The 72,089-nt window shown below is 36.3% G+C and overlaps 1 protein-coding gene and 2 pseudogenes across 1 annotated transcript; 2 read left to right on the top strand and 1 right to left on the bottom strand.

The window, feature by feature from the left end:
• Nucleotides 1-13,310: 13,310 nt before the first annotated feature.
• On the bottom strand, nucleotides 13,311-15,971 carry LOC125204696 (trihelix transcription factor PTL-like). The gene is made up of 2 exons (XM_048103404.2): nucleotides 15,394-15,971; nucleotides 13,311-14,473 (listed from the first exon to the last, which is right to left on the bottom strand). Exons 1-2 carry the CDS (start codon nucleotides 15,900-15,902, stop codon nucleotides 13,609-13,611), a joined length of 1,374 nt encoding a protein of 457 aa, XP_047959361.1. The 5' UTR covers nucleotides 15,903-15,971; the 3' UTR covers nucleotides 13,311-13,608.
• A 30,692-nt stretch (nucleotides 15,972-46,663) lies between these two features.
• LOC125208587 (ethylene-responsive transcription factor ERF024 pseudogene) lies at nucleotides 46,664-47,634 on the top strand (annotated as a pseudogene).
• Nucleotides 47,635-62,874: 15,240 nt separating this feature from the next.
• LOC148923225 (serine hydroxymethyltransferase 4-like) lies at nucleotides 62,875-71,043 on the top strand (annotated as a pseudogene).
• Nucleotides 71,044-72,089: the final 1,046 nt, after the last annotated feature.

Here is a 72,089-nt window from a genome sequence, read left to right as displayed (position 1 = left end):
GGGGGCCGAAAATTTATGAAATAAATTAGGAATAATCGGACTTTGGGTTTAATTCGGATAATTATCCCAAGTAAATAATTAAATCCAAGAAAAATATGATTCCTTCTCTATTAAATAGTAGGGTCGAAAATTCTAATAATATGTGTAGGATATTTATGAAAATCCTATTTAATCTCACTCAACCATTGGGAAAATAATTCACCACAATTATATTACTCCGCATCAAGTATTCACACAAAATCAATCATTTCTTTACTTCTACCTCATTTTCTCAACACATTGACCTTTCAACGGCCACGTCATATTTTCCACATCTTTGACTATTCAATAGCCACGTCATATAATCCATAAGTTGACTATTCAACTCAATCTCAATTCCAAATCACAATTAGGTCATAACAAAACTATGCAAATAATCACTCATCAATTAATCCACATATCATATTATTTAAGGCATTTAATGCAAAAATTTTATAACCCAAAAATTAGGGTTCAAAAAAGTGGGGTGTTACATTCTACCACCCTTAAAAGAAATTTCGTCCCGAAATTTGGTACCTTTATGGAAAGAGTTCCGGGTACAGTTCCATCATTTTGTCCTCCAGCTCCCACGTGGCTTCTTCATATTCGTGGTTTCTCCATAGTACTTTCACGCTAGCAATGGATTTATTTCTCAAATTCTGAACCTTTCGGTCCAAGATCATCTGGGGTTTCTCTTCATAGCTCAAGTCGGGATTCAACGCGACTTCTTCGTAGTGAATCACGTGTTTCGGGTCGAACACGTACTTCTGCAACTGCGATACGTGAAAGACGTTGTGCACGTTTCCAAGACTTGGCGGTAGCGCCAATCGATAGGCTACGGGTCCTATTTCTTCTAGAATTTCATAAGGTCCGATAAAACGCGGTTTCAATTTCCCTTTAACACCAAAACGCGTTATCCCTTTCGACGGGGACACTTTGAGAAAAACCTTATCGCCGGCTTGAAATTGTAAGTCGGTTCGTCGGACGTCAGCGTATGACTTTTGTCTGTCCTGGGCTTCCTTTATCCTCCCACGAATTTGTCAAACGACTTCAATCATCTCTTCGACTGCATCGGGTCCTAGCACCCTTCGCTCGGCAACTTCATCCTAGTAGAGCGGTGATCAACATTTTCTTATGTATAAGGCTTCATATGGCGCCATGTTGATTGTTGCTTGGAAGCTAAGCAAATTCAATCAGCGGTAGTACGGATTCCCATCGAATTGCGGGTGAAACGCCGTGCTAAAATTCAATCGTGTTCCAAGCTCGCGCTGTAGACTAATCCAAAATTTTGATGTGAACTTCGGGTCACGATCGGACGTAATTGTCACTGGGACTCCGTGCAATCGCACGATCTCCTTTATGTAAATCCGAGCCAGCTTGCTCGATCCATGGGTTACTGGAATTGGTATGAAGTGTGCACACTTGGTAAGTCGATCTATAATAACCCAGATTGCGGTGTTCCCATTTAGGGTCCTCGGCAAGGCCGTCACAAAATCCATGGCGATGTGCTCCCATTTCCACTAGGGTATCTCTAATGGTTGTAATTTTCCATGCGGTCGTTGATGTAATGCCTTCACCTGTTGGCAGGCTAAGCAACGTTCCACAAATGCCGCGATATCCCTCTTCATGCCGTTCCACCAAAAGGACTTCTTCAAGTCTTGATACATCTTCGTGCTTCCAGGGTGAGCAGTGTATGAAGTTTCATGAGCTTCACTCATGATTTCGTTCTTAAGTTCTTCGTTGTTTGGTACGCACAGTCTTCCTTCAAAGGTGAGGGCATTGTCGGACTCCTCACTAAATTTTTCGGATTCACCGATTCTCACTTCAATTCGGATTTCCTCTAGTTCCGCATCCATCCGTTGCGCTGCAACGATTCTCATTTTCAGATCTGGTTTAACTACCAAAGTGGCAATTCGCCCTTCCACTGTTTCGGGTGCCCTTATCACTTCTAATCGCATTTTGCTAAATTCTCGTATCAAGCTTTCCTCTTCCGTCAGAAAAGTAGCTAGTTGCGAATTCTCGTATCAAGCGTTCATCCATACAGATTTTTAACTATTTTAGGGTATTGGCTTGACATGTTTTGACTTCTTATTGCTTGAATTAAGCTTGTCAGGGCATGCGCAATAGCACCGTTGCTCGGTCGCATCTGGCGGATTTTGCGACACTATTGTAGATGGAATGGCGAATGGGGTCCGAGTAGTCTTCTCTTGGGCACAGCGGTTGCCGCGAAGCTATTGCGCGTGGTTCCGCCTCAAATTTTATTTTTAAAAAATATTATATTCATGATTTGTACTCTATAGATACACCACTTCACACCTCATTTCATCATCCCTTTACTCCAATCTCTTCTCATCTCATTTATTTCTCTATTCTATATTCACTTCTATTTCCAAATGGATCCACCGACGAATTTTTGGATTATTTAGACCAGTTCATGTTGGAATATGGTCAATAATATAACGAGAGGGTATTGCAACAATGAAAACAACAGTTACCTAGGTTAATCCACCAGTAGGAATTCGTGTTCCAAGAGCATATCGTGGCTGCCGAACGGCTAGTCGCAGACTACTTTGCTGACGAACCATAGTAAGGCGAAGAAGTTTTTCATTGTCGTTTCAGAATGTGTTGTTCCCTTTTCTTACACATTGCAAAAACGTTGGCGAGACGTGAAGATTACCTCCAATATTGTCCCGATGCCAGTAGACTCGGACTCTCGACGATGCAGAAGTGCACGACTGCAGTTAAGCAGTTGGCTTATGGAGGCACAACAGATCAATTTGATGAGTATATCCATGTCGCTGATACAAGTACAACTAGGGCGCGAGTGCTTGAAGAAATTTTTTTGTGGAGTTGTGGAGGCATTCCGTGATACATATTTGCAAAAGGGGACCGCTGCCGATGTCCAACCCCTGATGAATTTGCACGACATGACTCTCGGATTTTTGGGGACACAAGGAAGTATTGATTGAATGCTTTGGGCTTGAATTTTTTTTTGCGACCATGTAAACAGAGGAACCCACCCGACGATTATTCTCGAAGCCGTTGTTGACAAACGACTTTGGATATGTCATGCTTACTTCAATGTGGCCATTTCTAACAACGATATCAATGTCAACAAACAATGCAATGGTAGAGCCCTGACCATCGAATTCACAGCAAAGACCCAACTATGTTATACTCCCTGCGTCCACGAAAAATAGATCACATTTGCCATTTTTGGTTGTCCACAAAAAATAGAACACATTCCAAAAAAGGAAAGTTTTCAACAACTTCTCTCTTACTTTTTTTTCCTTATCTCTTACTAATAATATGAACCTCACATTTCACTAACACTACTTCTCTCTTACTTTTTTCCATTCTCTCTTAGTTTACCAATTCTACATTAAAACTCGTGCCATTCATAGTGCTCTATTTTTCATGGACGGAATGAGTATGTGGTACTACTTTGCTGATGACATATACCCGAGGTGGCCCCTATTTGTGAAGTTGATTACTTTCCCAACTAAGTAGAAGAGCGTTTTATTTGCTCAAAGGAAAGAGGCTGCACGAAAGTATGTCAAGCGGACATTTGTTGTGCTGAATCACGCTACGCAATAGTGAAAGGCCCGATGTGTTTTTCGTACAAATTTTGTATGTCTATTATAATGTATGTATACATCATTATGTATAACATAATAGTCGGGGATGAGGATGCTGGACCTAGCTCCGATGTAGCCAATGAGCCGTAACATCAGGGTGCACCGTTCTAATTTTAGGAGTTTATTCTTCAATAGGCTAAAATGCGTGAGGAGCAAACCCATGCTCAACTCCAACGAGATATGATCAAAGAAATTAATTTTGCTGAAGTTTGTTTCTTGCTATTTATTTCTAGTTTGTTCCTCTTTGTACTTTTTTTTCTAGTTTATTGTATTCACTAATTTTAATTTTTAAAACAGGGTGAAAAATGTTGTGGCGGATTTTGGGGCTGATGGAAAAAAAATATGAGTGGTGGTAGATTTTGGGGCGAGTTTTAAGTCCACTACTATGGATGCCCTTAATGGTATTTTGATCATTGTGTTGAGATTGTGAAGGAAATATGCCCAAAATATATAAGGCGAAGTTAGACTCAAAATAAAGAACACAAGATGACTATTAACCAATTGGGTTTCCAACCATTCAGTGATCCAACCCAACAATTGCTCGGATTGTGAGTTTTCTGGAAGAACCTGCATAAGCCAACTACTCGGTGGGATAAAGCCGACTTCTCATTATACTTACTCTTTCCCATTAAATATGCAACATTTGCTTTTCGGCACAGGATTTTAGGTAGTGTTGTTTTGTGAGTTAATGAAGAGAGAGTAAAGTAAGAGAGAAGAAAAAGTAAATAAAGTATTGTTTCCATTTTTAGAAATGTTTCATTTTTAATGGAAGAAACTAAAAAGTAAAACGTTTCATTTCTAATGGGACAGAGAGAGTATTTTCTTTGGACAAAATACCAACTTTCAGGGTAAAACACAACCGTAGTTGTTAGGCATAGATCAACCGAGTGTTTGATATACAACGTGGCTACAGGACAACCAAATGTTTGATACAATGCGGCTATCCCTACTAACACTGAGGCGACCAACCCTCACAAAACAAATCAAGAAAGAAAAAGATCTAAACAAAAGTTAGTCTCAAGAGAATTATCCTAAAACACAATTGCAAACTGTTAGTAATTTCAAGACACAAGAAATACAAATGATATAGGAACCGGAACAAATTAGTAAACTCAATATTAAGGTGGCCCAGGTTGCACCGAGTACAACTGCAGATCCTTTGATATTCGACCCACAATATCCAGCCAACTCCGATTTGCTGGAGCCGATTTACACCAAGGGAAGTAGACATACATATCACAATCTGTCAAGCTTAGCACATCGAAAACCCTATATCTTCATCCACACTTGAGGCCACATGAGATGAAACCTCAAATTACCACGACAACATTCACACCAACACATGAGCTTTCTCGCACACCACAAGAACCACAGTCGTTTTAAGAACATCTCCAAGGGGAGAGGTAAATGGAGAGGTAAAGTTATATAACTACCATATTTACCTTTTTTTCATTAAAAATCTTTCTCCAATGGGAGAGGTATTTGAGAAGGTATTATACCTTTTTCCATTTTGAAGAGGTATCTTTACCTCTCCATCAGAGCATCTTCAACAAGGAAGGGTAAATAAAAGAGGTATATCATCCATATACCTCCTCAAAAAGTGAAATATACCCTTCCAAAAAGAAACATACTCCAAAGGAAAAATGTATATAGAAAGGTAAATGATTATTTAAGCATAAAATAATAGTACAAAATGCATTAAAAAACATAAAGTGTGATACCTTCTCAAATACCTTCTCCCTTGGAGAATGGTTTTTCATGAAAAGAAGACAAATATGGTAGTTATAAAATTTTACCTCTCCATTAATGGAGAGGTAAAGATACATCTTCAAAATGGGAAAATGTATAATACTTCTCCATTTACCTCTCCCCTTGGAGAATGATTTTTCATGAAAAAAAGGTAAATATGGTAGTTATATAACTTTTACCTCTCCCCTTGGAGATGCTCTCAATGAAGAGGTGTGGAGAGGTAAAATTTTATAACTACCATATTTGCCTTCTTTTCATGAAAAACCATTCTTCAAGGGAGAAGGTATTTGAGAAGGTATCACACTTCATGTTTTTTAATGCATTTTGTATTATTATTTTATGTTTAAAAAATCATTTACCTATAAATATACCTTTTTCCTTTGGAGTATGTTTCTTTTAAGAAATGTATATTTCACTTTTTGATGAGGTATATAAATGATATATCTTTTTTATTTATCCTTCCTTGTTGGAGATGCTCTAACTGTAAGACCAAAAACCAAAGGTTCCCACAACAGCCTCCCACTACAAATCCCTTATTCACGCGGTGTAACACCCCAACTTTTTCGAACCCTAATTTTACAGCCAAAAATTTAATTCCTTAATTTATGACTCAGGAAACGTGAAATTAATTGAGGAACGAAATTATGACCTAGTCGAGTTTAGGGTTTTTGCGTTGGAAGTTTGAAAAGTCAAACTTGTTGATTATATGACGTGGCATGTGAATATTTGAATTAAAGGTGATTTATGTGGTGAATTATTTGTTTAAGGGTGAGTGAGAATATTAAGAAATTTCCATAAAGGCTACACCACCTTTATTCATTTGAAATTCTCGAAACCCCTTCCTTTTATTTGTGAAAATCCTATTTTTCCGGATTTAATTTAATTCTTGGGATATTTATCCAAATTAAATCCAAAACCCAATTATTCCTTTTTATGAGAAAATCGACCCCCTTAGTGCCTAGGTGATTTTCGAAAATCACCTATGTTGGGAAGGAAATATTATTTTACTTGTTTAATTGATTCCTTATTGATTTCCTTCCATACCTAAAATCAAATATTCTAGTAAACCTTACCATACCTCAAAAAGATCTTGCCATATCTTATTTTAGTTAATATTCAAAATCCGTTCCTTATTTAAAAGGCAAATTACACGCCTATTTTCCCTTCATCAATGGGAGAATTTTTATTTTTATTGTTGCTCCGTGATATTTTATTCTACTCCGGAAAATATACCAAAACAAAATCTTGGCTATATTGAAGCCATAATTTTCGAAAACTACATGCCTTGATACCCTAGTCCATTTTTGTTATTTCTTCTCCCCTACTCCAAAATATTTATTTATTTAATTGTGGAGAATGAAATCTTTCCAAATATTCTATTTAATTACCTAAAGATTTTATTGAAGCCTATATAAGAGCAAAAACCCAACCCTAGACCCTAAAATTTTCGCCCCCTACTCCATATTACACGCCCCCTCTCTCTCATCACATTCTCTCAATTTTCTTCTACTTTTCTCCATTAATCCTCCATCCTTTGAGAAGAATTAGAGTTTGAGCTTCAAGATTTTTGAAGAACCAAGTCTTTACTTCGTTTCTACCGTTCGTTTTTCTCAAGAAAAGGTATTTTTAATATTAATTCTTCTTCTTCTTCTAACCGATTAATCGGTATTCTTGAACCCTCATGCATCTTTATTGAGAGAAAGTGGGATAAAGGAGATGTGGAATATATGTGTGCATGTTGTTAGAGTTTGTATACTAGAAATCACCTTTCGAGTGATTGAATACTGTTGAAACTCTTATTTTATTTTCCAATGGAATAAACAGATTATTTTTGTTATAATGTTGTTATGTTTTACATTTAATGGATGTTTATTACATGTTTAAATGTATAAGTAACTTAACAAAGTCTAAGTCTTTGTTTTAGTAGACCGGTTGTGGGCGTCGTTCACTTTAAGGTAACACGGTCAGTTCTAAACAAAGAAAAAGAATAATTTCACAACCTAGATAGGCTTAGACTACCTATCGTGAAAGGTTGCAATGTCAGTCCGATTATTTCTAAGCCTTACTGAAATAAGATGACGTTGGTGTGGTATAGCACTGAAAGGATCTAACAGCGAGACAGTCTTTATGCTATCTACTGAAAGACAAGGTCTCGTATATTATTTCTTAATCAATGTACGTTAGCATTGAGCATATAGTATTGATTATGCACTACTTTGACTTACTAAATGGTGCGGGTTTTTCGCAACCCAATAAGCCTGGTATATTGGGTAGTGGTGATTAATATCTAGCGGTGCTAGGATTGCTATTATGTTGAATCGTGCGCGAGGTGAGTCTCGTTTGATAACATCCTCAAGAGAAGCTTGAAATAAGGTTTTATTATTCGGAACCTAGCTAGTTGGAGTTTAATTACTCTATGAATAATAAATAAGATTTTCTTGCTGAGTCCTCTCTTGGAATAAATAAGATATTAATTAATTAAGTCCATAGCAGACAATATAATTAATGGATGTTTCTATCTTAAGCGCGGGAAATAAATATTAATTTTTGGAAACCCGAAGTACTTGTAATTTCGGATTTGGATGGGGAGTGCAGTATTACTTCTGTAGTGGCTGCTCGTAATATTCCAATTTTAAGCTTATATTAAATTGGGTTTAATTTAATTAGTAAAAAGCTAATTGGAGGAGCCCATATCCAAAGCCTTCCATAGATCCCTGTCTGGGCCCAATATGTGACTTATTATAAATAGGAGAATAAAGGAGACAGAAAGAACACATTATTATTTTTCCTCATAATTTTCGAAAATTCCTCTCTCTCCAGCTGAGGAGATTTTCGAATTCTAGTGCGCTCCTCCGTTGCTTGTTGTAGGGCACGATCGCTATAGAGTGGAACGCTAAAGCCAGAACACGTCCGGAGTAGAAGACCTTCAGGAGAACAGCTGCTAACCTTCCAATAAACTTCTTTTCCGGTCGAAGCCAAGGGTCTGATCGGTGGAGGAATGTCTGATTTGCCTGATTGGTGATTGGTGGTTAGGAGCCCCAGAAATAGCATAAATAGGCCATCGATCGACAAACTCCTGATAGAAGCACGGTTTTTTATTTTAGTAGGAGCGTTGAAAGATCTTTGATCCAGCTGAGGAGATTTTCGAATTCTTCACCTATTCACAAAAGGATTTCTTCTGTCTTCTTTATTTAAGTCCTAGTATTATGGTGAGATTAGCCCACCCTGATATCAGTTTACAGTCCGGGAACCAGACAGAAGATTTGTGGTTTTGTACTAAAGATCTTCACGTGGAGAAGTCGCTAGCCATCTTCGATTCTTTGGAGAATCATCAAGGTATAATGGCTAAACCCTAAACCCTAATTAATCCGCTAAATAGATCTGAATTATTTGTAATTGATTTTTGTGTGCGCTTCCGCTGCCAGGTCCTTCACATGTGTGCGTGCGTGTGTGTGGCGGGTGTGTGTGTGCGTGTGTGTTGTGTGTTGTGTGTATGTTGGCAAAATACTCTTGTGTAATATATGTTGATGATAGATCTAGAATTAAGGTGCGAATGGAATTTATATGATGATCATGACTTGATTTTGATTAGTGATAATAAAATGAATCGATGGGAAAAAGGGAGAACGTGAGGCATGCATGATTTAGGAATTTATGTTGGGACTAATACTTGATATGTACATATGTGATTAAAAAGGTGAAACCTCGGTTGCGAAGCCGGATAACGAAAAAGAGAAACGTACTTGAAATCTAAGCAGTCGAGGTGGGCTTTATTCACTAAACTTCTTTTATTTTTGTCAAAATATTATTTGGTGTTATAAGGGTGGTTTGAAACGTTATGCCATGCCTGTGATTGTTTTATTTTGATGAGATTGTGTGCCTAATGCCTAGTTTGTGAGTACGCTCCATTAGGCTACAATGGCTATAGATATGTTTAAACGAATTCGGGTCTGAGTATGGGCCGCAAACCCTACCAGGCTGTGTACAAGGTGGGATCGGGAGCCGTCCTTGCTAGTCGGTCGGTCTCGTGGGCGAAAAGCGTGGCCACGCTTTCGTCGCACCATGAAAAGATTGTGATTGTGATTGTGGAAATCGATGAGGAAATTGGGGAGTTGTTTGACTAGCCTGTCTATGAAAATATTTTTGTGATACTCGTGATATTCTTTTATAACTGCTTAAAACTCGAGTTCACTATGGTAAGGGTGGCATAACTTATTAAATAAAATGTTTTGGCATGAGTCCACTGGGTATTTCAAAATATTCAGCCCTGCATGTGTTTTCCTTATGTGCAGGTTGAATGGCGACGAGCGTTGGCGGGTGTTGAGCAAAATTAATTAATAAGATGAATATTTTGAATTTCGAGTGTAGTCGTGTCTCCATACATGGTTTCACTTTCTCTTGGATGCTTCCGCTAATTCTTTTGAAACTCATTATTATCTCTTAGTCGTTTTGAACTTATTTCTTGATTTGAGACATCTTGTGTTTTTGTTGAATTCGAGCCGAACCCTTGTCTTTGATCGTCTTTTATGTTATCCACTCTTCATTGATTATTCTTGATTAAACCTTGTTTTATTGTCTTATTAGTTATTAAATACCTAGGTCAAATCTCTTTCAATGAAACCCTAGCCTTGTTTCATGTCGCATTTAAGTCGCCCAGGTAACGACCGCCGAATTTATTATACCCTAGGAGGGCGGGGTGTTACACGCGGTGTATACACACGCGAAGGAGGAGCAAGGTAAATGACTCTCAAGCTTACGCACGGGGAGGAGGCTTCAAGAAGATAAGATGGACACCCTAATTTGCAGAGAGAAAGGGAATCGTCGCTCTAAAGAGAGGAGAGAGAGTATGTGAGAATGAGTGAATGAGATGAATCAAAGAAGTCACCGAGTAAACAGGAGTCGGTGAGCACAAACCACTCCGCAAGTGACCCGTGGCTAGGGTTCAACAAATTGGGCCATCAACATAGAAGTGGATACTGGGCCTGATACCAAATGTGATTGGGCTTACTGAAAATGGCCACAAACTTCACACTAGTATTACTATAGGAAGGCTACATTGTAACTTGATGTTGCCAAGAACTAACTAACTGGTTCCTTAATTAATCAATTTGCAAGGAGGATTGAGATTCTCGTGTACTTGTGAAATTATGAGTCACAAGATTCCATAACACTAGTTAAATCTCTAATATGTAGTATTCCCTATTTAAATTTTTATTTTTCATTCTATTGTAGTATGAGCAAAGTTTATGTATGTTGGTACAAATGAAGGCTACAACTTTCAAAACAGACTGAAAAATCAAATTCCAATTCCATTAGAAACAAATTTCAGGAGAAACATAATATCTGGAAAAGTTTGATGAAATCCAACCTTTTCCTTGATTCAAATTTATGTGCTTATCAACGATGCCAAATGTGGTGTCATTTCAATCAAATCATGAATTCGTTGCCTCCCATCACACGCACAAGCACACATTAATGTGTGTACAACCAAGTATATATGTAAAAAAAGTTCACAATAATTTATTTTGTACAGTTCACTTCAGACCATATTAAATGAAAGAAAACGAGGAAGCAAGATTAGCAGAGGTGCATGTTGTACACCAGAGAGAAACAGATCTTCTCTCTCTCTCTCTAACTGTTCATCTGAATGAGCTGGTGAAGTACCAAAGCTTCCAACTATCAGAAGAAAAAGTCAGCACTCTGCATTCTTTAAATGAAACTTCTGTTGGAGTTATTATGTATACACTTTTACAAAATATATTAAAAATGGAAGTTCTCAGTAAGATTGAATTGGCATAAAACATGTCCAATTTAAGTGTTACATAAGCAATCTATATGACAATGCGTCAGACTATACAGTATATGTGAATTAATTAATCCTATCTAGCTCATGAATATATATCATTATCATGTTTTGTAATGTAATCATAGCATGAATTTTCAAAGAATTTATAAACGTATTTCTGCACTTTTGTGTATCTGTAGTGTTGATATATGTACATGAAATGGAATATGCTTTGTGATATTTTTGTTAGTAAAGTAAGTATTGTGCAAGGGATTAAAATAAGTATTGTGTAAGGGATTAAATTTATGTCAGGTTCATGATAGATAAACATAAAAATAGTAGTACTAGTAGGTTTGATAAAGCATATGCGTTTCCGATATGTCAGTGATTTTAGTCTTATCTTATGCCTACTATATTATGATACAACATCATGCAGAACGAAATATACACATATATTATTAGGCGCATGGTGTTTGGTTGAATATAAGAAACGTATAATTTAGGATTAAATTGTAAAATTAAATAGTAGGAGGGGATTGACTTTGAATAATTATCATATGACTATCCATCTAAGATTATGTCATAAAATTCAATCTCATGAACCAAACATAATACAATGTAATAATGGGATATAATCTTGCCAATCGAACACCACCTTAAAAGACAATGAACTTTAGATTATCAATAGATTTGCATTATAAATAAATACTAATACCCAAGGAGATTAGTTTTATGTATACAATATTTCATGGTACTAAATTTTGAGAACACGTACATGAGTAAGGAATGCAGAGAACGGTTTCAAACAGTTAGTTTCCAATTTTCTAAGCATTTTCTCATATTTTCTCCAATTATTTCGCCTTGACATTTGTCATTCACCATGACATAATACTATATAATTCAATTATTACTTCCTCATATTCACATTTTGATTTTATGGGTACCTTACAGAAACTATTAAAATTGGGTACTCTAGTTAGACATCATTGTACCTTTTTCACTCATAAAAAACAGTAAAAACTGTCATTGCATACTACTCCCTCCGTCCCGGAGTATTAGACTCACTTCTTTTGGGCACATGATTTAAGGAATTGATATTTAAATAATTAAAGTGGAGAGAGTAAAGTATGAGAGAGGGAAAAAGTAGGGGAGAGAAGAGAGAAAAAAGTAGGTGGAGAATAAAATAAGATAGATGCTTTTTGCTAAAAAAGGAAATGAGTCTAATATGTTGGGACATCCCAAAAAGGAAAGTTGGTCTAATACCTTGGGACGGAGGGAGTACTACTTATTATGAATTTAAAAAAAAATTTGTAATAGGATAGTTTCTTGTGTTCATATACTTATCTCCTTTTCAGTTTCACTTATTAAATCTAATTTTAATTTCCTAAAACATCATTGTCGATGGACAGAGCAATAAACTGTTTCATGTAACATAGTAGTACTATGTTTTAGTAATAATTTTAGATAGTAAGCTACGTTTGCACCTATTCAAAATAAGTTACAATGTAGAAGCTTTTTAAAGTACAAATCCGTTTAGATTAAAATGAGATATAAACATACAAATGTATACATTTAAGAAAAATCTTACTGTGGACACGTCTATTTATGAAACATCATTACATTTGATTGCAAACATTTTTTAGTATATCTAACACAAATGTTACTACTACTTTTTTTTTACCGCATATCAATTTTTATATATAACTGAGTTTTATAGTATCATTTTAAACTCGCAAATCATAGATATCCATAACATAAAAATATTAAATTAATTCAATAAAACTTCCCAATCATATTCATTATATTCTACTAAAGTTATCTCATTCATATTTAATTATAAAGCTAGTATATAAATGTACTACTCACCTTCTACTAGCCATTTGTCATCCATTTTTTACTCCATTTCTGAAAATTTGCCTTGCCAAACATGGACTTGTAATCGTGGACGAGTAACTTTATTATGGAGTAACTTTATTTCATAATAACTTCTCGAGGAATTATATTGAACCCCATCAATCAATGTATACAGGACTCAGCTTTTAATGTAAACAAAAGAAAGGAACCAGAAAAAAAGATTAATGTTTTCATGTATCCCATCCACCGCACATAAACACGTACTCTAATAGTAAATCTTAAAATTAATATTAATGCAGCTGTCAAACAGTACATTTACAGGAAACAACCCCATCTTAATAACAATTATAATAATAATAATAATAAAAGTAAAACTAGATAAGTTCCTGGTGAAAGTAATTCAATCATTCAACAGAAAAAAAAATTCGACCCCAAAAAAAGACACATATATTATCAAAAGCTTAAATCAATATTACTACAAAGTAGCATCAATTAGGTCTTCTTCAAACTAACACATGTAGTAGTTAGTTAGATTTTCACCCAATTATTGAAGCATCCTTGATCTCAGTCGATGATCCTTCCATAATCATCTCCCATGAAGTACCTGAAGCAGCTCTCGCTTATGCCAGCCGCCGCATTCTGATTCGGATTCGGATTCGGGTTCGGATTCTGATTCTGATTTAAGCTTATATTCCCTTGATCGCAATAATGTTTGCTCTTCTTGGTCACATAATTATGGATGCTTTCCCATTTCTGCTTACACACCGAAGCACTCCTCTCATATCCAAAACACGACATCTTGCTCGCGATCTCCTCCCAAACCATCTCCTCCTCGAATTTCCCCTCCGTCAGCTGCATCAGCCTGCTGATCTCGCATTCCGGCCAGACGCCGCTCCCAGTGAGTCCGTGCAGCGCGTCCATGAGCGCCGCGTCGCGCGATTCAATCCACGCGCGCTCGCTCGCCCAGAACTCGCGCTCGCTCTCTATCCTCGCCGCATCGTGTTTTCTCCACTCCTCCTCCCTCGCCGCCCGCTCCCTCTCCTTCTCCTCCATCGCGCTCATCATCTTCTCCATCCACGCCTCCTGCTTCTCCATCATCTTCTTCATATGCGCGTCGATGAAATCGCTAATTTTAGCCTTCCACCCGCCATGGCTGTCATCGGATGAGCTCGTGTCGGCTTCTGAGTAGTTCGACAGGCTGAGGCTCGCGTCGGAGACCTTTGAAGTTGTCAACAGGTTGGGATGAGGAGGTGCTGGATCTTCGCTGCCGCCGTAGAGGGCTTCGAGTTGTCGGAAAAATCTGTAGTGTTTTCCGTCTTGTCTTCCGGCTTTGCCTTCTTTCGTCTTCTTGTAATATTTGTATAAATTCTCAAATTTCTCTCTGCATTTCTTGCTGCTCCTCTGGTATCCATGCTCCTCGGACATTATCCTGATTTTAATTTTATTTAGTCTTACACTCCCTCTGTCCCAGGCTAAGTGACACATTTATTTTTCGCATGAGTTTTGTGAAAAAGTGGAGGAAAAATAGTAAGAGAGCGAATAATGTAAAAACAAACTCATCTCTACAATATTTTCTCTTCACTTTTAACTATTTATTAGTATTATTTGTTAAAAACACGTACAAAAACAAATATGTCACTCAGGCTAGGACGAAGTGAGTATTTGAATAATGATGGAGAATTAATAAATGATGATGTGGTTGTGAAGTTTACTTTACCCTAGTTTCTTTTCAGAAACTAGGGGAAATCTTCATGTGATATTGATGTTTGCTGAGGAAGGAAGAACTCATGTGTTTTTGTGGATACAGTTGTGTAGAGCAACCCAATTTAGAAGAATACGACTATTCATACATAAAATAAAAACATTAATTCATATTTTTGCGTGTGTGGAATTGAGAAAGTAGCTGTTGCAGCTCTCGTCTTTTCTAGAATATTAAAACTCGAAATAAACGTTTACTAGAAACGCCCAAAAAACTAATCTTTATTGCAGCTGGAAAGTTGGAAATTTTGTTGCCCGAAACAATATTGCAGAAACTGAGTGATGCAAGGTGACTGTCACACTGGAATAAAGCAAATTAAATGTAAGAAATCTATTTAGTTTGCTGAAATCTTGAACTGGACTTTGAATTGGATTCCAGTTTTGTTAATTAAATAATTAGTGTAGTTTTGGAAAAGGGAAAGTGGAGGAGAGAGAGGAGAGGGCTTGAGATTAAATCTCCAACCACAGATGCAGGCATGATAGCATATTTGAAGGTGATTTTAGACAGGAAATGGTTAGATGATAATTTAGTTGTTTGATTAAACAACCTAGAATGTGGAAAATTAGGTTAAAGTGAAAATTGAGACATACCTTGAGACTTGATCCCACAAGGGGCCCTTTTGGTTGGCCTCCTTGAATTTGGGGTCGAGTCTCGATCTGATCTCCAGAAGAGTGAGCGTTTCCTGGCGAGGCCATCTTCCTGAACTCTCGAAACCGCTGTAGCAGGCACCACCTCCTGCGGTGTTATTACCGGAATCTGAGCGGAAGATGAGCATGTCGTACGGGTGGCTGGATAGCGACTCCGGTGGAAATAAAGGGCGGCTGCTCATGTACTGCCGCAGATCGCCCATGCCGTATTGATCTTCCATGTGTAGTGTAGAGATCAGATATATTTTTGCAAACTTTGTCCCTTCTGAACCAACTGCGCTACCTCTGCGGGCTAGAGATAGATATATAACTCTCACCACAGAATTTCTTCTCTTCTCTACTCCTCCTCTATTTTGAAGAAGAAGCAATCGAGGAAGAAGAAGGGGGGGACAGTGGAGTGAGGAGCCGCAGACCCGGATCGTGTCTTTACAGAAAAAAGGTTTTGAATTCATTAAGAGGACAATGGACCCATTTCTATGCTGTATCAATGTAATGAGGACTTCTCTCTCTATCTCTATCTATGTTATGTAGGGTTTGGATTCGTATTATGGATATATACAAAGATACTAAGTATATATTCTCTGTCCCAACCTAATTGGCACATTTCTATTTTTTTTTTACTACATATTTTGTGTAAATAATTATAAATAGCTAAAGTGAAAATAAAGTAAAAGAGATAATAATATAGATGAGGATTCTCTCTGTAGTTATTCTTTCTTTTAGTTTACTTTTCCTCCTCCATTTATTATCATCTTTCCAAACTATATGCAACTTATCTTATTTTACTTTTTCCCTTCACTATAACTATTTTATTTATTGGCATCGTGTGAGACAGAGGGAGTACGAAATTAAGAGCGAATAAAGTGAGTACATATGCTAAAAAAACACACTACCTAGCTCTCTTTCTTCTCTCTCTAAATTTGCAATTCATTAGAGGGGGCTCCCTCCCTTCCTCTCTCAATCTGTGTACAGTTCCTACTAGATGAATTGAATATGGCGATACTGGAATCAGAGCAGCGATTTCATTTACAGACCGACTCTTGCTTCAATTCTTTCTGTTCCTACCCAATTAATTCCTAATTTAAACAGTATTAACACTGTTTAGTTTTTTGAACTTCACCCCACCAATCGGGGCTCGAGGCTACTACTCGCCTTATTTATTATTTATAGTGCTAATTTAATACCATCTTTCCTCAGGCCTTTTCCGAATTCGGATTGTGGCTCCTGTTTCTGAGTTCATGGAATCCAGACTTCAATTTCTCTCTTTTGTGTAGCTGCTTTTCATTGCAAGTGGTTTCCTTTCATTAAGCTGAGATAGGTCCAGATTAAAGTTTTATTGCTCACGATTTAATCAATTGTATAGTTGTTCTGCCTGCCCAACGTCAACGCTGAACTTTCTATGTTCTGGACTAATTGAGACTAACGTAACTATAGGAGGATCTCTAATCTTTTACATTAAATCCAAACCCATTTAGGTAAATGTTATATCAAATCAAAATTTTAAAAAGATTTTGGTTTTAGTTTAGTCAAACCTAAAAATATATTCCCTCCGTTCTATAGTAATAGAGTCATTTTGTCATTTTGATATGTTGTATAGTAATAGAGTCATTTCCCTTTTTAGTAAAAGTCTACACATTTTTCCACATTTACTTTACTCTCTCTTGCTTTTTTCTCTCTTCATGTCTCACCTTTTTCATTTTCCACTTTATTCTCCGTTTACTTAACTCATCTAACACAGTTTTTCTTAATCTCCGTGCCGAAAAAAATGTCTCCATTACTATGGAATGGAGGGAGTATATATTTTACTCAAAAACCAAAATTGCAATTCATTTTGGAGTACCAGTGGAAGTGGAGCTAATTACCTACTCCATTTTAGGTTTTAGTGTCATCTTATACGCATAGCTTAGGCATTTATTTATGAAGTACGACGAAGCCTTATCAATTTTGTAATCTAAAGACCAAAGATCTACTCCATTTTACATCATATAGCTAGTGTCTAGTGGCATATATGAAATGAAGGCAAACCAATCTAATTCTATAGAGTGTGCACGGCTCTCATTTTAGCATTTTCTAATTAAGATCGTGTGAATGTAGTTCATCTTCAAGATCTAAATTTGATTTTACTTGCTTTATATTTTTTGTGGGTTTATGAAAATACAACTGATACGGTATGCAAAAAGTTAGCAATAATCAACTTTTTCTCAATGGATTTTACGGCTTTTCGACCGCTTTCTGTTTTCACACATCTGCTTTTATCGTGAACTTTTGAGTTTTCTGTTTATGGCAACAATTTAATGGAAATTTTCCTAATTGAATCCGAGAAATGCCGAAAGGTAAAGATGCGATCTCCAATAATAATTCCATTAGCTGGACTTATCTTCTTATAGAATCCATTTTATATACTAGTATAACGTTTATCCCACCTGAACCACTGCAAATATAGGTACTTGCATATACATACAGAATTGTTTTATAAAATTAAATATATTTCATTTTAATGATTACTTGAATATAGACGTTCAATTAGTATGTTATCAATTATGATCATTCATATCTTTTAAAATTTTAAATGTTTATTTACTTTTATTCTAACTTCGACATACCTAAATCGCGAGTACTGTTTTTTGCACAATTGAGCCAAATTTGAGTTTATTTTGCCGAATATAATAAATTTCAATGCTGACGTGAAGGGTTTCAATTTCAACATTCATAATCAGTGGCGGTGCCAGATTTTTTACGATGGGAGGCCCAAAAAGAAGAAAAATTTTAGCTCTATCGTTGTTAATAATTGCGGGTATCTCTTGATGTTTTGTCATCGCAAGTAGTCGGAGGTAGACCCTCTAATGTTTTGCCTTTTTTTTTTATCATATAGAAAATCTTAAAAATAAAAGAATGCCTTCAAATATGTAGTACTCAAGAATAAATGCATATCAAACAAATTTAATCGCTTCAAGAATAATTGATATAAGCAATTTGTGATGACCTACTTAAAACTACTAGTAATAAAATTAAGTTTTTCCATAAGTAAAACAAAATTGTTTAATTATAGATATTAGAAAATAAAATGTAGTTAAAAACTATTAGTTATATTACGATAAAAGGTAGTTAAAATAAAATATTACATTGGGCAAAAGTAGTTTAAAATACATTATTGACATTGAGCAAATATATAAAACTATAGTTGTTGAGTGGGAATCGAGGCATCTCCTCTGCTGGTAAGCTCTTAAGGCCGGAGACTTTGCCAACTGGGCCACCTAATTTACTAGAAATATTTTTCGAATATATATATTATAGTTAAAGTTGAAATGGCTGGGGGCCTAAGGGCCCCCCATGCCCCACCGTAGCTCCGCCCCTGTTCATAATGACGACACATATATATTTTTTTAATTAAGCGTATTCACCGGCGGACCTAGTGAGGATCAATATCATGATCATTTGGTTAAGGATGGACAAGTCCAATGCAACTCGACCACACCCCTTCGGTTAATGACAACATATTTTCTATTATCAAAACTTATATATTTACCTTTGTGTTTTATGTAGGGGTGAATACATAACTGATATATAATGCTTAACATTTATTTCATATATTAGTACATAAAGTTTGAAGTTTTACATAAATCATACAAAAAGTTTCATTCGTGTTTCAATTTAGTACATTCCATTAGTATGTTTTTAAACAACGTTAACTATTTGTCTATCTGAAGTACACAATATTTAATCATTGTTTTATGTTGGTACAAAAAGTATATGATTGTATGATTGTTTCGTATTAGTACAAAAAATGTCATTATTGTTTTATGGTTTATGCATTGCATAAGTAAAAAGTTAACGCCATTTAAGCACATAGTATAAATGTACTAAATTGAAACACGAATAAAACTTTTTGCTTGATTTATATAAACTTCAAACTTTTTGTATTAATATAAAATAAATGTGAAATATTTTGTATGAGTTATGTATTTATCCTTTTTTTCTATGCATAACAAAAACTGAAATAACGTAAACACTACTACTATTTGGAAGTACTTTTGTTGTGTTTTCTATCAATATCAAAATTAAAATATGTTGGGGACAGTGTGTACACCACCCCCGCCCAAACTAGAAATATTGCTCGTTGTCTTTATTAATTCAACGTTGTCTTATTGCTCGTTACATGGCTGGGGGGACGCGTTGCTAGCGTTCCCTCCCTGCGAGATTCACATCAATTCGGGATGGGGAGGGTTGTTCCTCCACATACCCTCCCTCTTTGAGCCAATTAGGTGTGGGCGTGGCTCCTCCTCACCCCCTGAAGATTAGTTGGAGTTGGACAACGTTTTTATATACTAGCTTCCAACTTCTCTCACTCTGATGTGAAATGGATTTGTAACCCTACACATGCTCACATAGGCATTACCAAGAGAGAAATTAGAAAACTTTGAATGAAGTTGGTCAACTTTACTCCCTCGTTCCAAGGAAGATGATGCCTTCATTGGACGATATTGAATTTTATTTATTTTGTGTATTAAGTGAAGAGGAAAAAGTAAGAGAAAAAATATGGTATAATTAAAAGTGTATTTGCTTTTAATACTAAGTCTTCTTAATTGGTACAAAGATAAAAGAAAATGAGTCATCTTCCAAGGGAAAGAGGGTGCACAAGGTTAAACAAAGCATCGATTAAGCATCAGAGCCGTTCGATCATGATAGCCGTTAAATTTGTAATTTGTTACTCCTTTTTTGTTTTTTCAGTTTCTTACTTAGGCCCTACTTGGTATGGTGGTGGAATGGAATGGAGGAATGGAATGACATTCCTACCTCCATTCCATTCCTTTGCTTGGTATATTTTGCTCTTAGGAATAACCATTCCCTTTGGAGTCACCATTTCATTCCACATGGGAATAGCCATTACATCCATTTAGCTAAGGAAAGGTCATTCCATTCCATTTCATATTCCTTTCTTCTTATTTTAAATTTTAACAAAATTATATAAATATTATTTTATTTATATTAAAATTTAATATCATCACAATTTTATAATAAAACTAAAATTTTGAAATTTTTAATAATTGAAAAATCTACACACACACACTTCACACACTACACACATTTCACATATTTCACATATTTCACACACTACACACATTTCACATATTTCACACACTACACACACTTCACACATTTCACACACTACACACACTACACACACTTCACATATTTCGCACACTACACACGCTACACACATTTCACACATTACACGCACTACACACATTTCACACACTAAACACATTTCACACACTACACGCACTACACACATTTCACACACTACACGCACTACACACACTTCACACATTTCACACACTACATACACTTCACATATTTCACACTACACACACTTCACACATTTCATACACTACACACATTTCACACACTACATACACTTCACATATTTCACACTACACACACTTCACACATTTCATACACTACACACAATTCACACACTACACACAACACACAATGTGTGTAGTGTGTGAAATGTGTATAGTGTGTGTAGTGTGTGAAGTGCGTGTAGTGTGTGAAATGTGTGAAGTGTATGTAGTGTGTGTAGTGTGTGAAGTGCGTGTAGTGTGTGAAATGCGTGAAGTGCATGTAGTGTTTTTTTGGTAGAATCAACATATTAATTATTCATATTTCATTCCATTCCATTTCCATATTAATTTATAGTTATCAAACATAGGAATGGAATCAATCAAGGAATAATAATTCCATTCCTTTTGCATTCCTTGTGCTTACCAAGCACAAGAATGGAGTGAAATTGTCATCAATTCCCACCTTCATTTCATTCCCATCTCCATTCCATTTCCTCCTCATTCCATTCCACCATACCAAGTAGGGCCTTAGTTTTTTCATTCTTCTAAAATCAGAGAAATTCATCTGTTGGAATTGTGTTTGGTCAATGGACTTTGACCAATATAAATGTGACGAGACATTTAATTTTGTAAAATTAAATGCAATAGCGACGATCTGCTTTTGGGTAAATGTCTGTGGTATATTCATTTTCTCTAAACTGATTCTCGGTGAGTGAGAAATTATGAATTAAAGTTTGTCACAGTGGTGAGCTATAAAAGAACTATGAGATAAAAACCAAGGGATTAATTAAAAGAGTTAATTATCCCACATTGGTGGAGACAATCTTATTAAACATTGATTTAATAAGATGAATTATTAGGTGTAATAATTATAGTGGACCCAAGTGCACAACGGGTGCTAAAAGGTCCACGACGGACCCCGACATATAGCGGGTCCCAAGAGGTCCACGACGGACCCCGACGCATTGTGTGACCAAAAGGTTCACGATGAACCTCGTCGTGTAGCGTGTCCAGATGCATCAGTCTCCTCTAGCTCCCGCAACGGCTAGTAACCCCCGACAGTTACAGTCAAAGCCATCATGGCACACATAATGACCGTTGACTCCATCAATGCCCATGAGTGGACTTGGCCTATAAATAGGCATACATCCATTGCATTCTCTACACAACACTAGACATAACAAGATTGCATATCATTTTGCATAACTCTCTCCCTCTTTGTGCATAGTCTTCCGTCGAAGCTCTGCCCTCACCATCATCCAGTTCGCCGGAGCTTGTTATGTTTGTGGTGCTGCAACGAACAAGACGAAACCATTTTATCTTTGGGGACGACAAGCCAATTCGAGAGCACTACCGGGGCGTATCTCGTCTTTCGGAAAGAAGACTCCTCAACTCGGCTTACATCTTTACTGTTTATAGTTTCTGTTATTGTTTTGTTATTTCAATTCAATTTATTATACTTTTATCTTCATTCTTCATTTGGGTTGTAATACGCCCGGTTAACGTATCTTTATACTACAGTTAAATCAAAGAAAACCAACATCATCTTCTCCAAGTTTACTTTTTCAGATAGCAATTAACTAAGTTATGTTTTTCTCATGCTTTCGTTTGGTTTCGATGTCTTGATCAAATTATTTACAGATAGTATAATTAATAAATCATTACCAAGTAAAAGTGGTGCTCATACAGTGTTTTCAACTTTTCGCTTGAAAATGATCGTTTATTAAAGAGATCTCGTGTCTGTTCTATAATTTTGCTATTTACCGAGCACTAGTGTTCAATAAATTACCAACGAATGAAATACCAAACACATTTTGTAATGTTTTCGGTTATTTTATTTTTCCGAAAATAATTAGTCTTACCAGTACTTTGATAATTGACCTTTTACTATAACAGGGTAATCATACATACATAGTTTGAGGTGTGATCAATTGCTAACTTTCTTAACTTATCAAATCTGTTAACTCATCAACGCAATGTATTAAAAATTTTAACACGATAATATTAAAATATCAACACATAATTTTGTATACATTTCAATATTTTGTATACATTTCAATATATCGTAATGTATTGAAATTACGTGTACCCACTTTTATGTACTGTTAAGAAGATACAAATTCCTTTCGAATGCGTGAGTTCAGTTCCTAAAGATTTTAAAGTTTGCTTGCTCCATTCTATTGGAAGCTGGATTCTATATATATTAAATACTTTTTCCCACTTGCAATTTGTTCTCAAATTATATATTGTTGATGGAGTGGTAGGACAAAGTTTGGGGATCTCTTTAGTTTTTATTAGAAAAAGAAAAGGAGAGGGAAAGACTCATAATTGCAATCGAGTAAGAGATACATATCCAAAATAGGCAACCTCCAATAAGTACTTATAATTAAAGTATAGATTGCTTTCATAAATAATATTATATGTCGACTAGTGGTCACCGGTCGGTTGTGTGTATCGATCCACATAAATAGTGAATAACCATGATATTAATAGTAATTATTATTGATGAATGATGAAATAGAGATAATCAAATAAAACTATGATTTCTGCTTCGGTCCAGTGTCCACTATACTTATTAGTACCTGAAAACTAATTTGATACAATGATCTTTTTTATTTTTTTTAAAAGCTTTTATGCAATATGCAAGATAAAAGAAACATTATCATATGTATGGATTATGGAAAAGCATTGAAATAGGAGCATGGTTCTCGAGTTTATTCTGATTGGCTTTTGTTGGAGTACATTTTAGCGCTTCATTTCCACTTGATTCAAGCGATATTGACATTGACATAACATCACTGTGATGAAATACACAACAAAATGCAACTAGAAATCTGGATGCATTAAGTTAACTGAAAATAATCATTTGGCCGTTTGATTTATACAACTTGTTAATTAGTGGCGATTGGCAAAGGACATTTCGTCGTATCAGTATCGTGCTTAGCTAGGGGTGAGCAAAAAATCCGAAAATCGAACATTTGAACCGATCCAAACCGAAAATTTAAATTTTAGTTCGGTTTTTCGGTTCGGTTCGGTTTTAAGAATTGAAAAATTTCAGTTTTTCGGTTCAGTAGGGTAAAAAACCCGAAAAACCGAATTTATATATATATATATATATATATATATATTATAGGGGTGCACTAGGGTGCCACCATAGTTAAAATAACATCATACCACCAATATAGTCCGTTAGATCTCATCAATGGACGCCTAGGATTAAGTTTCGTGAAAAAACACGGGTTTGCAGTCTACTGTATTAGATATTGCAGTCGTGGTAAACTGCAATATTGTTGTCGTAAGACTGCAATATTCAATGAACAACACTGCAATCTGGTAACGTAAAATTAGAAATTTCCTATTCTACCCCTCCGTGTTTTTACACGTGGCAGCATGATAAGCACACGATTTTCAGATCCAATGGCCTAAAATGGTGGTATGGTGTTACAATAAAGAGGTTTGTCATCTTAGTACATCCCTATATATATATATATATATAGGATTAGATGATCTAATGGTTAATAATTAATCAAAAACACGGAAGGTCATAATTAAGCCGTTTTAGGTCATATTATAAGATTTGAGTTTAATGTCATGTTAAGATCATTTTAGGTCATATTTGGTTAGTATGACCTAAAAATACACTAACCATGACCTAAAAATGTCCCACGCATGATATTGTTCAGCGTTTTTGTATTTAAATCTAGTTTTCATAGATCAAAATCATATATATATATATATATATATATATATATATATATATTACTACTATTATTTAATTATAACTAAAATACAAGCCCTAATTGGAATGTTCTAGTTTCTGAATCTGAGAAGTGAGAATCGACCGCCGCTCTCTTCCTCTCTCTAACCCTAATATCTCCACCAACTCCATCCTCAGTCCGTCGCCTCTCCTGCTCCTGTCGCCCTCGAGCTCCTGTCGCCCCTTCACGCCGTCGTGTCAATTCTCCACAGCTCCACCTCCAACTCCAGGTAAATTCTACTTCCTTAAATTGCATTCCTAATATGGAATTGTAATTAATTGAATATTAGTTTTTTTCGGTTTTAGGATTTTCGGATTTTCGATTTTCGGATTTTTGGATTTCGGTTTTTATATTCGGTTTTTCGGTTTTAGGATTTTCGGATTTTCGGTTTTTTATATAATTTTGGGTTTTCGGTTTAATTCAGGTTCTTAAGTTCGGTTTTCGGTTTTTCAGTTTTTCGGTTTTCGGTTTTTTGGATTTCGGTTTCGGTTCGGTTTTAGTTTTTGCCTAAATTCGGTTTTTCGGGTTCGGTTCGGTTTGGGCGAAAAAACCGAACCGAAACCCGAATGCACACCCCTATGCTTAGTAGTTAAACCGTAAACTTAAAAGGTTAAAAATATTTCTAGAATTTTAAAAACCCTGAGTACACAGATTTGTCCTGTATTGAAACTGGAAAATATGATAGAGTAGAATTTAGCAATTATAGTTGTTTTGAAGGTGAGAGGAGTTGGGGATGAGATGATTGAGGTGTGTCCAAATATAGTGGGATAACTAAGACCAATCTCCCACGAAATTCCAATCACCCGATACACAGACAAACTGGTGGCAGAGATGGTTCATTTTAAAACATGAATAATATCTCCCTCTGCTCCCAGAGAAACTCTTTCATTTTATTCAATTTCCTGAATATTTAGGAAGCTTCTTTGCCTTAAGATTTGTGATTCATTTTTTACTAATACACTTTTCTTTTTATCTCTCTTTTATTTTACTAATTTTATATTAAACTATGTGTCATTACAAAAGTTTATATTCGTAGGAAATCGAGAGAGTAAGCTAAAAGAAGAGGCATCCATTCTCCTTGACTAGATGAACATAAAAAATGATTTACCAAATTATTTGTTATTAGGTGGATTAATATTCAGCTAAATGCATTATTGGAGTTAGTTAGAAAGTTAGAAAGGCTGTTACAAAACTAGCCGTTGGAATAGTATTCAAGAGAATTAGTTTTTCGGTTTTGAGAAGTAGTTCTTGCTTGTTGGTTAGACTCATTCACATATGAGTAATAGCTTGTATCTTGTGTGATTGATCAGTTGAATAATAAAGTTTTTACTTTTTGTCAAAACCTCTGTTCTTCTCTCTCAAGATTACTCTTCTTCTTCTACACAAAATTCAGCTCGATTGTCCAACCATTGGCGCCGTCCGGTGGTAATCGAATCGACGATCGAGAGTTGAAGATGGCAACGTGATTTGATGCGGAGAAATTTAATGGAAAGAAAGATTACGGCCTATGGAAAATGAAGATGCGTGCCATTCTTATCCAGCAAGGGCTAGCTGCGGCATTGACTCCGGTGGATTCCGACGAAAAGGGGAAAGCGACGGCTCTTGATGAAAAGGATCAAGCGAAGTACGATGAGATGCAGCTCAAGGCGCACTTGTGCCTTGGTGATAAGGTGCTAAGGGAAGTACATCATGAGAAAATGGCACCTGCAATCTTGGCCAAGCTTGATGAGGTTTATCCGGCCAAGTCTCTGGCCAATCGACTCTATATTAAGATGAGGCTCTACTCGTACAGTTTCGTCGAAGATAAGTCGATTACTGAACAATTGGGGGACTTCACCAAATCGATCGATGATCTTGAAGCCGTGGATGTGAAAATCAGTGACGAAGATAAAGCAATTCTGGTCCTCAACGCTCTACCTAATTCTTATGACCAAATGAGGGATGCTGTTCTATATGAAAAAGGATAAGCCGATCACTCTATCAGAAGTTCATGCGGCTCTCATGGCCAAAGAGCTGCAAAAGGGGGCAATAAAGCATTCTAAACCTCAAGCAGAATCTCTCAATATTAAGAAGTTCAGCAAGAAAAAGTTCAAGAAGAAATTCGATGAACCAAAGGCTGAAGCCGCTGGAGTCAAGGAGACTCGTTTATGCCACTGGTGTAAAAATCCTGGGCATCTTAAGAGAGATTGCCATGCTTGGAAGAGGAAGCAAGCCACCGAGAGTCAGGGGAATAGCAATGTGGTGAGTAGTAATGGAATGACACGACTGAGGTTATGAATGTGATGGAGATGAATGATAATAGTTCATGGATTATGGACTAGGAATGTTCTTTTCACATGAGTTCTAATTTGGAATGGTTCCAAGATTTGGTGGAAACTACTGTTCTTCTTGGCAATGACCAAGTCTGCCAGATTAAAGGAATTGGCAGAATAAAGATGAGGATGCATGATGGACCTGTCAAGATTCTCAGTGATGTAAGATTCATTCCTCAAGTCAAGAGGAATCTTATTTCCCTCGGTACATTGGAGCTTAAGGGGTATTCATTTACTTCTTCTAATGGAAAGATAGTAGCTCTCAAGGGCTCAGAAGTGAAGATGGTTGCTAAGAGGGTAAGAAGCCTTTACTATCTTGATGCTACTGTTATAATTGGGGAAGCAAATGTTGTTGATATACCAAAGTTGAAGCTCTGGCACTTGAGGATGGGACACCCTGCAGAAGGGAGTCTGAAGCAGCTCATCAAGATGGGGCTGATTGGTGGTGATGTTGGGCTAAAGATGGATCCATGTGAGCAGTGCTTGTTGGGGAAGGCCAAGAAAAAGTCATTTTCAGCAGGTAAACATATTTCTACCTCTCCTTTAGACTATGCCCCTCTGACTTGTGGGGGCATATGCTCATGTGAATTCTATAGGAGGCTACTATATGTCTATAATAGATGAATACTATAGGAAGGCAAGCGTCTACATTTTGAAAGAGAAATTTGAGGCTTTTGCTATGTTTAAGAATTAGTGTAAAGAGGTTGAACTTGAGAAGGGCTCTTAACTGAAATGTCCTACAACAGATAATGGCCTAGAGTATTTGTCTAAAGAATTTGATGAATTCTGTAAAAGTAAGGGAATGAAAAGGCACAAGACTGTACCTGCTAATCCACAGTAGAATGGTGTTGCTGAAAGGTTAAATAGGACACTATTGGAGAGGATGAGGTGTATGTTGTTTTCTTCTGTATTAGAAAAGAAATTCTGGGGTGAGGCAGTCTCTACTGCGGTTCATTTGTTGAATAAATGTCCTTCTTCTAGCATAGATGGTGAAATACCAGATGAGAGATGGTATGGTGGTAAAGTGGATTACTCAAACCTCAGACCATTTGGCTGCAAGGCTTTTGCTCACATCAAACAAAGTAAGCTGGAACCAAGGTCATTAAGGTGTGTAATGCTTGGTTACCAGAAAGGTGTAAAGGGTTATAGGCCTTGGTGTTTAGAGCTTAACAATCAGGAAATTGTGGTGAGCAGAGTTGTGTTTCTAGAAGACCAGATGCCTTGTTTGAAGGATGCTCACAATACATCAGAAAGAAGTCAGCTAGTGGATAATGATTTTGAGGTGGAGTTAGAACTTGTCCCAGAAATGATTGTTGAGCATGTTGAAGTTGATGAGTCAGCTGATATGTCAATAGGTGATCAGGAGGCTCCTGTGAGTGAGCAACTAGATGACTTGAGTGATTACCTACTGGCAAGAGATAGGGTAAGGAGAACTAATACCAGAAGGCCTGCAAGATATTCAGATTGTGAGATGCTTTTCTTTGCATTAAATGTGGCTGAGCAACTGCAGCATTCTGAGCCAGTCACATACTCAGAAGCAAGTCACATACTCAGAAGCAGTTAATGAACCAGAGAGGAAGCAGTGGATAAAGGCTATGAAAGAGGAATTTAACTCTCTCATCATAAAAAAAACATGGATTTTGGTGGATAAGGAAGTGATGATGAGAGTTATCAGCTGCAAATGGATTTATATAATGATTTGTACTAGGCCAGATCTAGCCTATGCTATCAGCACAACCAGCAGATACATGATAGATCATGGTAAGGAGCACTGGAATGCTTTAAAGTGGACTTTGAGGTATCTGAAAGGTGCTGGTAATCTGGGGATCCTGTATGAACAGAGATCAGAATTGAAGAAGGATGCAATACTTGGATACTATGATTTTGATTATGCCACGAATATGGACACAAGGAAATCTCAAACAGGTTATGTGTTCACTCTTTATGGATCTGCCATAAACTGGAAGTCAGGGCTTCAGGATGTGGTTGCCTTATCTACTACTGAAGCTAAATACATGGCTCTGACTCTAGCAGTAAAGGAAAACAAATGGTTAAAAGGGATAGCAGCAGACTTTTGGTATAAATCAAGAAGCTGTAACAATCCATTGTGACAACAATGGTGCAATTTTTCTTGCAAAACACCAGGTGTTTCATGAGAGGTGCAAACACATAGATGTGAGACTTCACTTCATTAGAGATAAGGTGGAGAATGGGAAGATAAGGGTGGTGAAAATTGACACAGCTCATAATCCTTCTGATGTGCTAGCTAAGTCTCTGAACAAGGAAAAGTTTGACTACTGTTTGAGGTTGATGAACATGAGCTCAATTGATGTCTGAAGCTGAATAGTTAGTCCAAGGTGGAGATTGTTATTAGGTGGATTAATATTAAGCTTAATGCATTAGTGGGGTAACTAGCCATTGGAATAGTATTCAAGAGAGTTAGTTTTTCGGTTTTGAGAAGTAGTTCTTGCTTCTTGGTTAGACTTATTAATATATGAGTAATAGCATGTATCTTGTGTGATTGACCAGTTGAATAATAGAGTCTTTACTTTCTGTAAAACCTCTCTTCTTCTCCCTCAAGATTACTCTTCTTCTTCTACACAAAATTCAGCTCGATTGTCCAACATTATTTGGCTACTGTTATAATATCTTCAGTTTTGTCCCACGCCAACTTAGTGAAGATGTCATCTAATCTCAATCTAGGGTGTGTTATAATGTTAACTTTTCTTAAATTGCTAATTTGTTAACTCATAAACTCAATGCATTAAAACTGTCACCACGATCACATTAAAATATCAACACAAATTTGTGTTGACATTTCAATATCATTATGTTGATATTTTTAATACACTGTATTGATGAGTTAGCAGAGTTAACAACTTAAGAAAGTTAGCAACGGATCACACGCAATCTATATAAGCGTGGATAATCCTCTCTTATGAGACCTTTTAACGAGATGAGTGACTCATTTCTAATATTGTATGAGAGCGGGCCTAAGTCCGATAACGAAATTTTTCGCTTAATATATTGTCTTGACTACCCAGTCTAGCCCACACGTGCGAGAGCGTATTAAAATCTCTTAAATTTTGTCTCAAGCTGACTTGGTGAAGATCTAATCTAATTAATTTATAAGTGTTAACGGGATAGTGCCCAATTCTAATGACTATTGATTGATTGTATGTGTATCATATATTTGTAGTTGTAGGTAGTGAGCAGGGAGGTGCAAGAATGGACCAATCCTGAGGGCTGAGGCAGTCAGTCACCCTTGATCCAAGCTGATCAGGTGCTGTACCTCTGCTCGTCTTGTCACGTACAACTACTTCTACCGCACCTTTTTCAGTGTCTCTACAATCCCATCGATCTCTTCTCACTAATTCCTCCTACCTTTCATTGCCATAATGCGATTAATTAATCGTGTTGTACTAGTATATGTTTGTGTTTGGGTGTGTTGTATCTACATATTTACAGAAATAATTAATATCACAAAAAACAATTTGGAGAAACCAAACCTATTTCATAAATCAAATACGTGTTCTATAATGATTGCTCTATCCATACATACAAATCTCATGATTCTCATCATTACCGTTATTTTTTTAGCAGCACATGATATGGTAGAATCTAATTTTGTTGCACAAGAATGATTAAAGTTAAACTCCTCTTTTGATTCCTCATACAGACTTTAAATGTCATCCAACTGTAATTGAACAAATTGTATTCGGCGGTCAATGCAATATGGCTAACTAGTTGAACGCAATATGGCTTTTTAAAGAACATTTTTAATGCAGTTAAATATGCTGATTGGTGTTTTTAATATACCACTCGGCAGTAACACTTAAAAGAATTCCAACTAAAATAACTAAAATTAGAGCACGTAAATAGAAGCTTCCTAAAATAGTAAAATATTAATTTAATTTCTCTTTAATTTAGGAATGTTTTATTTTGCATATTAAATTATTCTTTTTTTTTTAAATTTACCATGCAAATAATTATGTCTCAATTTTTTTATTCTTGAAAAATAAATTTTTTGTACTGCACCATCATAATTATAAATATTGAATTCAATTTTAATCAGTAATATACATAATTTTTTTTATTATTTTCAAGGTATAAGATATTATTCTATTTAATAGTTTCACTACTAAAAGGTAAAATGAGGCGCAGAAGAACATTCCTCTCCCTTCAACCGAACAAAAGACGATATAAATAGATACTCCCTCCGTCCCCCATTAAGAGTCATATTTTTCCATTTCGGTTCGTCCCCAATTAAGAGTCGCACTTCATTTTTACCATAAATGGTAGTAGGTCCCACATTCTACTAACCCACTTCACTCACATTTTATTATAAAACCAATATAAAAACGTGGGTCCCACATTCCACTAACTTTTTCAACCAACTTTTCTTTACATTTCTTAAAACTCGTGCCCGGTCAAATGGTGACTGTTAATGGGGGACGGAGGGAGTAAAAGATTACATGTTGGATACCGCTCCTTCATTTATAATCAAAATTTATTTTTAATAATTTGCTATAAGTAATCATTAATTTTGACCCTGCTTCGATAATAAGAGTGAGGTCAAAAAGTTTTCACTGCACGCTAAGCATTTTTTAAACTTATCAAAGACCTCTAATTTATATTTTTAAACATTAAAAACTTAGTATCACAATCATAATTTGAGAACGCAAATAAAAGCATTCTACATGGAAAATATTAAGATTAGTTGTCCAATGTACCCTCGATTTAATAACATTTTTATTTGCATCCTAAATACTCCATATTAATAATTTTTCAAAATTTTCAAATTACAAAATTGCGTCTTTTATTTATGTCCTTAAAAGTTGAATTTGTTTTAGTGAAGTTTGTTGTAGAAAAGTGAGACTGGTTTTAATTTATGAGAATTAATTGTTTACGGATATTTTATTTAAGTATTACCTGTTAGAATCGTGTTTGGTTAATGGACTTTGACCAATGTAAGTGTTATAAGACATTTAATTTAGTAAAATTAAATGCAATAGCGACGATCTACTTTCTGAGTAGGTGTCCGTGGTATATTAATTTTCTCTAAACCGATTCCCGATGGGTGAGAAATTATGAATTAAAGTTTGTCACAGTGGTGAGCTATAAAGGAGCTATGAGATAAAACCAAATGATTAATTAAAAGAGTTAATTATCCCACACTAATGAGAGAACCTTATTAAACATTGATTTAATAAGATGAATTATTAGGTGTAATAATTGTAGTGGCCCCAAGTGCAAATCTAGTGCTAAAAGGTCCACGACGGACCCCAACATATAGCGGGTCCCAAGAGGTCCACGACAGACCCCGACGCATAGCGGGTGACAAAAGGTCCGCGATGGACCCCGACGCATAGCGGGTGACAAAAGGTCCGCGATGAATCCCGTCGTGTAGCGTGTCCAGATGCATCATGTCTCTCTAGCTCCCGTAACGGCTAGTAACCCCCGGCAGTTACAGTCCAAAGCCATCATGGCACACATAAAAGAGTGTCCACTATAGTTGGCCGGGCCAGGCCACAAAATCGTGGTCGGTCCACCAACGCCCATGTTTTTCACTATAGTGGACATGCTCAAGCCACCAATAATTTAATTTTTTTCTTTTTGTTTATATTTTAATTCTAATACAATAAAATTAATTGGACTATAATAATTTAAAAATGCATAATTTAATAAAAAAAATAAAATTAAAATCAAATTTTCATTGTATTATAGAAAGAGGTAAAATTATACGATGAAAATTTGCATATAGTTATAGTATATACTTTCACAATGATTAATGGAGTACTAAATTAAAAGATACTCCCTCCGTGCCACATTTGGAGTGACAATTAGTTATGACACGGGTTTTAAGGAATTGGTGGAGTGTGTAATTAATGAAGTGAGATGTGGAGTGTCTAATAAATGAAGTTAGGTGATGGAGTGAGATGATTGAGTGTGTAATAAATGAAGTTAGATGATGGAGTGAGATGATGTAGTGTGTAATAAATGAAGTGAGATGATGAAGTGTGTAATAAATGAAATGAGTTTGTTAAAGGTGGGTCCCTCTTTGACTTTTTGGTTTTTTATTTTTGTTTTGATTTATTTTAATATAGATAATGGCATTTGGGTTTAATTTGAGTGAATAATGGGGTAAAATATTATGTGCAAATATGGTAAATTCTAAATGTTACTTCAAATGTGGGACGGACTTTTATGGCAAAATATCACTCCAAATCTAGGACGGAGGGAGTATAAAATTTTGTTACACTCTTTAAATTTTGTTAAATGAAAATTGAACACTTTTCACGAGGAGATATTGTAAACGTCAGCCATTTTTAAGAGTATTAAATACAAAGAAGCAGCCATTTTAAAAAAAATGCAAAGAGCTCGTATTAATTTTAGAAAAAGGGATTTTCTTCTTCCTTCAAAAGAGGCAGCCATTTTTATCTATCTGTAACCTCACCTCTGCAAATTTTATGATTCCAAAACTCAGCCCCTTTTATCATTCTAACTCTAATGATTTACTCACCAATTTAATTAATTTGGGTTGGGCTAAAAAGTGTTTATGAAAATTATAAAAAAAAAAATTCGAAAAAGGGGGAGCCACGGCCCGTGGCAGCTGCAATAGGGGCGCCGCGGCTCGAGCCCAAGCGTCGCGGCCGGCCACGATCGTGGCGCTCCCGTGTCCAACCCCCCCTCCCCGGCCGCGGCCGCGGCCGCCCATCCCCGTCACTATAGGGAGCCGCGAGCCGCGGCTCGAGGCTCTGGCATGGGCCGGTCGCGGCTCCCCTATAATGGACACTCTAATGGCCGTTGACTCCATCAATGCCTAATGAGTGGACTTGGCCTATAAATAGGCATGCATCCATTGCATTCTCTACACAACACTTCATTTGCATAGTTCTCTCCCTCTTTGTGCATAGTCTTCCGTCGAAGCTCTGTCCTCCCTATCATCCAGTTCGCCGGAGCTTGTTATGTTTGCGGTGTTGTAACGAACAAGACGAAACCGTTTATCTTTGGGGACGACACGCCAATTCGAGAGCACTACCGGGGCGTATCTCGTCTTGCGGAAAGATGACTCCTTGACTCGGCTTATATCTTTACGATTTATAGTTTCGATTATTGTTTTGTTATTTCAATTTTTATTGTACTTTTATCTCCGTTCTTCATTTGGGTTGTATACGCCCGTTTAGTGTATCTTTGTATCATAGTATTAATCTAAAGAAGAAAACCAACATTACTAAGCTTCAATTAGATTGTATTATTCCTAATTTAGCTAGATTGCGAGTGTTTATAATCCTGAAGTTGTCAAATCCTAGTGAGTTGTCACCTTCAAATAACTTAATTATTGTGCTTAAGAAAGCTAAACTGCCCTTTTCTTATTTTCTTTGGTTTAAGTTGCAATCCAACGGAAGTGGGAGTTCACTTTTTGGTTGGAATGGATTTAGACATCAAATTTTGAATTGCGACACTTCCACACCTGTCAAACGCTGGATGGCTTCATTCCATTAATTCAATAAATTATTTACTTTAAAATAAAACTAATTAAAATTAACAATCGACTTAATACCAGTAGCTAAATTAAAATTTCATCTTGTGTGGAGCTGAGGCACATTTTGGTAAATGCTAAACAACGTTGTGATGCTATTCAGTCACATTATATTATGGTTGGCTATAATTTTGATTTAATGAAATTGATTCGTATAGTTGTTTAATGAAATATTTGATTGACCTAAAAAAGTTTAAAAGGTAGGTGTAAATGTAAAAAAATAGATTTCTCATTAGCAATGCGCAGAAAATGTCTTCGCACAAGAGAAAGTTAATGGCTAAAACCAGGAAATAAATAAAAAGCGACTTACTCTAATGATCATCCGCCATGGCAATGAAAAGGTTTAAAGTGAAATAAGCTTTACAAAACAAGTTTTAAAAAGAAAAGTAATAGTAATAGTAATAATAATAATAATAATAATAATAATAATAATAATAATAATAATAATAATAATAATAATAATAATAATAATAATAATAATAAATATTATTATTATTATTATTTAAATTAAAGAATGATATATATTAATCCATTATTAAAATTCTAAAAGTGTCCATTCTTACAGGTATTAATTATACACATAAAATTCTCACATATAATTATAATTCCAATGCATTGTATGATAACTATATGTGTTTATATTAGGTTAAATATACCATTTGATACTCCACAAGATTAGATTTTTTGTGTCTAAAATTCTTTAAAGTTATGATAAGATACTTCTTTGCATTGTATTTTATTATTTAAATCCAATATTTTATGTTCATAGCTTGTATCATCCTGCTAATATTTATAGAATGTGCTTTTTATAAACTTGATTTGATATATCCATGAAATTCTAGTTTTATTTATGAAGATACAACTCAGTTTAGAGGAGCTAGCCTCTTGTGATCGAATGGAAATAGTGTAGAGGAGCTCATCAATTATAAGCAAATGGTTTTACAAAATTTTACTGTTCAACATAATCATTGGGCTAAAGAGAGCATCTTGGATCGCAATATGTTATGCTGCTAATGGGCCGCCCAAAGAAAATTCAACCCATTACTCTTTTACCAAAGATATGAAATGTAAAAAAGTGAGAGAATCTAACATTATGGTTCAATTGCAGAATGATTTTGTACAGCCATAATATAGGAGGTCTCCACGATAACCTTATCCTTTGTAATATGCGCCGTTAGTTTGAAAACTGGTGCCAGCGTCGTCCCTCTAATTTACCAAATCTACCATTTCTTCCAATAAATAACACTGAAGAACGAATAACCATGTTAAGAGTATCCGCAATGGTGCGGATGTCCCGGCGGACTTCTCAAAAACACCTCATGACACGTCATAAGGATCTCCCACTTCATTGCCACATCATAAGGACATCCCACTGCACAATAGCGAACATCCCCAAGTACATCCAGACGGACATCCACAATAATAAAAATTCACAAATATGCAATTTACGGAATTAACATTTCGACACGAATACGGTGAAAATACAACGATTTTATTTAAAAAAAAACATATATATTTAAATTAAAAAAAGTACATAGTTCACAAAAAACGATTCAAACAAAGTACAAGTTATGCCTTGAATCTCTATAATTTGCGGCTAGCTGGACGGGGGTCTCGCTGCCCGGTCAGCGAGTCAAGGGGGGCGACGGCCCCCTTTATTTTCGACGATAATACATGCGTTAGAGTTTTGTAAAAAATCATATATATAGAATTTGCAACGAGCCGTATATATAGAATTTGCAGCGAGCCATATATAGAGTTTATAAATAAATAAATAATCAGAACGTCTGTCGGGATGTCCGCCGTGGCACCGCAATGGCGAACATCGCGGCGGATGTCGCCAAAAAGCCGCGGATGTGAGGTCTCCGCAGCGGACGTCCCATGTGGTCTGACGTTCGGCAGAACATCCTCCATTGCGGATGCTGTTAAATGTTATTTTAAGATCTAATGGATATAAATAAAATATTTGACAATATCTATTGTTTTTGTACCCGATTACATTTTTTAATTAAATAAATTCTGTTTTTGTAGTATTGAGTGAGAAATATAGTTTGAGTGTACGATGACTGATGTGACGTGATCTGTTTGTCCATTTGTTGTATAGTGAATATGTAATGTCTTTAAATTATCAGGTTATGTTATTTGCTCGATTATTGTCGACAAAACAAATCTACAATTTCTTGTCAAGTACTTGTACACTTTATTTTATTACGTTTACACATTTTTTTTTCATTACTTTGACTTAATGAATTTTATGCTACTCCCTCCCGTCCAATTTTAGGAGATTTATTTGAGTTTAGCACGTATATTAAGAAATGTAAAAGAAATTTGATAAAAAGAAAAATAGTGGAATGTGAATCTTATATTTATATATTAATTTTATGATAAAATGTGAGTGGAAAAAAAGATAGTAGAATATGGATAGTAAATCAGGACTCATAAAGTGAGATGGAGAGAGTATTATATTTAAATTTTTTATTCTATTTGATCCTTATCAAACTATGCAATTTAATGAACTTCTTATCAAACTATGCAATTTAATGAACTTCTTATGTGTTGATTAAATTTATTTATTTTCTTTTTTTTCTATTTATTTTGAAATTAAAAATATTTTGCAATATCAACTAAAGAGTCATTGAAAAAGTAGAAAACTTATTTATATTTTCTGTAATCAACTTATACATTTTTCTCAAGAAACGATGTTGTTGCTCCACATATTCCACGACCAAGGTCATATATTCACTTGGACCGTGAACTGATTGTGAGGCAGGTATTCGAAAACTATTTTGCCAAAGAGCCCAAAGATAAAAGAAACAACGTCATTGATTGGCACGACGAGCAAGTCAGTTCTATCTCGACCGTCCTAAGCGATTCCCTAACCCAAGTTGCCCTCAAGAATTCAGAGAATAAGTCCATGGTCGTCTCCAAGCCAACCTTATTGAAGAAATTTGGACACGCACCAACAGATTTTAACACTAAAGTACACATTTAATTTTTTAATTTGTTTGACTTGTAAATATGAATTTTAATGATGTATCCATATTCATATTATTGTCTGGTTCAGTTTTATAAATCAATTGGCAATTATAAAAAATATATAATTTAAGGAGAGAAATATAGGGAAATATATGAGGAGAGAACTATAGGGAAATATAGAAATTGTGGAGAATTATGTTGCGGCAGAGAATAAATATGGATAGATATTTCGAAGTTCTCTTTGTGGATGTATTTTTTTTCCTTTTAGTTTTGTTTTTAGGGCAATTGCAATAAAGAGGCAAAATGGGGCCACCCTATCTGTCTCCTTTTGGGGCTTTATTGTAGCGAAAAAAATTACCGACTATCCCAATTTTCAGCCGCGCTTGCCCCGTTTGCACGACTGGTTTTATGCAACAGCATATAGTTGTTAAGTGGGCCGAACGGGACCAGCTCGGCCGAGGCCCACATATATTGAGGCCCAGGCCCATGTCTGTGGCGGGCTGGTCTGGGCCGGGTTTTTATTAATTTTGCTAGGCCTGCACCGTCCCAGGCCCACTTGCCACATGGGCCCAGCCCGGGCCGGGGCTGATTTTGTTAAAATAATTTATTTGTGTATTTTAAAGATATGCTAAACATATTTTATGCAAAAATAAATCATATAACTTATATTTATATCTCATTTACAATAAATCTAAACTTAAATAATGTGTTTAATTTCATTTACTGACTTTGTATAAACATCGTTTTTCATGTTCTTTATTCTATCTAAAAGTAATTGTATAACCAAGGAAAGAATCATCCTTTTATGCAAAAATAAAACATATAACTTATATTTATATCTCATTTACATTAAATCTAAACTTAAATAATGTGTTTAATTTCATTTACTGACTTTGTATAAACATCGTTTTTCCTGTTCTTTATTCTATCTAAAAGTAATTGTATAACCAAGGAAAGAATCGATATTGTTAGTTTTGCTAATAGATGATAACATATGAGTTGATGTTGTACTTTTTAAACTCAAGTATATGAACTAATTAACAAATTTAAAGACTTCTATAATTATTCATCAAATAATAACGTTGAATACGTAATATTCTTAAAGATAAACTTCATAACCATTTTTTTACATCTTGGATGAAAGAATATAAAAACAAAGTTGGATGTCGTCAATATTGAATGTTGCATTAATGATTTGGTGGAAAATTTGGATAGATATTAGAAAATTACTGTTTGAGTCCATTCAGAGATATCCAACAAGTTGGATGTAGTCAATAACTATTACTCCCTCCGTCCCATAAAAGTTGAGACAAAACTTTTCGGTACGGAGGTTAAAATTTATATTAAATAAATATGAGAGATGAAAGAAGTAGGAAAAATAAGAGAGAGTAAAGTAAATGATGGAATAAAAAAAGAGTGATTAGGTGTTTTATCTTTTGTTAAAAAAGAAAATGACTCAACTTTATTGGGACGGACTAAAAATGAATACGACTCAACTTTTTTGGGACGGAGGGAGTATTAGTAATTAATCACCTAATTACATTAAAAAAACTAATTAAATAAAGTGTGCCTCTGATGTTCGTCAATCAAAGCTATTGGAAAGGCAAAGACTGGGTCTGGGCCTTCAGATGGTCCTGAGTCTGGGCTGGGCCATCCCGGCCCGACCCAGTTGATAACTCTATGCAAGACGTTTTTAGCCGCAAAATGCGGATGAAATAATTTTTTTACTAAATACACGCCCATTCTTCTTCTATTTATTAGGTGCATAACAATTGAAGTTTCTTTTGTAGGAATTTAAATCAAATAAAAATTTTAAAAATTTAATTAAATTTTTTTAAAAGGAGTGAAATAAGTTGTGAGCTGTTTTATTGCAAAAAAAAATATCTTAACATAACAAGGAATAAGACTGAAATAGAAAATACTCGAACGTAGTAGGGGAAAATGAAATGTAGCCGTTTTGGGTTCATAGTTATGAATGCCCACGAAAGTTAGTTCATTTTACCACAAGTAAATTGCCTTGAAAATGGAGGAAGGGGTGCTATGCTCTCGATCCATACTTGTAATTTTCCCTGAGCCAAGTCACAAGCAACATACTACAAAAATATGATTTGAGCTAATATGAAAATATAATACACAAAGCATCATTTTATTTTTGCTATCATGAACCCAATATTTCACTTACATCTCTCTGCGAGTCTTCGCTATAGTATTTTGTAATTTTTCTGAATTAAAATGTAATGTGATACTCTATCTGTCCCATAATAGAAGTTATATTTGGTGTGAGCACATATTTTAAGAAATGTAAAGAATAGTAGGTTGAAAAAGTTTGTGGAATATGATATCCACTTTTTTTATATTGATTTTATAATAAAATGTGAGTGAAGAGAGTTAGTGGAATGTGAGACAGACATACTTACCATTTATGATAAAAATGAAATGTGACTATTATCGGAGGACGGACCGAAAATACAAAATGTGACTCTTACTGTGGGACGGAGGAAGTACTATTTATTTGTAATTGGAGAAAAAAGAAATACTCCAGTATATCATCCGATCAAAAAATTAGTCTCATTTTTCCATTTTTGTCCACCATTAAAATTAGTCTCACATACTAGAAATGAAAAGGTATTTTTTTAGTTTATTAGTATTTCATATTTATCCCTTTTTTTTAAAATTTTATTAATTTTAATTATTTTAAAATACATGTACTGATGCACCCTCCTTTTCGTCGTGTTCTCCTCTTTCCTTCTTCATTAAAGCGTGTGTGGTATATCGTTGTGAGGTGCTCAAGTTGGACGGTCGACCTGATTAGGCCAGCCTATTTCTGCCTGTTACCTGCAAAATGCGGGTAAGTGGATCCGGTAAAAGCTCAGGCTGATCAAGCTGAGTGGCTCCGGCTTGAGAGAGAAGAAAAGAAACGCATAAGAGTGCGATAAAAAAAAACTTAACCCACTAATACTATTAACTAATATAGGGATCGATCCCACAGAGATGAGGCGTTGGACATTTGTTAGTGTGACACGACTTCGAGCTTGGCTGCTCCCACGCTTTTTCTAGGGGGTGGGTTAAGTTTAACTATTGGGTTGGAAAGGGAAAAAGCAAACAGAACAACTAAGCTAAACTACCTGATCAACTAGACATACATTACTAAAAATAGACAAATAGAATAAACGGGGATTGTCAGTCCCTGCAAAAAGTACTGTAAAGTAAAAACTTTCTAACAACTTCGTCTTCTTCAACAAATCAGCATAGAAAACAGAACAACGAACAGATCTGAGAAGCTAAAGAAGACGAAACATCAGAAAACACATAAAACTTAAATTACTCCTAAGATCTAAGCTACAATGACGTAAAAACAAGAGCTAAAGCTTTTTCATGCAGAAACGAAAAATAAACTCCTAGATCTAAGCATACGAAAATGAATCAAACATAAAACATCGAATCTAAGCTAAGACTCAACATAAAACACGGAAGCGAAAACAGATCTAAAGCACAAGACATAAAACAAGATGCAAGGCTGGAAAACGAAAACAAAAACTTGAATTAAAATAAAACAGAATGATAAGAAGTCGATTACATCAAAAGAAAAACAGTAAGCTAAGCTAGGAAATTAGGAAATTGTTTTATCACCCCTTCTCAAAGTGGAATACAGAATTGAAAATGAAAATTGTGCTAAAACAACCACTAAATCGAGAACTACCAGCTAATCTGAACATAACCAAGTGAGTGTGTGCAGAAATCAATAACAAGGAAATGAAAAGAGACTCTGGTTTCAGCCCTGGAAGAGAGCTCGGACCCTAACCTAATCTGAGAAGATGATTGAGAACCCCCTCTAAACTACGATGCAGAAAATGAAATGTGGGAACTCTTTTCTCTTGGTGTGTTGGGCTCCTTTATATAGGGAGGCGTAGGGCTCTGATCCCTAGGGGGCCACCTCCCGGAAATGACGTTGCTGCCCTTCACACCTTTGAGTGGGTCTCTAGTCTTTTCTCCAATGTAGAGTCTGGCTTGCTCCGGTAGAATATCAACTTGATCAGCCTGTTGCTGCCCTTTTTCTCCTCCTTTACTCGACTTTTGCTTTCGCCCTCTTGAATCATGCAATCTTCTATTTATGGAGAAATTTACACACACCTGACTCAATAAGGGTCGTTAGTTCGCTGATTTAGGTGCAGTTTTTTACATTGGAACCCATGCATGAAACGAGTCTCATCATGTACCATTAGTAAATTACCTTTAGTGAACCATGGGGGAATTAGATACTTCTTCCATTCTGCGGTAGTGGATGGATTTTTTTTTGGCATAATTTAAGAAAAAATATGTTATGTAAGTTAAGTAAGAAAGAATAAAGTACAGTAAAAGAAAAAAAGGAAGAATAGAGTAGGAAATGAAAAAGCTAGAGAGATGAAGAGAGAATAAAGTAAGATAGAATAAAATAAAAGAGAAGAAATATGTTTACTTTTTTTGCTAAAAAATGAAATGACTCTACTATTATGGAATGTAACAAAATAATTAAATGACTCCACTACTGCAGAAGGAATGGATGAGTATGATACAATTAAAAATAGATCTAAGCCGTAGTTTTAACAATTTATCTTTAAGATAAGAGCATCTACAGCGGTGCTCTTGAAAAGAGCACCCGTCGGCGCGGCGAGACCCGTGCTTGCCGTTGTGCTCTTGCCGATGGCACGGTCTTGCTCAATAGCAAGAGCACTGCCGTGCCGAAGAGTACACTGACATTGCTCTCCTATTCGCCAACGGAAAAGTCGTTGGAATTTTTTTTAATCGGAAATAATACAAAAAATAAAAAAATATATTTTCGGATTCCCAAAAATATAGCCATTTTATTACCATTTATTTCAATTTTTTTAAAAAAATTTAAATCCCAAAATTATCTACAAATACACACATTCATCATCCATTTTTCACATCAAATTATCTTTCACTCATACTTCTCTCATATTTTTGAATTGCTCTACATCTTCCTCTCTCACTCATACACTCTCTAAATTCAAGAATGAATCCGAACGTGATTCTTGCGGAAGCGGAGGGCGAAGAACATGAATACTATCAACAATATTGTGCTGCCTATGAAGCCTATATCGTCGTTGCCTCCGGCCCTCCTCCTCGACCAATGAGATCCAATCACCGCTAGACCCCTCGTGACCGGGAGGGAGCCCACGAAAGGCTCGTGAGTGACTATTTTTCCAACGAGCCATGGTTTCCAGCAGATTACTTTCAACGTCGTTTTCGCATGTCAAAACGCTTGTTTTTGCATATTGTCAACACATTGTCTGCCCGTGTTGAATACTTCCAATTTAGTACGGATGCAACCGGTCGACAAAGTCTCTCGGTGTTGCAGAAGTGTACTTGTGCCATCCGACAACTTGCTACCGGGCAAACAGGCTGATATGTTCGACGAGTATTTGAATGTGGGGGAGTCAATTAGAATCCTATGCCTCAAATATTTTTGCGCTGGTGTTCGTTCTTCTTTTGGTGTGACATCCCTAACCCGAAACATACATCATTTTGCATATTGATATAATTTTATTTATTATTGCGTATTATAAATATTATTTGCATAATTATATGTTGTATGCGTATATATTGTTACAGATCTCCACCTCTGGAGCTAACTGAGCTAGCCCGTGCGGGCAAGTATCTTTAAAATACTAAATAGTGAATTTAAGTGTATGCTAATGTGAACGTGTGCATGGAATTATGGAAACATATTGTGCATTAACATATATCTATTTGCCCGGTCTTATGTACTCCCTCCGTTTCTTCATAGTTGAGGTGGAACTTTTTGGCACGGAGTTTTAGAAATGAATGTTGGGTGCGTTAAATAAATAGATAAAAAGGTAAGAGAGAGGAAAAGGTAAAGGGAATAAAGTATAAAGTGAATAAAGTAGAGAGAGTTAAAGTAAGAGAGAGTAAAGTAAGAAAGAGGAAAAAGTTACCATATAAAGAAACGACTCAACTATGAAGAAACAGATGAAGTATATAGTTATAAAAGTGAATTTTGACAAGTATCTTAATAATTATATCTTTTTGTTTAGAATATTAAATGATTGTGTTGTAAATTATCTTTATCTCATAATATGCGTGGTTGACACGTATCACTATAAGCTTCACTATATACATGCCATTTGGATTAATCATATTTTAATTAATAGGCATAAGTCGGCGAGTTACCGACGTGAACTTTGTGCATATTTATGCAAAAAAGAAAGGGATAGAGGAGAGAGAAAAACGAAAGAACAAAAAATGCGAGAAATTTATCATCAAGGGTTATAAATCAAGAGTTGGAATAAGAAGTTCATTAAGTTTACTATCGTAATTTGGATCAAGAGTTATAAATTAAGAGTTAGAATCAGAAGTTCAATAAGTTTACTTATCGTGATCATGTGTGTATAAATCACACTTTTAATTTTACATATTTTATGTGATTGATTGCTATGTGTTAAATTGAAGTGAATATTTGAATTATATAATGTGAGTCTGAAATGGTTGTGTTATTTGATATTAGTTGTGTAATATAATGTGGATTTGTGATTTGTGCAATGGATATGTTTATTTATAGTATTGAAGTAAATTGATTGAATATATGGATATGTAATTGGTGTAATGGACATGTTTGATGTATGGTATTAGAATTATTAGAATCGAGGATATGTGACGGTCTTGTGCTGGATCTGATATACAATGGAAATAGACCTACGAGTCATATACAATGATAATGGACGTATGGGTCAACAAAAATATGCAAAGAGGGGCCTTCGTGGAAAGGTCAAATCAAAGAGGGACCTTCGTGGAAAGGTCAAATAATTAAAAGGGACCTGCAGGTCGTATACAATGGAAATCCCGGGCAAATACCAGGCTTGACCTGTCACAGAATAATTAAAAAGAACGGAGAGGCATATGCATATGAATATTAAATTGTTGTAATATGTATTACTTCTGGTGATATATGTTGGTGAAAGAATGTGTTTGATATTTGTGTGTAAAAATTAAAGGTAAGGTTTATATTCACTTAGTTGTGGCTCATATAAACCACTATTATTTTTCAGGAATAAAATATAAGTGAAGTTTTCGTTGACGTGAGTCGTAGGAACTGCATGTGTTATCAGGATCGACGGCTGACACCATTTGGAAACCTTCTCCTCCACATCATTTTTGCATGTAGATAAGTGTATAGTATATAGAGTGGTGAGAGGGTCCCACTACGGTTTAGAATGTTTTGAAATATGTTCTTGAAAATGTTGGTTTTTAAAATTATATACAATATGTGTTTGATTTACTGGACGTGTGGGTTATTTATTTTAATTTTTGAATTTATTTACTATAAGTAGTTACCCCTAATAGGGTTGGGTGTGACATTCGGTGAGGAATTCCATTGGGCACCCACCACCAAAGATTGTCAACAGTTGCTTATCTTCACGAAACAGTACACGGATTTCCCGAAATGCTTGGCAGCATTGATTGCATGCATTAGAGGTGGAAGAATTGCCCGAATGCTTGGATGGGGCAACACTTAAGCTGCCATAAAGGCGGCGGCCCAACGCTCATCCTTGAAGCGGTCGCCGACTACCGCCTATGGATTTGGCATGCATATTTCGTGCGGCTGAATAACGTGCTCTATTATTCACCCCTCTTCAATGATCTTTTGAATGGTGTAGCACTGGTGATTGAATTCACCGTCAACGACCATCCATACCACATGGGGTACTATCGGCAATGGTATATACCCAAGGTAGCCAACTTTCATGAAGACGCTCAACATGCTGCAAGACCCGAAACAGGTTCTTTATGCACAACGTCAAGAGGATGCTGGGAAAGACGTTGAAAGAACTTTTGAGGTCTTTCAAGCCTGATTCAACATTGTGAAGACCCTGTCTTGGCTGTGGTACATAAAGAATATTGTCGACATCATGTATACGTGTGTTATCTTGCAAAACATGATTATAGACGACGAAGGACCGAGAGCGGCTAACTTTTTCGACGAGGATGAAGCCAGAAGTTCAATCGCAAGTTCTTCCCACGCCGAGGTGTGGATACAATGGTGCGCGAGAGGAACAAAAGAAGATTTACATTGCGAGATACCAAAGCCCACATCGAGCTACAAGAAGACCTAATTAATCAAACACATTTGGCGAAATTCGGCCACGAGTAGTGGTTTTTTTTAAAAATTTTATGAATTTAATTATGTAATTTTTAATTTTTTTAGGATTTTAATAATGTAATTTTTAATTTTTTAGTAATTTGTAATAGTATTTCAGGTAATTTTAATGCATTTTAATATTATGAAAATGCTTTTAGTAATTGAAGTATTTAAATTGAATAATAGAATGGTGGAACCTTTGAACATGTTCTTGCTGAAGAACATGAATGTGGATGTTGTGCTCTTGCGAAAGAGTTGGGAGTGAAAAGTGAATAAATGTGGGTACAGACTTACATCATTGTTCTTCCCAAATAACATGGATGTGAATGCTCTTAGAGCATTCACAATGGGGCGGAGGATAGCCCGGACGATGCATCCTCTACCATTGCAGGGGTCCGGACGATGCGCCCTCCATCTCCGCCCCCTATGCATCGTCCGTGGACCATGCACACATTTTTGCATCCTCCGGTCTATCCTCCGTCGCATTCCAGGAGGTAAGGAGCATAGTCCGGACTATGCACACATTTTTCATTTTTTTTTTAATTTTTTTATATTTTCTTCTATATATATCACCAATTTTTTTACTTCATTTCACACCTTTCACTCCGCTTTCTTCTCCATCTCAATTTCTCTCAAAATTCAATAATGAATTCTGACGATTTTCTATTTTTGCAAGCATAAAAAATTAAAAATAAATATTGACAGTAGGATTTGCCTTTAATTTGTGGTGTTTTTATATTTATTCTTGCTAATTGATATGTTTGCAAACATAAAAAATAAAAAACAAATACGAAATAGGAGTTAAAACTATAGGTTGGACTTTAGTGCTCACCACTGCAGGTGAAAGGATAGGTGGATAGAGTGATGATGTGGCGAAATAGGGCAGGATTTAGGGCAGAATTTAGTTCGCCCCATTATGGATGTCCTAATGAGGAGGGAGCAGATTTCAAGATATGCGAATAGACAATTGAGAACAAAAAATCAGCGGCAGACATTCCATTTCCAGCACGACAGAATAAATATTAAAATCCAGTAATAATAATGGTCTCAAATCAAATCACCCACTCAATGTATGTAACCTCAAAATTGATTTTAAGTATTAACCCACCAAATTAGTTTCATCACTCCAACTGCAAACTCCAACTCCAACACCACTTCTTCCATTTCTGGCATACACCACACATCCTCACACTCACACCTTCATTCCCAACTGGTTTCAACTTCTCAAATTCATCCTCCCAACTTCCAAATCCTCCCCAACACATATAAAAAATGGATTCCCTAACCACCATTAATCATCATCCGACATGTCACACTCTCGCGCCAGCAGTCTCTCCCCGCCATCTGACGGCGTTGGCGGCGGCGGCCCCACCTATCGCGGAGTCAGGAAGAGGAAGCGAAGCCAGAAATGGGTCTCCGAAATCCGGGAGCCCCGAACGCCCAATCGGATTTGGCTCGGCACATTCCCCACCGCCGAGATGGCCGCCGTCGCCTACGACGTGGCGGCACTGGCCCTCAAAGGGAAACACGCGGACCTCAACTTCCCCAACTCCGCTGCCTCCTTGCCCGTCCCGGCCTCCACCTCCGCTACCGACATCCAGGCCACCGCCGCTAGTGCAGCCGCGGCTGCTGGGGCTGCAGTGGACGCTCTCGTCGGCGGCGGAGGAGGAGGGAGTGTGGACAAGGCGGCAGAAGAAGAAGAAGTAGAAGCTGCGGCGGCGGCGAAGACGCCTTCGGCGGGTGAATTTATTGATGAGGATTTGATCTTTGATTTGCCTAATGTTCTTGCGAGCATGGCCCAAGGGATGCTCATCAGTCCGCCGCGGTTTGGCTTTGTCGACGACGACGACGATGGTGATTTTGAAGTGTCTGTGACCGACGATTACCTCTGGAACTGGAACTGGAACTATCCCTAATTAAAATCGAAATCAACTTCAACAGCGATCGTGATCATAGATAATTAAGTAATGTTGGATCAATGTATATATATGTATATATTTTTGGAAAATAAAACATGCGGTCGCTATTCCGAAAAGCAATAAAGATCGAACACGAGTAAAAAACACATGATCAAACGGGAAATCTCTAATTCAAATTATCATCAGACTACACAATTCAACATATATGTTTCTTTCTGTGCTGAAACTAATAATGCTATATATATTCTAGTAATATGTTAGTTTTGAATTAATTGATTGATTGCTTGCATATAATTTTGTTTTGGGATTAAGCAAAGTTAGACCTAACGAGATGGATGGGTGAGAAAAGGTAATTGGATGGTGTTTTGATTTTGGTCAAGTAGAGCTCTCACGTCGGCAAGTTTTAGTTAGTCAACATATGCGTATCATTTCTTCGTTGACATCTTTAGGGTTTTGAACACTGTTTCATTGATTTTGAAGAACCCTTTTTTATATTTTTATTTTCAAAAAAAGTCGTTAAAGATTACTCGGGAATATATATTCAGTATACTGTTATTATGCAAATCAATGGAATTTTGTTTTCCTAACACTGCTTAATGCTTATATGGCCGAAGAGAAATGTTAAAAGAATCTATTTTCTATTTTGAAAATTTCAAGATAATTAAGTTATTTTTAGTTTTGGTAAAAATTAACATTTTTTTTACTTTATTCTCTCTTTATTTTATTTTATTTTATGCAACATGCACTTAACACAATATGTTTAATCTCCATACCGAAAAGAAATGCTCCAATTAACAAAGAATGGAGGGAGTATTTAAAGTATCGTCATGGCAGACTCAAGTTCAAAACCTTTGGACTCTGACGTTAATTACTCTACAACTAGCTAGGTCAACATACGTATACTAATCGAATGCATCTTTACTCTGGGACAATAAGCCACTAATTGATGTAATTCAATATTTGTAGTATAAAGTGTACTATAGTAATTTTACTATAATTTACATACTATTAGTCAAAATCAAGTATCACAGGTACTACTACATTAGGAAGTGTCGCATATATGGTACATAAAACCACATCCTATCTGGGATAATCCCCTAGATCGCACAAGCATGGACTGAACGGTGACTTTGATTTTTTTTTTTTTTTTACCATTTTATTTTAAATATTTAGATGACTCTATGAGATGATCACTATAGCCTTAAGGTTTACAAATTAGAGAAAATGTCGAACTTAGTTGACTTGTCAATATGAGTGGCTTATCATCATTCATATTTTTAACCCACAAAACATGTGTTTATATTTCATGGACACAAAAATTCACCTAATCCATGCAATCCAATGTACAATCTCCCAAAATTATATAATTATAAAATTGAAAAGGAACAGACAAACTTGTTCACCAAATTTTCCAAGTTAAACGGTTTGTAAGAGTTAACATTATTAAGCACACATCCAACTCCAGGAAGATCTAATTGAAACATTCGGGAAAGATTTGGCAGCAAGTAGCGGATTCCACGAAAATTATAGTATGTATTTTATCGCTTTTTATAATTAGTAATTTTAGCATTTCAATTATGAAATTTCGATTGTCATTATATATTAATGTTTAATAAAATCTTATTTTTATATAAATATTTTTTTTGTAATTTTAATGCAATATATAATTGAAATTAAATTAGTTGAGAAAAAATAAAACATAAAAAAGAAATGAAATAATGGGACCGTTGAATAGATAAGGGATGTGATTAGAGCAAACTAAAATACGCTTCATTTGGAAGATTTATTGATTAGAGCAAACTAAAATACAACAACACACGCACATACAAAATCTCTCATGAACTCAAGTATAAAAAAGAATAAAAGAATTGATAACAGTGTACTAGTATTAAATAATTGTCATCTTGTAGTTTCCTCCTTGACAACTCCACCAACTTGCACAGTTTTAACCTTAAATCGCTCCGGCTTCTTCGACGTCTCTTCTTCCTCTTCCTCTACAATCAGTTCTCTTGAGCTCATCACCTCCGATTCCGACTGGAAAAAATCGTCTGAGCAAGCCGAGTCGCTGTGGAAGAGAGAGCTGATTTTGGAGTGCTTCAGTCTATCAACGAGGAATCCTTGGAGGGGAATCTCTTTCTCAATTTCGAAGAAAAATTTCCTAAGCAGAAGCTCCTGTCCTCTCACATCTGCTTGCTTCACACACTCCACCAGAATCTGCATCAGCTCATCTACTACTACTGTTTCTTCCACACTTGCAAACATGCTTTGATCACGTTGTTTTTCGAATTCTCCTCGAAACAATAATTTATTATGTTTAGGTTTTTTTCTGAATTGATAGGATTAACTGCAATTTGAGAGATGGATTAATGAATGGAATTTGAGGCCAGTGCAATGGTTTCTTTATATAGGAATATTTTATATGAGAAACAACGTTGTGAGGTTCGTCATTCACGTGGATTTTGTTACTATGGTATGTTTGACTGCATAAATAAAATTGACACTTACAACACGATTAATTTGGAAAATTTGGAGACCAAGTTTGTCTGTGCCTTTTAAATTTTATAGTAATATATTTTTGGGAGATTGTACATTGGATTGCATGGATTAGGTGAATTTTGTTGTCCATGACATATAAACACATGTTTTGTGGGTTAAAAATGTGAATGATGGTAATTGATAAGCCACCCATATTTGACAAGCCATTGCAATTAAGTTCGACAGTTTCTCTAAATTGAAAACCCAAGGCTAGTGAGCATGTCACAGAGTAATCTAAATATTAAAAATAAAATGGTAAAAAATAAAATCAAGAGTCACCATGGTGCATAAGCTTTCACAGAGAAGGAAACGAGCGCATATATGATGCATTTTTTATTAGCACTAAAAATAATTGCAAGTTAATACTCCATCTATTTCACGGCAGTGAAGTCATTTTGTCATTTTAGTGTGTTGCATAGTAATAGAGGAATTTTTCTTTTTAATAAAAGTCAACACATTTATTTTGACTTACTTTTCTCTCCCTTGTTTTATTCTTTCTCTATCTCTCTATCTTTTTCATTTCCTACTTTATTCTTCCTTTATTTAACTCACTTAACACAATATGTCTTAAATAACGTGACGAAAAGAAACGCATTCACTACCGAAGAACGGAGGGAGTATATAGCCAAGGGTAAACACAGTATATCAAACATAGGGTACAAATACAGACTAAGCTTCGTATACTATTTGAAAAAAATGAAGTTTTGGGGTTAAAACATTGTTAAACTAAATAAGCAAGTAAACAAAGCAATTTAATAAAACAAGTAAACAAAAAACAATGATTGATTTGATTGAGAAAACAGATGAAACAATGGAATTCTAGAGATAAGATTTCACTACTTCACACTATTACGATATCCAAACAACGACTTCAAGATTGCTAGGGCGAGTTGCCTAATTACCGTCGTTGATCGAACAGTGTGGATAACTCATTAAGGTTGTCAGTATTTGTTAATAACTCCTTAAAGATTCATTAGATCCCTACAAAGCCCTCACTTTTAGCTTTACCTTTTGTGGTCATCAATTCGAATCTAACCTTTGGATCCTCTCTCGATTCCCCCACATACCAATAAATTAACAATATGTACCACTCAACTTGAGGCATTAAAACGTTGCTTTTTTAGAACGCGTGCTTGTAAAATAAATATTAAATCTTAGACTGGTCAAGCAGACCGAACGGACCAAATTGGTCAAGCAGATTCGCTAAACCTATCTATGTGTCGTCGGACGCGCGATTAGAAGCTACATTCAAAACCTTAACTCACAAATACTATTAACTAGTATAGGGGGAAAAACTAGTATAGGGAGTAAGGGTCAAATCCCACGAGGCTAACATGCTTGAAAGACATTTTGGGAGGGTTTTGGCTGTTGCCACGCAATTTAAGTGGGTTAAGTATCTACTGGACTCGGAAGACTAAACAGGGTACTTTACCTAACAGCTCAACTAGACAAACGACGTAAGAAAATATGCATACAAACACTTAAATTTAAACTAAAGCAACTAGGAACACCTGTATTTAAAAGATAATGCTGAAAGCTTTCCTAAAATAGGCAAACAAAGTGTAAAAGTGAGTGGGGACCATTTTTCCAAAACTGGATGGGCTGACAGTGTGAAAAGCAAAAGCAAAAGCTAAACTGCAGATCTGAATTTCTAACTACCTCTACTTCATCTTCTTGATGTAACTAGGCGGAAAAAGAGCATAAAATTGAGCATGCTTAAAACCAAGTTACGAACTAGAAATTTAAACCAAGAACTGCCAGATCTACACTTCTTGGACAACCAAACGACAAGGAACAGAAGTAAACCATGATTATGAAGATCTAAAACAAAGAGCACCATATATACGAAATTAAAACGCAAGCTAGCATGGATCTACGAAATCAGATGTTAAACAAGCTAAATCCAAGAGATCCTAAAAACTAGCAACTGTGTAAAGCATCCTACAAACATAAATCAAACTCAACAACATGGATTCATCAAGAACTTCAACATAAACTTCGATAACATCAGAAATAAACCAAATCCAACAAAATCCAACATCGAAATTCAAAACCGACAACAAAATAACTACGGGAAGTTATGAAACTAAGAGGTTCAAAGCACCAACACCTTGCAAAACAAAAACAAAATGTAGCAAAACAAAAATTAAATTGTATCTTCGCTCCTCGAGCGGTGGAAACACGATTACAGACTAGAAAACACGACACTAGGATTTCCCCCTCTCCTCCAAGTGTGGAGGTAGAGAGCCGGAAATTGGAGTTGGAGAGTAGTTTTTAGCTCGCAAGACTTTTTTAGCTGAAAGGAGCTGCTTCATTCTTCAATATTCGTCCCTTTATAAAGGGAGGCTTGAGGCCCAAATCCCTAGGGTATGTCTCCCACGATTTGACAATTGTGCCCTTAAAAGTAAGGGTGTCTTTGAGCTATGTCATTTTTCCTACTCATTGCTTCTGTCTTCTTCTGCTAAAATTCTCCTAAGTCAGTGTGGCAGCTTTCAGCAATTTTTTTACCCCAATTCTGTTCACTTTGCATCTACTTGGCCAGCTATCACGATCTACTAGACTCAGCACCCGCCTGCACACCTAAACTCAAATGCATGATGAGCCTTATCAGACACTATGCACGGAATTGAACAAAGTAAACATAAGTCTTAGATATAAAAAGTTCGAATAAAAAATAAACATGAAGAGTTTCTTACTTCCAAATCTCTAGAATAACAAATTAGTTACTCATAGACAAGGTAAGAAAATCCTTAATAAAATCAGAAAATATAACAACTATTTATGACAAAACCCAGAGGTAGAATCTTGATGGCCAGAGTCTTCTCTTTATTCTCTTGCCCCAATCTCCAAGTGTGGAATGATGTTTGCATGCTTGGTGGGAACGTATGATGAATATGTTAGAGAGGTAATTCTCATGTGAATCAATCTATCTTGAATGATGATGTATGTGAAGTATTTATAGACTTGTGGGAGGTTGGTAACAATTTTTGGCCAAGAATAGTAAGTCTTGGAGAGGAATAGGTCAAACTGCATCCACCTTCTCAAATTCAGCAGGTTACTGACTTTATCTCAGCGGGTCGCAGAGTTGCTTCTGGACTCTAGGCACTCTGCTTGGAGGACCATTGGCTCCATATCGACGGTCGTCGGTCATAACATCAATGCAGGCCCAAATTTCGAAACGGACGGCTGGCTCTTCGTCAATCGCTGGTAAGTTCGATGGTCGGTGACTATGACTCAACAGAACGTTGACTTGGTCTGTTTTCTCCAATCTTCATTTTCCACCTTTTTTATGCCTTTTTCTAAGTCTATTTCTCACATTTCTCACAAAACACATCACATCAAAATACCAGAATGTGTAAATATATGCAATTTATGAATATAATATCCATGATTGATATTCAAAACGAACAAAACATAGGCCTTAAAAACAGGTAAAATCTGTGTTTATTAATACAGGAAACCTAGATCCATTTCTCACCTAAAGGAGATAAAGTAACATTATCATGATGATTTGTTTTCTAATTATACTATGCGAGAACATATCTAAAATAAACACGTATAAGGATTCCACATTGTAGGCTGAGTAGTCGGCCCCTTGCGGAAGAAAAATATTTTCACAATTTAGATAGGTTGTGATTACCTATCGTGAAAGATTGCAATATTAATATGAAAAATATTTGTACATAAGAAAACTAACGAGGCTGAAAGTAAGCTCCATTTATCAAAAATGGTAAAAAAAAAAAAAAAAAAAAGCAAAGTGGCCATTATTTCGGCGGACAGATCGAGATGACAAAAGTGGAAAAAATTTTCACGAACGGAGGGAGTAAAAGATATCATTCGGGAGTTTTGTATTTCTCAATCTTTATATATAGAGTGAACTACAAAACTAGTACCCAGAAAATGGGGATTGCCTTAGACTCTAGAAGCAACTCGGTCTTTCTCCCTTAAATCTCTTTTTATTTTCTTTATGATTTTAATTTCCAATCATGAATTTAAATTATTATCTTCTTTTCAATCTTACTCCAATATTAATTATAGAATTTTAATTCTCATAAAATATTAGTCAAATAATATCTATCCAATCTAATTGTTTTATGATATTGAATTAGTTATCGAAAAATTCCAAGTCGATCATGTTGTGATAGCATAGAGTAATTGTGCAATCGAGACAAACAGAAACGTAAAGAGACACAAAATTTACGTGGTTCACCAACATTGCGTTGGCTACATCCACGGGCGGAAACGGAGAACATATATTAATTATTCAGACTGTTTTCAGATTGTGGCTACAGATTTCAGATTTTAGATTACATGGCTACAGATTTCAGATTACATGAATTATGTGCTCTGCTCTCATATAAATAGGCACACATGAGATTCTATCCTAATTTGGAAACATAATCCTATCCCAATAAGGAAACATAATCTATATAGATTCAAGGCATAGTAACGGATCATTTCCTCATCGGAATATTGGATTCCATCAATACCATATTTTGGGATGTTATAGACTTCATTTAGAAGATTAGGTGATTAGAGAAAGGTAAAATACAACACAACACACGCACATACAATTTGCCGCATGGAATCAAGTAAAGTAAAAGCATAAAAGAATTGATAACAATGTATGAAATAATAGTCATCTTGCATTTTCCTCCTTAACAACTCCACCAACTTGCACAGTTTTAACCTTAAATCTCTCCGGTTTCTTCGACGTCTCTTCTTCCTCCTCCTCTACAATCAGTTCTCTTGAGCTCATCACCTCCGATTCCGACTGGAAAAAATCGTCTGAGCAAGCCGAGTCGCTGTAGAAGAGAGAGCTGATTTTGGAGTGCTTCAGTCTATCAACGAGGAATCATTGGAGGGGAATCTTTTTCTCAATTTCGAAGAAAAATTTCCTAAGCAGAAGCTCTTGTCCTCTCACATCTGCTTGCTTCACACACTCCACCAGAATCTGCATCAGCTCATCTACTACTACTGTTTCTTCCACACTTGCAAACATGCTTTGATCAATCGGTTGTGGATATTGTGTTTCGAATTTCTCCTCGAAGCAATAATTCATTTTCCTTTGGTTTTTCTGGTTTGATAGGATTAATTCATTTTCTGGTTTCTATATATAGGAATATTTTATATGAGAAACTACGTTGTGAGGTTCGTCATTCACATGGATTTTGTTACTATGGTATGTTTGACTGCTTAAATAATATTGACTCTTACAACACGATTAACTTGGAAAATTTGGAGAACAAGTTTGTCTATGCCTTTTAAATTTTATAGTAATATATTTTTGGGAGATTGTACATTGGATTGCATGGATTAGGTGAATTTTGTTGTCCATGAAACATAAACACATGTTTTGTGGGTTATAATTTTGAATGATATGATAAGCCACCCATATTGACAAGTCATTGTAATTAATTAAGTTCGACGTTTTCTCTAATTTGAAAACTGAAAAACATCTCACAGAGTAATCCGAATATTTAAAATAAAACTGAAAAAAAAAGAAAAAAAAAAAGAAATTCAAAAGTCACAATTAGTCCATGCTTGTGCTATCTAAGGGATGAGAATCCCAGGATATGAAGTAGTTTTATGTACCACGTGACACTTCCTAATTGGTTACTTTAATTTTTTAAATAAAATAGAAAAATATAGTTGTTGATAATTTTTCCAATTTTGTGATAATTATAGAGTCGTGTTAGATGATAATTACCACCAAATTGTAACTCCCGCCTTTTTTCTATGCTTTGAAATTAGCTATGTGATTCAACGTGAAATATTTGAATAATTATTTTCTTGCTTCATGATCAAGAAATAGTTACATGATGGTCAACCGACGTTAAATTTCTTGCTTATCACTTGCTTCGTGATCAAGTGATGTTTATTTGTGATCAAATGGTAATTTCACTTGCTCGGTGATCAGTAGTAATTTCGTTTGGAAATTTGTGGATGTTCTTTATGTGATTTTATTTTGATAATTAATATTTGGCACAATACCGAGTGATTAGTTATTTAATTTTTTATACGAAGGGAAATGACGAGTCTAAGATACAAGGAAATAGGAATATATTACTCTCTCCGTCCACGAGTAGGAGTCATGTTTTTCCATTTTAGTCTGTTCGCGAATAAGAGTTTCGGTTCACTTTTACCATAAATGTAATAGGGTCTCACGTTCCACTAACTCATTTCACTCATATTTCATTTAAAACTAATATATACAAGTAGCACTCATATTCCACTAACTTTTTCCATAAACTTTTCTTAACATTTCTTAAAATCTGTGTCGCCCATAAATGGGACTCCTAATGGCGGACGAAGGGAGTATTTCACAATTCCGTTCGACTTTCAAAAGGAATAAGTAATTAATTTGGATGTGGATATTATTTTGAGTTTGCTAAGGCCATCCACAATGGGGCGGACGATGCGACGTCGATGCATTGTTCGTCGCATCGTCCGCCACTATGGCATCGCGGACGGTGGGTAAAATATCGTCCGCGCCCGATCGATCGTCTGCGGACGAAGCGCGGATGATGCTCATCGTCTGTTGCATCGTCCGCCACTGTGCCATCGCGGACGATGCACACGCGTTTTGGTTAAAAATTTAAATTTATTCAATCTTCAAAACCCATATATACCTCTCACTTTTCACTTCATTTTTCACTCCTTTCACTCTCAAATTCACACTACATTTTCTACATTTCAAACAAAATGGATTTCAGAGATTACCCAAGTCCGAATAATCCGATGTTCGGTGGTGCACGATGGCCGGGTACAGAACCCGATCAATATCGACCATTCGACACCAACACCCAGTACGATCCCAATTTCAGCACGGACTCGTACGGGCTGTCAGACATGGAGCCTTCTCCCAACCGCACACTCGCCACCGCCGCACCTTGCGGCCGATCCGTCGCAGCCGCGTCGGGCTCCGCCCCCAAGAAGAAGCGGACCAAGGCACGAGCCCAGAAGTTGCCGCAAACGGCGGTGTTTGAAGAGTTCGCCCCGGGAAGGACGAACTACACCCCGGAAGAATCCATTGTATTGATGAGATGTTGGATTGATGTTTCAGAGGATCCGGTGTTCGCCAACAATCAGATGGTTATTGCGTATTGGGAGCGCTTCGCCGAAAAATACAACGCGTCCAAGCTGTCGACCGCCTACAAGCGCCAACGGGAGCAGCTCCGCAAGCATTTGGACCAAATAAAGAAGCAGGTCAATTTGTTCGCGGGGGAGTACAACAAGTGCGAGAGGGAACAGGCCAACGGCGAGAGTCTCTCGGATGTGCGCGACAAAGCGGTGCAGTCGTACATTTCATTGTAAGGCGAATTCAAGCACTACCAGTCCTGGACGCTCTTGAAGGAGAAGCAGAACTTTGTTGGTGGTGTGCTTCCCCAATCGACGGCAGCGAAGAAGAAGGCATCGAAGCGCACCTTCACTGATTATACAAGCAGCGAAAGTGGCGCATCTCCAATGGACCTCAACAATCCGGTGTTCGAGGATGAGAGTTCCGGCACACCGATGTCCTCTCGGCGTCCCCCTGGTATCAAGGGGGCAAGGCGACATCATCGTCCACTACGCCGTCAGACCAGGCCCCGTCGCCTACCCCGAGCTCGACGCCGTCCGCGACTTCGAATGCGGTCCATGCCTACTCAGATTTGGTGGCCTCCTCCGACTACAGGACGTTGTTGGATGCGCACAACGCCCTCATGAATGCGACCAACCTGGCTCAAATCGAAGGCATCTAGCGGATGATCGATGGCCTCAGCCGCAAGTTGGGACTACTCTAGACTAGCCTCCTTTTTTTACATGTAGTGCACTTTTATTTTAAGGTCTTTATTTAGTAACTATTTTTTTTTAATTTCTTATTTTGTAACTTTTTTTTTAATTAAGTAAATGTAGGATTTTCCTTAATTGTGTTGTTTTTATTTATTTATTTTGCTTGATATATTTGCATAAATTATATAAATACAAAACAGAAGTAAAATGCTTAGGACGAGGCTTAGGACGGGCCAGGTGGAAGGGGCGGAGGATAAAATGTTGATGTGGCGGTGCATAGGGCGGGGCTTAGGGCATCACATCCTCCGCCCCATTATGGATGCCCTAATAATTCCTTCGTTGAGCCCATTTATGTAATTTTCCTTCTTATTTCTTTTCTTGAATCTTGATCCAAAGTCAAATAAATCTAAAATAAAATGATTTCTTCTTTTCCTTCTTCCTTCTACACGCCTAAGGCCATCCGCAACGATATCTCTTATCCGTCTCTTAACCGTCTCATCACTTAACTATTCATGGGCCCCACTGTACTTTTCAGCTCATCTCTTAACTAAGAGAAAACACCTGCAACCCTTCATCTCTTAACCATCTCTTAACTATTCATTCAATTTCATTTTTTATTTTTAATTCCAACAAATTCAATTAATAAAAACACACTTCATTAAAATAAAATAAATATTACAACTTAAAAGCCTAAAAAATAGAAAAAAATACATAATTTAAAATCCTAAAAAATAAAAAAAGTACATAATTTAAAATCCTAAAAAATAAAAAAACTACTCCGCCGGCGAATCATCATCCCCCGAAGTCGGCGGTACAACTATACCAAGTTGAGCTCTCATATACTCAATTCCGGCCATATGGGCTGCAACTTGGCCAGGATTCATTTTTGAGAGGTCCGCCATCGTGGCGACTAGGTACATGGACATTAGGGTGTGCGAGCCCGTGCCCGTACCCGTGCCGGAGCCCGAGCCCTCGCCCGCCTGGCTTGGTCCGCCGCGGCCCATCCCTCTCGCTCTCGCTCTCCCCCTGGCTCTAGCCACCTTCGCCGCCTTGGTCCCTTGCGGCCGACGTCGTGCACCGGAAGAAGACCCCCCTACATCATCGGTTGGCGTGCCCTCACGTGAGGTGTTGCCTTCGCCGCCATCACTAGACGAGTAGTGGCCACGCGCCGTGCGCTTCGTGCGTTTCGAGCCCGCGGCCGACTCGACACCGCCAGCCCACCTGTCAAGGTGGTGGACTTGCGACCAAACATCGACAAGCTTGAAATCTTTGCCGACGTCGTCTTTGAAGACCCGCAACGCCGCTCTCAGAATGTCGGCTCCACTAGCTCCGCTCTGATAATTCGCCTCTTCTCCCCTGTATATTGGCGCAAAATTTTTTGACATCTTTGTCGCTTCGGTCCCAATGACTGCGGAGCATCTTCATGTTGCGGGGAACAGTATTCGTCGGCCTTCGTCCGTTGTAAAGTTCGGTGACTTTTAGCCAAAAACACTTGTGGGATTGTTGATTCCCGACGACAGGATCGTACGAGACGCTGATCCAAGCGTTGTACAGAGCCAACGTCTCGGCTTGGCTGTATGCATGACGGCTGCCGTCTCCACCAGCCTCTGCCGCCTCTTCCTCCTCTTCCTCCTCGGCATTGACGCCGAGACTGAGGTTGATCCTGCCGGAGCCGGAGCCGGAGCCGGAGCCGATTGGCCATTCGGGCAAACTGCGATCAGGCGCCAAAAAATTCTCCGGAATTTGGGATAATCCCGGCGATTGCCCGTACCTCGGGAGGGGGGGAGGGACGATAGTATGCATCCACATCAAAATGTGGTGTTTGGTACGCCGGCGGCGGGGTGGTCGAGCCTTGGGTGCTCGGCGACGAACCGGGAGTACCCAAACAGTTGTACATGCTCGCCCAATCGTCGAACGAGTTCAAGTCGAACCCGACGGAGCGTCGCCTACCGGAGCCGCCGCCGCTGGAGTTTCCATCGCCGGACATTTTTTCAACAATTTGAGAGTAGTGTTTGTGTGTAAAATGGAAGAGGAATGAGGAATGAGAGTTGTGTTTGTGTGTAAAATGGTGAATGGAGTATATTTATAGAAGAATAAAAAAAAAAAAAATTTGAAAATTCGACTGTTTGGTCCCCAACAGTCATTTAACCGTTTGAAATTTTTTTTTAATTAAATTTGAATTTTCCGAATTTATTAAAAAAAAAAATTATTACGTCATAATTACGACGCCCACTCGCGGTCCGGCGAGTGGGCGTCACGCAACGCTCCAGCGCGCGCCATGTGGGCACGCGCGTCGTCTCGCCAGCTCGAGGCCGGCCTCGCCGTGTCGCGTTGCGCGACGAGATGTCTCGTCTCGTCGAGACGAGACGAGACGAGCCTCGCAACGCTGACTCGATGCTGGCTCGTGTCGTCGAGACGAGACTGAGCCAAAATCGAGCCCGCGTTGCGGATGCTCTAATTACTTCCTCTCATCTCTAAACTCTTTTCAAATTTCCTTCTTAATTCCCTACAATATATTATACATTAAAATTTGAGCTCCCAAATTATGGCAAGAAGATCACTAAATAATTCCACAAACTTGCGGACCAAGAATTTCAACCTTAATAATGCTATTTTTATGTGCATAATTCCTCTCATTTTATGCACACCCAAATTCACAAGTTTTTAAATTCTTGTTCAAGACATTCAACGAGGCAGTGACCACTCATCTTGTTACACCCAGTTTTTTTTAACCCTAATTTCGAATCCTAATTCTACGAATTTGTTTTAAAATGTCGTGTCGTCTGTGAAATAAATGAGGCGTGTGAAATTACTACATAATATTAATTCTTGGTGTTTTATTTCACGAATTTAATTACGTATATTGATTTTGAGAACAACGAAATTAATCTCGTTAAATTAAGAGACGAGGCATGAAGGAATGAATTTGTAGTTGCTTTGATTACATGTGCAAGGAAGAATATGTAGGTATATGTATACAATTCATATACTTTGTGTGGTGAATGACCTTGTATAGAATCATAAATATGTGACTCGCGATTAATTTGAGTATTTTTATTGTGAAGTACGAATAACACCAAGGCACTAATTAATTCCGTACGCGATATATTCGAATTCATTTTGTTGAGGTTACAAAATTTAATACAATAATCTTATACTCAAAGGTTATTAAATCTACTCAATTCCATTTTAAGTACAATAAATTAAATAAAGTAATTAAAATATAATTAAGTGAAATATAAAGTATAGGAATTATAGTTTGAATCCTATACTCAGTGAGTGACTTTCTTGAGCCCAAAGACTCTCGCTTTTATTTCCTACGCCAGAAACTCAATTTCTCTTCCTCAAATATGCATTCAATTAAAATCAATTAGCAAATTATTTCAATCAAAATCAATAAGTAGCAATTTATGTGCCCTCATAATCTCTCCAGCCGCCTCACTATCACACACACACAATTGCAAGATAGTAGAGAGCAGCAGAGAAGATGAATCAGAGAGGAGCAGATTTTTCATTCAAATAGGTAAAATTCGACGTTCTTATTGTTACTATGTGCACTCTTCAAAGCCACCTTTATTTAATTTTCTCCTAATCAGTTCCGCCGCTCATTTTGGATCAGAGGGCTGCCTAGCTAATCCAAACAGAGCCTAAGACCAAAGGTAATCTCTTGTTCAATCTCATACCATGTAATGTAAAATACACATCCTATGACATAAATAAAACAATAACTCTGAAAATACCGAAACAAAACCGAATTAAAGGGCGAACTTTCAAAGAATCGGAACTTCCAACTTAAAACGTATCTTCGGACGGAGCTAAATACGGCGGCGGTATGGCCGACCGGCGCTGCGACGAGCCGAGCGGTGGCAACCTTCGTTTATTTTCTTTGAATTTGGTAACAAAGTAAGAGAGGGGTGAAATTAGGGGATTCTGCTTTGTGAGTACAGATTGTGTTTGTATGGGATTTTATTGTATTTAATTTCGTTTTGCGTGTTACTCCCTCCGTCCCGCTTTAGGAGTCCCGGTTGATCAATTTTGGACGTCCCGTTTTAGGAGTCTCGGTTGAGATAAATTAATAAAAAATACTTAAAAGTGGGTCCCAACATCCACTAAAACACTTATTTATTGGACAATCAATTAAAAGTGGATCTCAACATCCACTACAATATTTATTTATTACACACTCAAACACTTTTTTCTTAAAACATGTGCCCGACTCAACCGGGACTCCTAAAGCGGGACGGAGAGAATATTTCTTTTGAGTTGGGGACTTTTTGAGTTATGTTACATTGAATTTTTGGCCAAAAATATAAGGTATAATATTGCACTGTGAGGCCTGCGATTAAATTAAAAGAAGTGACAATGGACTTCTTTAACAAATTTTCAATTACTATCAATCACGAATAATTACTTAATCACCATTTGAAAAATTAATACATTTTTTAAAATTATAGTATAGTTGATTGACTAGAATAAGATATTTCTGTACAGATTTCTTTATTTTAGAACTTATAACTACGTTATAAATGAAACCTTTGCATTTTATTAGTTACACAATCATAACATTCATGTCTCCTTAATAACCAATTTCACTGCGATCTGAAAAAAAATGCGACGAGAGCTCGAAGGTGCTCATGGCTGTCATCGTCCGAGGATAACCTAGAGACATTATATGTGAGTGAGAGAGGAGAGTAGTGCTTTGAGGAAGGAAGTTCGCTGCACGTTTGAGCTAATGTTGGTTGTATTCAATACTTATTAAATAAAATTTATGTTACTTAATAATCAACCATTAAAGAAACTTTCCGCTATATATTGCTATACGGAGAAGATGTAGAATTGTTACGTAGAGGTGGAGAGTCTAACAAAATTTTTCAATCAATTTTTATTATTTCAACATTTGAAATAATTTGCTAGACTCTCCACCTCCACGTGACAGTTCTTACCTTTTTTCATGTCACAATATATAATGTAAAGTTTTTGTAATGGAATGATTATTAAGAAAATAAATTTTATTTCATGAGTCTTGAACACAACCAGTATTCGCTCAAACATGCTGTGAACTTCTTTCCTCAAATCATTATTCTCCTCTCTCTCACTCACATACAATGACCCAAGGTTATCCTTGGATGGCGATACCCATGAGAGCCTTTGAGCTCTCGTCGCGTTTTTGTCATATCGTGATGTTATTGTGCGGAACATTGGTGATTCAGTAGATATGAATGATGTGTTTATGTGACAAATGAAATGTAAAGTTTTCATTTATATAGTAGTTATAAGTTCTAAAATAAAGAAATTTGTTCACAAATATCTTATTCTTGTCAATCAATTAATGTTATAATTTTAAAAATGTACTAATTTTTCAAATGATGATTAAGTTATGAATCGTGATTGATAGTACTTGAAAATTTGTCAAATATACTCATATTTTATAAAGATGTAATGTAATCCCTAATTTTTCATTTGGTAAATAGTCATGATTTCAATAATTGTCGGATTCTATGAATTTATCAAATACACGAATGTAAAGATGTACGAATTTTTCAAATTCACTATAAATCAATGGTTACATGTATTCAACTATTTTATTCTTGTCAATCAGTTATATTAATTATACAAATGCACTGATTACATACGGTGGTTAAGTTATAGGAGTAATAATTAGTGATTGGGAGTGATTGATAATTTTTCAAATACACTAAAATATTGTAAAGATGGTAAGTATTAATTCGTCGGATGACAATTAGTCATGATAATGAGGAAAAATTGAATGGTGTCAGTATACGATAGTGGAAAACATATATGGTATGCCCTACCGAAGGTAACCACACCCACAATATCTTGTTCAATCTATGTAACATATACTTACATCCTAAGACAGAGAACTAAAACTCTAATATAACTGAAATTACGGAAAGAAAACTGAATTAAAAGGTGAACTTTCAATGATTCAGAACTTCGAACTCAAAACGTATCTTCGGGACCGAGTGCAGAAGCGGTGGCAACCTTCGGTTTATTTTCTTTGAATTTGTCAGTTTTAAAATTAGGCCCACACGTGTTATTTGTTTTGAGTTGGGGACATGTGATTAAAATTGTTAAGCTTAGGCTATGGGATTTACTTTGAATTTTTGGCCAAAAATAAAAGGTATAATGTGGGGCCTATGATTAAATTAAAAGATATGACTATAGACTAATTTAATTTTTAAAAAAAAAATTGGGCCTGTCTTTTAGAATTTAATGGGTTGGGGATTGTTTAGATTTAATTCTTCGCAAGCCGGAGTTAATTGGTGGAATTTTAGGGATGCAGATACATTTAGAAAAAATACAACTAATTAAATCTTACTCCCTTCGTCCTACAATAAGAGTCATATTTTAATTTTTTATTAAATAATAAGTTGACTCTACATTCCACCAATTTATTTCACTTATATTTTATTATAAAACTATATATGTGGCGTGACCCATATTCCACTAATTTATTTAACTAATTTTTCTTTGCATTTTTTAAAACCCGTAATTACCAAATAGAACTCCTATTGCGGGATGGAGGGAGTATTATTAGTACTCCATCCCTATTAAAAAATATATAAACATTTGAAACGGCATGAGTTTTAATGCATAATTGATTGATAAAGTAAGTGAGAAGAATTGGTAAAGTAAGCAAAATGAAAAGAAAAATGAGTAAAGTAAGAGGGAAGCGGAGAAAAAGTAATGAAAGTAGAGTTAGTGAATTGTGGGGTACATGTTCTAAAATGGAAAAATGCTAAAGTTTCTATTTTTAAAGAACGACCCAAAATGAAAATAGTTGCTATTTTAAAAAAAAGGAGGGAGTAAGATTTAAGTTTTGGAAAATCTTAAGAATGTTGAGGAAAATAATCGAACCTTTACTATCATGCATTCTAAAATATTTAATTGTTTCTTAGTGTTGGCAAAAGGATTTTCTCTGCGAACAGTTGAGCTCGGGGTTGGAATAGTTTGAATTAAGGTTAAGCGAACGAGGTGTGTTTTGTTTCCTAAACACGTTTATGTTTGAAAATCATGATCATGGTGTTATATAAATATTATATCATGCCCGTGATTGTTTTGATGATATTGATGTGTGTCTGATGCCTACAATGTGAGTTCGCTCCGTAGGCTATATGACTGTGTCAAATTCAATTCTGAGTATGGTCGCAAACCCTATCAGGCTAGTGTACATGGTTGGGATCGTGAGCCGTCCTTGCTAGTCGGCCGATCTCGTGGGGGAAAAGTGTTGCCACACTTTGTTGCACTACGGAAAGGTTGTGATTGATGGATTGTTGAGAAAAAGGGGGAGATTGTTTTGACTGGCCAGTCTACGAAATTATTTTGTGAGATTCGATGATATTCTTTTCATGACGCAAAAACTCGAGTTGACTATGGTATGGATGACATTAAAAATGTTTTCGGCATGAGTCCACTGAGTATTTTTAAGTACTCAGTCATGAATGTGTTTTTCTTATGAGCATATTGAGCGACGATGAACGTGGTGGTGTTGAGTTAAACAATTGAAGTCTTGTTGGTATTGATATTTTCAATTTCAATGTTTTCTTGTCTTCATATATGACTCCATTCCTTCTCTTGAACGCTTTCAATGATAATCTATTATATTTCACAATTAAGTTTTGAATTCTAAGTCATTAATCTAATGTTTCTTCATTTATTGGAATGTAATTTGTCCTGGTCAGATCCTTTATTGAAACTGTAACAGTCCGCCATCCTAGGGTACAATAAATGCGGCGACTGCTACCAAAACGTACTCGAGGAATTCAACAAAGGCCAGGGTTTCATTTAAAGAGTTTTGACCAAATCATTAAAGGAACTATCAGAGCAATAAATCAATGACTTAACCCAGACGCTTAAATAAGAAAAAGAAAGGGGTATCATAAATGATGGTCAAAATCTCAAGAGTATGACATAGTTTTCAAGATAAAACCACAAGAAAAGTCTAAGGCCTCAAGACCGAAAGAAGAGTGCAACATAACCGAATCAATATCGAAGTGTATCAAAAGCTCAGCGGAAAACGACCAAGAGAAAAGTGCAGCTATGTATGAAGACACAACTACGCTTGAATTTCAAAAACATCCATTTTAAGTAATTAACATGCTCAACACCCGCCACCGCTCGTCGTCATTCAACCTGCACATAAGGAAAACAGCAGGGCTGAGTATTTTGAAATACCCAGTGGACTCGTTGCCAAAACATTTTATTCAATAAGTTATGCCACCCTTACCATAGTGAACTCGAGTTTTAAGCAGTTATAAAGAATATCACGAGTATCACAAAATATTTTCATAGACTGACCAGTCAAAATAACTCCCCATTTTCTCATCAATTTCCACAATCACAATCTTTCCATGGTGCGACGAAAGCGTGGCCACGCTTTTCGCCCACGAGACCGGCCGACTAGCAAGGACGGCTCCCGATCCCCTCGTGTACACAGCCTGGTAGGGTTTGCGGCCCATACTCAGACCCGAATTCGTATAATCATATCCATAACCCTATAGCCCAATGGAGCGAACTCACAAACTAGGCATCAGACACACAATAGGGGGACGAAAATTTTCAAAAATAAAAATTGTTATTTCTGTCTCATTTATTCTCCTATTTATATTAAGTTCCTTTTGGGCCCAGACAGGGATCTATGGAAGGTTTTGAATATGGGCTCATCCAATTTGCTTTTTACTAATTAAATTGAACCCACAATTTAATATAAGCTTTAATTGGAATATTACGAGCAGCCACTACAGAAGTAATATTGAACTCCCCCCATCCAAATCCGAAATTATAAGTAATTCGGGTTTCCGTTTAACTTTCATTTCCCGCGCTTAAGATAAAAATGTCCATTAATTAATTAATGCATGCTATGGACTTAATTAATTAACTTCTTATTAATTCCAAGAGTGGACTCAGTATAAAACGCTTATTTATTATTCATAGAGTAATCAAAACATCAACTAGCTAGGTTCCGAATAATAAAATCTTGTTTCGCGCTCCTCTTGAGGACATTATCAAACGAGACTCACCTCGCGCACGATTCAATATAATAGCAATCCTAGCACCGCTAGATATTGATCACCACTACCCAATATATCAGGATCATTGGGTTACGAAAAACTCGCACCATTTGATAAGTCAAAGTAATGCATAATCAATACCGTATGCTGAATGCTAACCTACATTGATTAAGAAACAAATATTTATCAAGACCTCGCCTTTCAGTAGATAGCCTAAGGACAAGTCTTGCTGTTAGATCCGTTCAGTGCTATACCACATCAATGTCATCTTATTTCAGTAAGGCTTAGAAATATGCGGACTGACATTGCAACCTTTCTCGATGGATAGTCAAATTCCAACTAGGTTGTGAAATTCATCTTTTTCTTTTGTTTAGGACTGACCGTGTTACCTTAAAGTGGACGCCGCCCACAACTGGTCTACTAAAACAAAGACTTAGACTTTATTAAGTTAACTTATACATTTAAGCATGCATAAACATCCATTAAATGTAAAACATAACAACATTATGACAAAAATAATCTGTTTTATTCCTTGAAAAATAGAATAAGAGTTTTACAGTATTCAATCACTCGAAACGTGATTTCTAGTATTCAAACTCTAACACTAGCCTCACGGGTTGCTAAGCCCAAGGGGAATGATTCAAACTCTATGTCCTTTGTGATGCTTCCGTTTGTGAGTGGGTACTACAACCTAGCCCCATGGATTGCTAAACCCAAAGGACATGAATTCAATTTCCTTTCAACATTATTCTATTCAAACTGTACATTATTATTCACTGATCCGTGCACATTATTAGATACTATTAGTACATTATTTACTATACCAAATCTTAAACGAATTAAAAAAATGAAATTTAATTCATGTTGTGGTGCTATAGCCTAGCCCCATGGGTTGCTAAACCCAATGGGAATGATTCAAACTCTCTGCCCTTTGTGATGGTTCCGTTTGTGAGTGGATACTACAACCTAGCCCCATGGAGTGCTAAACCCAAAGGGCATGAATTCAATTTCCTTTCATCATTATTCTCTTCAATCTGTACATTATTCACTGATCCGTGCACATTATTAGATATTATTGGTACATTATAGCCACTTTCGTACATCAAGGATTATATAGAACCAAAAACAAAGAATAAAAACAGAATATTTTTATGGTAATAAATAACTAAGTGTGCGATTTTTATGGTCAATACTTTTACAAGAAATCAAACTAAGATATTGTAAATTTTTATATATTAATTTAAGTAAATTATAGATTGACTATTCAATGTGCTAGTGGCGTGATGTTAGGTAATTATGAAAAATAAATCTGAAAATATATTTACTAAACTTAATGGAGAAAATTAAGGAAGTGAATAATAATGGGGAGAATTAAAGAAGATAACAAACCGCTGCAAAAAAGAACTCCCAACATTACCCTTTTCTCATTTTTTAAATATTTTAATTAAATACATGTGGCATGATTTGAGGCCATCAGATCTTGAAATTGAAGGGCCGAGATTGAGAAGGAGAATAGAACAAAAGATGGAAAAAAGATATGAATACATGTATATAGGGTCATATTCTAATGCTTATAGCACCCTGATCCAAAATCAAGACCAAATCTCCACCCTTAGATTTTAAAATGAGTGGATGAGATTAAATCTTACGAATCTCAATAAATAGTAGACAAAATATCAACAAAAGGGTAATATCGTCATTATGTTATCATATGATAATTTTCGTGAATGTTTTTTTTATATCAACATAGTGTATTACAAATATCAACAATATGGCATAAGAATATCAACACTAGTACAAGAAAATATCAACACATATTTATTGAGATTTTTACATGGTTTTATTGAGATTTTTTGATGTATTTGTTGATAAAAATCTGGTTATCAACATTTACGAAAACTAAAATAAAAAATATCAAATTTCATCATCCGAACGTCGTCGGAACATGTGCAATTGAGATCTCGTTGGAATCCTTATAAATTATCTTTAATTTGATATATTTTTTGTGAAAAAATAATTTAAATCGAGAGAGTTACATAAATTTAAAGTTTTAAGATGATTTTAATGAGAGGGAATTGACATTAATACCCTCTAATTTTATTTATTAATGTTCTTAATTAAAAATATAATCCATATGACATTATTTTACCCACTAGATCTACTAATCTAATGGCTAAGATTTAGTTTTAGTTTGGGATTGCTAATTAGTTAGCAATTGCGTTTATACTATTGCAATCTAACATATATAATATTGCAGTCTAACGTGGTGTCATAGTGCCATTTTATGAGTGTTGTCATTTTAACGCACTCATATATATAGGTCCATGATCAATTGAGATTTTTTAGGTTAATTGAGAAATGAGATGCAATATCAGCCACTCATTTTTATTAAATGAGCGGTCCAGATTTTGCCACACAAAAAATATTTTTAGATTAATTTATTATGAAAGGGTATAATGGCCATTTCGTGTTTTAATTAGGTTCTTCATCTTCACCAAAAACCCCCAATCCATCTCCCAGTCGCCCTCCACCATCAAAGTCCTAAAATCCAGGAACGGATCCCTCGAATTCATCGCCGCCACCAACGCCACGCTGCCGCCGCGCTCTGATTCTCTACCTCCGCCGCCTGATTCTGCCTCCGCCAGTGCCGCGGCATCGAGCTCATTGCCTTCGAGAATTTCACCTCCTTCGCCGTGATTGAAGCTCTCGGCAGCGCGCTCACCAACAAGTACTCCGAGGGCATGCCTGCAACCGCTACTACGGCGGCAACGAGTACATCGACCAGATCGAGAACCTCACCCGCTCGCGCGCCCTCCAGGCCTACCGCCTCGACCCGGCCAGTTGGGGCGTCAATGTTCAGCCCTACAGCGGCTCACCGGCGAACTTCGCCGCCTACACGACGGTTCTCAACACGCACGACCGGATCTGCCATCTGGCGGCCATCTCACGCACGGGTACTACACCTCCGGCGGTAAGAAGATCAGCGCCACCTCGATCTACTTCGAGATCTTGCGTACAAGGTTGATTCGAAGACCGGCTACATTGATTACGATAGGTTGGAGGAGAAGGCGCTTGACTTCAGGCCTAAGTTGATTATCTGCGGAGGGAGTGCTTACCCTAGGGATTGGGATTACAAGAGGTTCAGATCGGTTGTTGATAAGTGCGGCGCGCTTCTGCTCTGCGATATGGCGCACATTAGCGGCCTCATTGCTGCTCAGGTGCGTAAACATTCGATCTCGATCTGACTTAGTTGTTCATAACTTTACTGTTCAATTTGCTCTGCATATACATTTGCATTTTGTGCTGTGGAATATGAGTTCTGCGCACTTTCATTGGTGCTTCAGTGGCAAGTATGTTTTATTTAGAGTAATAGAATCTGCGTAATGTTGTTAATTACAACTGGTGATGGAGTTTGTATTGTGGAATCAGAGATATGTGCATTTTCAAATTTCAATGGTTCTTTAGTTGCATGTATATGTTCGATTTAGACGAAATACTCAATATACTAATAGATCTGTATAATGCTGTTAATTACAACTGCTGATGGAATTTGGATATGCATGTTAATTTTATTTCGTGCTTTTGCCTCAAGTCTTTTTGTTAGTATTGTTGATTCTCACTGCTATTGTTGATTGTTATAGGAAACGGCTGATCCATTTCAGTACTGCGACTTGGTATATTGACAGATCGAAGATGAGATCTACTTCGTGGTGTTCTACTTCCGCGAGCATCACTCAGTGGTGTTCTACTTCTCCAGCAAGGAAGGGGAGCCGATCGGATCTAATCCTCTGCTCAACAAATTCATCAACGGATTGGGTGAATATCGCTACAACCAATTCAAAATCGTGAATAAAATCGTGAAAGAACCGAGGATTCTGAAGAAGGCGGTGGGGAGATACTCGGTGTGTCTGCTCGGCAAGGCTGTGAACTGCTGCTACCACCGAGGAGCAGATTATCTGAAATTGATGTCGACATCGGCAGCTCCACCGTCGCCTCCGCGATTTTGCGGCTAGCGTGAGGGTGCGTAAAGGCGGCTACAGTGGATTTGGGGTTCTGAGTGGAGGGGCAGACGGAGGAGGAGCTGCCGGAGAAACTATTTGGCGCGCGGTGAGGATCTTCCAGATGGAGATGAGATCGGCGAATTTTGTAGATGTCGCCACGCCGTTGCCGGTAACCAGTAATAAAGTCTTCCCCGTCAATATTGATAAACATTGGTTTTATTTCATTTTTCCTTCAATTTGAGGTGGTAATTAAGCTTCTAAAAGTTTGATGATTTTTGTTCCAATCTGCAATGACAATTGCTGAATGTTAATATTAATTCTATGGATTCGATTTCTCTAAAATCGAAAGCAAATTGCAATTAATTTGTGAAATATATGGATGTAGTTTTTAATTCGATTGTGTTGCTGGAATTTTTGAGTTGTGTAGATAAGGTGTTTGTGATATTGCTTAAAATATTATTGTTGACATAAATTATATAAGTTGTTGACATGAAAATGTTTATTTTTTACATGAATTATATAGCTCGTTGACATAATAACGTTTTTTATTGACATGAATTATATAGTTCGTTGACATAAATTTTATGAAAATTGTTGTTGACATAAATTATATGTTGACATGAATTATATGCAAAAAGTTGTTGTTGACATAAATAATATACGTCGTTGACATGAAAATATTTGTCGTTAACATTAATTATTTGTGAAATGTTATTGTTGACATAATAGTTGACATAAATAAAATTTGTTGTTGACATCGTAGTTGACATAAATAAAGTTTCTTGTTGACATCGTAGTTGACATAAATAACGTTTGTTATTGACATGAATTATATAGCTTGTTGACATAATAACGTTTGTTATTGACATGAATTATATAAGTCGTTGGCATAAATTTTATGAAAATTGTTGTTGACATAAATTATATGTAAAACATTGTTGTTGACATGAATTATATGTAAAACGTTGTTGTTGACATAAATAATATACTCGTTGACATGAAAATATTTGTCGTTGACATCGTAGTTGACATGATTAATGTTTGTTGTTGACATCGTAGTTGATATGTGAATTACAAGTGTTATTTTTTAATTGTTGACATTTTCATACGAATTGTTGACATTCGATAATCTCGCTATTGATATGTGAATTACAAGTGTTATTTTTTAGTTGTTGACATTTTAATACGAGTTGTTGACATTCGATAATCTCGCTATTGATATGTGAATTACAAGTGTTATTTTTTAGTTGTTGACATTTTAATACGAGTTGTTGACATTCGATATTC

The sequence above is a fragment of the Salvia hispanica genome, chromosome 6 (assembly GCF_029641045.1).
Source record: "Salvia hispanica isolate PSC_SH4W2 chromosome 6, Shi_PSC_v1, whole genome shotgun sequence".
NCBI classification, from domain to species: domain Eukaryota; kingdom Viridiplantae; phylum Streptophyta; class Magnoliopsida; order Lamiales; family Lamiaceae; genus Salvia; species Salvia hispanica.
This window is presented reverse-complemented; position numbering and strand designations above follow the sequence as displayed.

Excerpts from the sequence above, each read along its gene's own strand:
- LOC125204696 (XM_048103404.2), bottom strand. The coding sequence starts at position 15,902 with ATGAATTCAAAACCTTTTTTCTGTAAAGACACGATCCGGGTCTGCGGC. Across the intron at positions 14,474-15,393 it reads TTGTGGGATCAAGTCTCAAG|GATAATGTCCGAGGAGCATG; the intron begins GTATGTCTCAAT and ends AATTAAAATCAG.